Source organism: Apaloderma vittatum, unplaced genomic scaffold (assembly GCF_000703405.1).
Source record: "Apaloderma vittatum isolate BGI_N311 unplaced genomic scaffold, ASM70340v1 scaffold1871, whole genome shotgun sequence".
Lineage (NCBI taxonomy): Eukaryota > Metazoa > Chordata > Aves > Trogoniformes > Trogonidae > Apaloderma > Apaloderma vittatum.
In genome coordinates, this window is record NW_009699375.1 from 1 (window position 1) to 54,545 (window position 54,545).

General features: G+C 39.6%; 3 protein-coding genes across 3 annotated transcripts; 2 read left to right on the forward strand and 1 right to left on the reverse strand.

Moving 5' to 3' along the window:
* Positions 1 to 5,869: 5,869 nt before the first annotated feature.
* On the forward strand, positions 5,870 to 7,882 carry FAM180A (family with sequence similarity 180, member A; the record flags this gene model as incomplete). Its single annotated transcript, XM_009878320.1, has 2 exons — positions 5,870 to 5,970; positions 7,478 to 7,882. Coding segments are annotated over 2 exons (443 nt in total), but the record flags the coding sequence as incomplete, so codon positions are not given.
* A 4,565-nt stretch (positions 7,883 to 12,447) lies between these two features.
* On the forward strand, positions 12,448 to 39,754 carry SLC13A4 (solute carrier family 13 (sodium/sulfate symporter), member 4). Its single transcript, XM_009878319.1, has 16 exons — positions 12,448 to 12,546; positions 21,063 to 21,191; positions 23,763 to 23,899; positions 24,422 to 24,603; positions 25,339 to 25,393; positions 26,938 to 26,977; positions 27,659 to 27,736; positions 29,243 to 29,433; positions 30,455 to 30,574; positions 33,415 to 33,516; positions 34,588 to 34,689; positions 35,592 to 35,689; positions 36,844 to 36,974; positions 37,783 to 37,944; positions 38,968 to 39,105; positions 39,617 to 39,754. Exons 1-16 carry the CDS (start codon positions 12,448 to 12,450, stop codon positions 39,752 to 39,754), a joined length of 1,902 nt encoding a protein of 633 aa, XP_009876621.1.
* An 8,462-nt stretch (positions 39,755 to 48,216) lies between these two features.
* On the reverse strand, positions 48,217 to 50,969 carry LOC104280618 (chromosome unknown open reading frame, human C7orf73; the record flags this gene model as incomplete). Its single annotated transcript, XM_009878321.1, has 2 exons — positions 48,217 to 48,671; positions 50,916 to 50,969. Coding segments are annotated over 2 exons (135 nt in total), but the record flags the coding sequence as incomplete, so codon positions are not given.
* Between the last annotated feature and the right edge of the window lie 3,576 nt (positions 50,970 to 54,545).

Sequence of the window (54,545 nt, forward strand, 5' to 3'; positions counted from 1 at the left end):
GGCCACTCTATGATTCTATGATTCTATGAAATCCTCTTGTGAACAATTCAGACATTTTCCCTAAGATCCAAAGCAACAATGACTTCTGCGAACTGCCTAGCAGTCTCTGCCACAAAATAGGTTCAGCCAACCTTGATGACTCATAATTTTTTCATGGCATTGTAATGACTTGTGTCTGCCTATACAATCACCTTGTGGACAGTGCTGAGTTCATTTGCTTTGGCAAATGCTTGAATTCATCTTGAAGAATCATCTTCACCTTTCGAACAAGTCAGTGATAGTGAGAAAATCTGTTGTCAAGTTATCAGAGAATGTCTTCTCTTGACAAGAGAGCCTCTGGATGCGCTGAAATCCATTTAGTGCAAATTTCAGGCAGGTTAGAAAAAAATGTGACAACAAGAAAGATTTCTAGCTCACTAGTGGAACCAGCATATGCTTCAGACTAACAGCAAGCTTAAAATGGTTATGTGTCTGACCCAGAAGATGGCTTTTTGACTCTTCCAGAAATTGCAATAAAAAAGCTGAGCATGGCCACAGATTATTTTTTTTTTTAATTTGCTTGTATCCATTTCTAACTACTGAGGAGTGTTTGTGAGCTCACAGTAAAAAGATGGTTGTGGTGGTCTGAGAGGATATGGTTTTGCAGAACCCTATTAATCCCTGTTACAACTGCTAGTTAACATATAAAGGAGGTTCAGAGATCTCTTTTCCTTTCTAAGTCCAGCACTAAATAGGAACTGCTGCTGCTTGTGCAACTGCTCCCTGCCTTGCACTCCCAGAAATAGAAGGCTGGTCCCAGAAAGCCAGTGATTGCCAAAGAAATTATTTTTGTGAGTTTCTTTAGAGTCAGGAACTAGTAATCTAAGACAGGAGGAAGACACAACTGTGAGCCTGCTGACTGAATCTGGCTTACAGGACAACTTCATCCGGGCCACTGCCTTTTGCTGTGCCAACAGGTGACTCTGTGTGCAGCGAATCAAGAGTTTTGGCCCAGAAGTCCTTGTTCCTCTCCTCCTCCTGTCCTTTCTGTAAGGGCTCCCACTGAAGCAGTGAGATAGCTCCTTTGAATGCCCCTGAAGTCAATCAAAATAATTCCCACTGAGTCACGACCCCAGGTGAACTTCATCCAGAAGAACTGTATACGTGCTTTGGAGCAATGGCCTGCACAGGGCCTGATTCATACTCTTGACTTCATACCTTTTCACAGGAGATGCACAAATAACTGAGCACTCCTGCAGCTATTCTCTGTGTTTATTGAGAAAACACATCACAGACAGCAATTGGGAAATCACAAGCAAGAGGATGAATGCAAAGCAAAGCTAAATATCTGTACCTTACTAGTGAAACTGCATGGAAAACCTGGGAGAGGATCAAAAATGTTTATTGCATGGCTAATGAGGTCCAGAAATTTCTTGCACAGTTTTTGAGAAGGATGAAAGCATTTTTAAAATAATGCCATTGTTAGCCTCAGTTGTGATACTATGTTTAAACTGTAAAGAAATTTCTAAGCTGTCAAAAAGACAGCACTCAGTTTTTCTAAGCTGAACAAAAGAGTTAGAAGCAGGCCAACGAGATGGCAAACACAGATGCAGCTTTTGTTTAAAAACCTGCATAGACCTTAAGGAAAACTGAAGTTGAGTCAACAGAGATGAAGGACCCTGGATGTACTCCTGCAGTGAGAAGTGCAGAAAACGAGGACTCCTATACCACATTTTGATGGACAATTTTGGCCACTTTCAGGACTAGACTTGCTGGCCACCCACCATCTTCAGGCACAAACAGTGATGTGTGCCAGGACACAGGATGAGGCCATTCAGGGTTGGGGAGATGGGCAGGAGTGAGTGGCTGCCCTCAGGCACCCTGCTTCTCTCCTCCTCAAGCCCTGAGGCCTTGGTAGACAGAGAGGGAGGTCAGATCAGGCAGCACTCCTAAGGTCCCTCAGAAGAAGGGATTTGGAAGAGGATGAGCCTACTAGTATGCAGATATATAAGAGAAAATATTTTCAGTAAGGGTAATCAAAACATTGTTTTTACTATCTCATCTCCTTTTTGTTATGTGACTGTTCAGCCCTTAGGACAGAAGCACCCACATCTCCATTGGAGATGTCTTGACTCATTTTTAAGAAAAAAATAAAAGAATAAATTATCAGGCATTTCACCTCTGACTTTAGAGGTCATTGTATTAAGCCTTCTCTGTCAGAATTGATCAAGGGCCTCTGGCTCCTCAGACATTCATGGCTATGCCATCAAAACAAATTGGTTACAACATCAACATAAAATGATGCACATTACTCTGCATCTTCCTACGAAATACTTGCTTGATAACTTTACAGGGAACTCCCTTGAAGAAAAAAAGAGTAAAGAGATGGCACTTCACAGTAATACTCCTCTGTAGTTCTTTGATACTGCCCAGCTAACTCATGTGAGAGATGGAAGTAAATTCAGGAAGATGTAAAGTTAGCAGAAAAGTTTGAAGTGGAATTTGCAAATGCCAAATGCAGAAACTGGCTGCAAATCTTTCTCTGTTGCACCTTTTGTTCTTAACTTACATGTATGTTAACTCAGTGTAATGAAAATTAGAGAGTGCTTGCTCTAAATGTGGATCAGGGAAATCAGATAACCATGACAAATACAGGCAAGTTCTGAAAGGGTTTCTTAGTAGAGTCTCCAAGAACTGCAACAAAGTTTGATACATCTTGGGAACAAGATAATGAGATCAGGGAGTCAGTGCAGGCTTGTTCACTGCAGAGGATGACATGCTTCTGAAATGCATACAAAGTCCTTTCTCACAGTATAGCAGCTCTTGTCCCCTCGAATGTCCTAACCTAATCCATGTTATCCTGGGAACAGCTGGGTAGGAAAAGCCAGATTGTTTCTGAGGTTACCTGTGATTCAGCAAGTGGGTCAGTACGAAATTGATAATATGGCATTCATTTTCATAGAATCATAGAGTCATAGAATCATAAAGGTTGGAAAAGACCTCTGCCATGTCCAACCATCAATGTAGCACCGCCATGACCACTAAACCATGTGCCAAATTGCCACATATACATGCTTTTTGAACACCTCCAGGGATGGTGACTCCACCACTTCCCTGGGCAGCCTGTTCCAATGCTTCACCACTCTCTCAGTATAGAATTTTTTTCTAATATCCAATCTAAACCTTCCCTGGAGCAACTTGAGCCCATTTCCTCTCAAGTCCTTCACTGAGACTTTTCTGGGTAAGTGGTGATGGGCTGAATCTGATGACTCCTATCTCTGCTCCATGGTGGGAATCTGCACTTGGCCTGAAAGTTAAAGCAGTTGGTGTGATGACAATAAGTATGACAGCACTGAAGCAAGATGCCACAGACACCTTTTCCATGGCTCAGGGAATATTTGAGATGTAAACTGTCTGCATATGTAGAGGTACTCTGTACTCTGAAGCTGCTTCCAATGAAAGGGCAGCTAAAAGAGATAATGAATCGTCATCGTTATGGACTGGATTTCTGCCAGCTGCATAGTAATTAGAGTTTTAATTGCCCAGTAATAAAAGTTATAATTACTCAGCAATTAGTGCTTGAAGTTTCAAGTGCTTCACATGCAGTCAATTGCATTCTAGAATTGCCAGGAACAAAAGATGGAATATCTCCAGCATGTCTCAGCAAAGCTCTGGGAAAGGGGTATGAACAGCAGTGTTGGAGCAGCAGCAGAAAATTAGTAGAGCCCCAGTTGCCAGTGGTTAGCCAGGCAAACACTGTTGCAGAGCAGAACCTGCAGGCAGCTTGTGACCTTACCCAAATTCACCTCCTCTTTGGCTGGGCCAGAAAGATCTTGGGTAGTAAAGTCATCATGCTGGGGAAAGACTACTGCGGAGACCAAGTCCTTTTCAGTATCTCTGTTATTTTACTTGGTGCATTTATTCCTTTATGCTTTTAGTCACAAACTCTGCAAGCACTATTCATTTATTTAAACAAGTTTTATATCTAAATTCACACAGATCCAATAGGAAGCACCTAGCTCTGTAGGTGTCTTATCAAAACTCCCAAAATCCATCCCTGCAGAATGCATTTACATTTAGTAGTATCCAGCTGCAGTACGTTTATAGCAGTTCAACAAAATATTTTACCTAAACTGTATTCCTGAGATAATTCAAGCCCAAAATACCCTTTGCTGGGTCAAGCATGAATTACTTCATCCTTAGTATTATTCCAATTAATTTTCCTTATGCTAGATAGTAAAGGTCCTAATTAACACAATCTCTGAGGGCCTGGTTTCTTACTTCTTGCATTACTAGAACTTAAATATCATTAACATGTCAAACTTTATTAAAGTCAACACTTGGCAATGGCCCAGGAAACAGGACTGCATTTAGGCTACAGAGTCTACAAGAAACTGCATATTTGTGATCTGCTTGGATAATCAAAGAGGTAAATTGTCTGAAGAAACATGTAGTCAGGGATTAATAACTACACATGCTCTGTCGTTTTTGTCTTTCTCTCTCTTTTTTTTTTTTTGCACGCCCAGTATAATGAGCTGCAAATGGCATTCAGGTTTTCTACAGGCAGCACGCAAAATCCATCACACGAACTTTGGCAAAACAAGGCAAAATTGATCTTGTAAAAATACCTTATGGAAAAAATACGGTAGGGAGAGAATAAGATGAAACTTTCAGAAATTCGAAGTAAGCTGTGTGTTCTATTAACTGTTATTCATAATTGCAGAACCTTGAATTTTGAAGGAGGAACCATAAAGATGGTTTTGTTTTCCTTTTTAAAACTAGTTTCCAAATTAATCTATTGGTATACAGCAGTAAAAACAGAACTGAAGTTTATGAGGAAACAGTCACAGAAGCACAGCTTTAAAAATCCTTCCTGCTCCTGAGTATTACAAAAAAAACTCCAACAAATCCAGACTATGGTTACCTAAACATCAACATCTAAATCATATATACATGACATTAAACAAAATAGAGTTTTCCCCTTTTGCTCTGGAAAGAACTAACATCTTTGAATAGTACTTAGTTACCTGGTTTGTAACCTAGTATCTCAAAACATTTAGGTGATCAGTAAAGTAGCATCAGATGTTTTCCATACTCCAGACTGTACAGATCATTGATTCCAAAAACACTTTGCCTCACTGGGATGCTGAGTGATACATGTGTTTTCTGTCTCATTTCCCTGAGACAATATCTGTAGTACACTTCACAGTGATGAATAAATATCTGATCATAGCACCCTTTTTTTTAATAGCTATAACAATATGAAGTATTAAAGTAATAATTGGGATTCACCTCATTGAATGTAGCTGTCTTGTCTAAACCGGTAACAGGCTCAATGAAAAATTGATGTAGGCGTCTCCAAAGGATGAGTCACTCACTCCTTCCGGACATCTATGCCCAGGACAAACTAGGTGATCTACTCTCCAGAGAGTAAATCTCTGTCAGCTAAGGAGAGATAGACTTTTAGGCAGCTGAAAGCAGAAGAAATGGAAGGTGTCAGAAGTATGACAGTAAGAAAATGCCATGAAGAAAGTAAGCTTTGTTGGATGTCAGTACTGATCTCCCCTTGCAGAGCCAGGAGAAGGACATGTATTTCAAAAAACGCTGATGTAGCAGATAAAATTGTTATTCCTTATACCATGGCTGCACCTGAGAGTCCCGATTTGAATTATAAACCACTCTATGCTGGACAGTGTATGGATACAGGACAAACAGCTAACCTCGCTCCCTGGTAGATTACGGTCAAAGCAGTCCATGCCACCCAAGTCATACTGTACAGTAAATCTTTGTAACAGGCAGTTCTTTGGTTGAATCTCCTACTGAAAAGTGATTCCTCTTTTCAGTGTTTGTCACCTTATTCAACCTCTCTTTTCCCATTACTATTTTCCAGCTATGCTTTTCCCAGCTGCTCAGCGATTCAAGAGGTCCTCAGCTGCCTTCCTTAACCCAGTGCTACAAAACACGCTGGAAGATGTGGTCCTGCTTTATGAGGTTCAGTATTTGGGAGCAGATGGTACCTTAAGACTGCGGTTACTGTACATACTGGGGGTATCCATTATATGTCTTCATGTCACTTTTACTCATTCCGGCAGTAAATTCATTGCTGACTATGTAATAGATCACCAGAAGGGAGGGAACAGACAGTATAAATGTCTCCTTCAGTACTTAAGCAGGCAGCAGTTACCTGCAGTACCTCAAATGTACCCTCAGTTCAAGAGAGGCAGAGAACTGCTTGAAAGAGTCTAGCACAGAGCCACAGAGATCATGAAGGGAGTGGAACATCTCCCTTGTGAGGAAAGGCTGAAGGAGCTGGGTCTCTAGCTTGGAGAAGAGAAGGCTGGGGGGTGACGTCATTAATGTTTATAAATATGTCAAGGGTGAATGTCAGGAGGACAGAGCCAGGCTCTTTTCAGTCATGTCCAATGACATGAGAAGGGGCAACGGATGCAAGCTGGAACACAGTAGGTTCCACAAAAACATTAGAAAAAACTTGTTCACTGTGAGGGTGACAGAACACTGGCACAGGCTGCCCAGGGAGGTTGTGGGGTCTCATCTGGAGACATTCAAAACCTACTTGGATATGTTTCTGTGCGTCTTACTGTAGGTGATCCTGCTCTGGCAGGGGGGTGGGCTAGATGATCTTTTTAGGTTCCTTCCACCCCTTTGAGGTCCCTTCCAGCCCCTGACATTCTGTGATTCTGTGATTCTGTGATTCTGTGAAATGTGTCTTCTAGCTCACTGACAGGCAAAGTGAAAACCAGAGCAAAAGGATTTCCACTGAAAGCATATTTCTTCCAGAGCAGTCACATATTAATAACACAATGGATTTAAAATCTTGGGTCTAAATCTCAGTCCTAAATGATTTTCGTTAGAGCCACGAGTATGTCACTGCAAAGTAACCTCAAGGGCATGACTTTCACTTCAAAATCATTTAGGTCCCCTCAGAGAAGACTGCAGATGTAATGCACATGTGGAACTGAGTTGTAAGATTAGCTAAGAGAAAGTGGCCCAACTTGAAGAAGGTGCATTGGTCAAATCTATCTATTCCACACCTTGAGAAACTGGGATTGAATGTCCAAACAGGGCAGATGGACTGAGAAGTCATTGCTGTGCTCTGTCACAGAGAGATAGGCCACCACTGCTGTTCCTGGCAGGGTAAATGCCCTTTCCCAGTTGTGTTGCTGTCTCCACTTCTCTAATCCCTGTATGGTGCCAGCAGCAACCCGTGACTGTTTTGGACAACAGAAGATTATCTGCTTTTCCTTTTCATCTCTCCTTTCCCCATAGCCTATCTCTAATTTCCCCAGGCAGGTAAAACAGGAGTCCAACGTTCATATAGAGACTGTTGTGTCTGCCCCACCTCCAGCCAGTGCAATGAGAATTTTGTCTCCATTTGACCTAAAGGAAAGACCTAAGACCATGTTGTTAATTCACATTTACTCTGCCTAGAGTCTCTTGGAGAAGTTAAATAGCTTTCTGTGTTCTGCTTTTGTGCCAGTTTCTTTTAGCTGAGCTTGACATTGACAAAAGTCAGAGGATCTCCATCAAAGATGAGGAGCTTGCTTCACTGAGGAAGGCTGCTGAGTTTGACACCATCTGCAATGAGATTATCCCCAAGAGCATCACAGAGATCCGCAGGCTGAGTAGCAAGCTGTCTTCCTACCCAAGAGTCCTCAAGAAAGAAGACTTTGAAAGGACAGTGCTGACCATGGTCTACACAGCCTACAGGGCTGCTCAGTCCCAGGGGCACCAGAAAGACACTTGGGCTGAATCCTTTGTTAATCTTTACAAAGCCCTGAAGCACGACTTGATGTTTCCATATAACAAAGAGCCATCATAGTGAGAGACTTGATGCAGCAGCAACTCAGCCACATCCTCTGGTTGTTAAGCACATCCACCACTTTATTCCGTAAAGAGTTTAGTAGCCTGCTTCTTGAAAGATTATTTGTTTTCTAGCTCCCTCTCGTGGAATCCACTTTATACTTCCATGGTAAATGGGGAAAAATGCTCTCTTCAGTCCTGGTAATTCGGTTTTTGTGCTGATTTGGAGGCACATTCTGTGACAGGCAAAGAAGGAAATGTGGTGTACACCCCAAACAGACATGCCTTTGTTTAATCTGGTGCATTTCCTATAATCGATACGTAAGTATACTATGCTTATGCTCACATACCTATGTGTATGTGCTGCATAAGGCTGCTTTCCTAGCTGGGGAAATAAGTTCAAATCTTGTCTGGCCAGTAAAGGAATATTATAAAGAGATGCAAACGCATTCTGTAAGAGGTTTCTTAATTGTCAGCCTTCAGGAATAACGCCATTTATTAATCATTCCAAACATTCTTGTAAATAAGCACTGTCTGATTCACTTAATTTGGCTGAGCCAGTTTTTAATCACAATAACATTTGCAGAAGACAAAGGGCATTGTGAACACCAGCAGCAAACAATGCCTGTGAACATATTCCCTGCTTCCTAGAGCCACACTCCTAAACAGTCTGCAATGATTCTTTCATTATTTGCACATGACTTTCTGCTTCTGCTCCTTGTTTTTTGAAAGGAACATGGATTTGTCCTCAGTGGAGTCAAAGGCAAGACAAAAGCCCTGTTTGATTTAATGATGACACATTTTTTCCTAGTTCTATCACTTGAACGTAGGTCATCTAAACCCATGCTTCAGAATCTCCCTGAGGCAAGGGAGCAAGGTGCATTAAAATATACATGGTGCTAAATTTAGCGGTGTGGCTTGTTTTTGACAGTGTATTTTATATTCACATGTGTATATGTGTGTGTGTATGTTCATGCATGTGTGTGCAGGTAAGTGCTGAGTCCATAGAAGAATCCTAAATTGTTCAGTCAGGGAACAATCGCATTTCACCACTTAGCATAAAACGCCAGTCACCAGTCCAGCAGTGGGAATTATGAATTTGGGAGCAGTGAAAAAGCAGTACTTGTTTACAGCAAAAATTGTTTGTAGAAATAGTACAACTGATTATTATAAATTGCAAAAGAAGTCATGGATAGAAAATGGACAGAAAAAGGAAATATATTTTGTCAGATAACTAACAATTAAAAATGTAAACTCTTCTAATACAAATCCCTTAATTTTTTTAAAGAAGTTATACAAAATCTTCACTTGATTGATATTAGAGGTGCTTCTACTTCCAGAGCATGGGAAGACAGCTGAACATTTATTTCACCCTTCCATACAAGCACTCTCTATTCTCTATTTGCATAATGTCTTAAGGAGACAGGCCCAAATCATAAATCCCTGGAGCTGTAAAAGAGAATTGAGGATTCCAGCCCAGCTTTTGAATCAGATTTAACTACTTTTGCACCACTTGAGCAAAACAAGTGAACTCTTCTGTGTCCTCAACAGGGATGCTCTGACTGGAGCTGAAAAACTCCATCCAGCACCAGCTTGTTGCAGCAAGCAGCAAATAGTGCAAGCCGTCAGAGCTCCCTGGGTTTGGCAATCACCCACGGGAATGTGGAACCACAGCAGCCTCAGGGGCAAGCTGGCAACAGCATAAGCAGCTGGATGAAGGGCTTATAAAAGAGGGAGTGAGTCCTGTCTCTCCCAGTAGTTTCTGTATGCATGTGTATGAGTGTGCATGTTCAGGTTCAGGCACACGTATGTGTAGGTGCACTTTTACACCTGAAGCTGGCCATCTTCAAAGTCTGGCTGGCATGTATATGGCAAAGGAAACTGAAAACCTCAGCCACAAATCTATGAGCAATGACTGTCTCCATCTCCTCTACTTGCACACACAGCTCAGCTCCCACGAATCAGTCTTGCGCTACAGTCCACACGTCCTTTAAGCTTTCAGCATTAACACTGGTGATCTGTTTGTATTTTCTTCTCACACCATGCCTTAAAAACACATGGAGAGGAAATGCCATGGAATTCACTCCTGCCTTTCCAGCTCTGCTCCTTGGCTCTCTGAAACACCACTTGCGGGAAGAGCCTGGAACTATGGCAATTCATAAATCCCTACAGCCGGTAACTCAAAATCTGCAAAGCTAACAAGAAAGAGAAAGAGAAAAACCTCCCCAGTCACTCTCCTTACCCCATAACAAGACTGTCAAACAGTCAGAGTTTGCTCATCAGTAAGCATGCCATAGAAAAGAATTACAGATGATTTTGAATATCCCATCATTCCCTACGGCATACATACCTTACATACTGGTAATTAAAACCTTTATGTCCTCAAAAGAAAATAGAGTTTTTCTGAGTTTGTTCCCCTCCTCCCACTACTGTGTGTAGTGTAGAAAAAAAGATTTATTCCTTGGGAATGTGCTTGGACTGCCCAGGTTAATTTAACAGAGACTATCAGTGTAATAATAAAAATATTCTACATAAAAATAATTGGGTTTGCATTGTATTGATTTCAGTAGCAGATTTACTTTTTAACAACTTTCAGCATGAGTAATTGGTTATCCTGGGGTGTGAAACTCTTTGTGGGAGCAACAATACAACAGAGAAGAAGGGCCTTTCCCTCTTACAGGCAGGAGGAGGTAATAAATAGGAATGAGAATGCCTCCTTTAGCCGAAATTCAAGTGGGAAGGAACACTCTGCCTCAGGACAGCTCTTTGGGATTAGAGAAGCTTCTCTGCCTCTGTATTACTTAAGATGAAGAATTATGTTGCAGCTCGCTCGCTCAATTTACATCTCATTATTTCAGACTGTGTCATATATATAGACAGTCCCTCTCTCATGGGGCAAAGAATCATTGCTTTAAAATGGCACCTTTTATCCACCTTTTGACCTTACAGATCATAACGAAATAAAAGATAGATCTTTTTTTCATTCAAAATAAAAAAAAATAATATTTTTTTTTCTTCTTTTCTCTGGAACAACTGACAAAACAGGTATAAATTCCCTGGTTGTATCGGCCAGCCCCAAATCTTCACATCAACTTTATTTTTGATTCCAGAACTAATTGCTAAATTTGCCTGAAATATCTCATGAGTCTGTTATGTGATGGAAGTTTCAAGGTTTAGAAATGTTACAGTCTTAGATACAATTACGGATTTCAGGGAGAATTCACCCTGCACATCAAACCCCTCTGCAGGTCTGCCTTTGCCAGTTCTCCAGGTCTCAGTGCCACAGGGGCATCTCATTTTGGTCTGCAGAGCTCTGTTTGACCAGCAGAGTGGGGGATGACAATCACCAAGTAAAGTTTGAGAGCATGGGAAATCCTAGATGTGTGGCTTCCTATTCGATACAGGGCAAATGGATGTCCATCTACAGGTCGTGCATGCAACCAGCCAATGGATTCGATCCTAAATCTCCAGTAGTTTCTGTCCCACAAAAAGCATTAATAACAGCAAAGCTGAAGAAATGTTTCTCCACTAGAAGGCTAGAGCAGGAAGCCTAAATATTCTCAATTTGAGTCTGAGTCCTACAGTTACCAAGGGCACATGAATCAGTACAGAGTTCTGCTCATGCCTTATGAACAAGTGACATTCATGGATCAGGATGGAAAGACAAAAGATATTGTTTAGAAAACAATGATTATTTATTTATCATTGGTACTGGGACCTTGAGACAATAACAAACTCTTCAGCAACTTAAAAAAGGTCTTTTTGTACATTTGTGTGCATGTCAGAATTAGGAGGCTGCTGATTTTCTCAAATATTCTGACTGGGTTTTGGATAAAGGGTGGAGCAACTACTAATTTCCACAGTCCTTATTGGTGAATTACAGTTGCAGGAAGAATTTTAACAAGTTTTTATCCTGAGACCGAGTATAATCTGTGTTGGAATTGCTGCCCTGTGAATTCCAAGCTCAGGGCAAAAGTAGGGTAAAGGTAGATACAAAGTAGAAACCAAAACTACAGCAAAGAGACAAAATTTGGAGGAGCTAAAGATGGTTTAATTTTTTTTTTATTTTTTTTTTAACAAGGAATACCTGCAACTGAAAAATAGATTTTTTGTTTTAATAATTTTACACCAGAAAGGAAACCTCTATTTGAGACATTCAATCAAACAGGAGAAAAAGAAGCAGCTTGAAACATATTTCACTCAGTTAATGAAAACAGGAATTACATTGCTGGGTGATGGAAGACAAAAACCTTCCAAAACAGGGGGTTAAGAATGCAACACGGCTACACCTGTGATTCTGAATTAAAAAGAAAAACTGTCAAAAGATCATTATGCTTCAACTTGCAAACCTATGCATGTTATGGTGTGATAATAATTTGGAAGTGCTGGTGAGCCCTACTTAAACTTCATGACTTTGTGATCATTGTGATCATTTGAATCATTGAAGTTTCTTTTCAGAACAACAGACTGAAGAATAAACGAATTAAGAAAGCTATTTAAGGTGACTAGGTGGGGGTAGGAAATGAATCACTGAGAGACCTTTCAGAGAAATTCAGGTACAGGTGAAGAAAAGTGTGGAGTGGAAGTTGGGGTGTCTGAGGAACCGGAGAAGAAACCCAAGGAGAAGCCACCAGAAAGTAAGAGAATATGGCAATGATGAAGGACATTCTCCAATCCAGAAATCTCTTGCTCGTTGTTCTTGTTCCACTTCTGCTGCTTCCTCTGCCACTCTTATACCCCAGCAGTGTAAGTACATTTTCTTTTTCTTTTTAACAAAGCCTCTGAGAGGTAGTCATGTTGGATAAGCCTGCAGTGTGTGGAAATAAAGGCAAAGACCTAAATAAGCATTGCTCTTTGAAAAGTCAAGGGTTTAAATTTTTAGGACTGGGAAGATCCCTGAGAAGTCATCACAGTAAGAACCAGTTACCTTGAGTCATGTGGCAAGCAGAGCTGAGGAACCAGGTGAAGCTAGCAAAGCACTACTTTAAAGCAGAAATATTATATCTCTTCTCTTTCAACAATAATGTGTGTATGGAAGGGAGAACAGAACAATAACATCCATAAAATTTTCTTTAAGGAGAGGTCTTTAGAAGGAATACTTTCAGGGTCTTTAGTTCTTAGTAATAAGTATGCATGGAAACAATTTCAATTTAATGTGGATTTATACGCTAGCAATTCAGGTGAGGCAGGATCTAGGAGTCAGTGACAGATGCATAGGACCATATATAGCACTGACTCCTTTCAAGCAGGTGTCGGTACCTCTGCTGAAACATTGCAGCTCTGCAAGTGGCTAATAAATGATAGCTCAGAGATATATACAACTGCAATATAAAGGAGGCAATAGTCTGTGCTTAATACAGAATGGGAGTGAATGCAGCTGCATTCCTGACACTGTTTTGGAGCTACTGTGTACCACTGGTTATATAGTTAACTCTTGTCTATGCACGTCTCTGTAATTGTATATCTTAATCTAACATTTTACTACCTTATAGACACAGTGATATTTAACTTATCAAAAGTTGCAATGTATTAAAAGGTCTGCAACCAGTGCTTCCACAATCCTAGATGTAGATTTGGCCAAATGTTGCAGCAATTTCTATTCCTTCCTCTACCCTGCTAAAGGTTAATTTTTCCTTCCAGTACCAAAGGATTTATGAATATTACTACTTTATCAAATGGAAATGCAAAGGATTAGAAATTGTATAGCAGTTTTCAAAAACAAGATTATAGGATTTTGTTGAGAAGGAAAATCAGGATTTTGTTTGGAAGGAAAAACAGAATTCATAGAAACGAGGTGTTTGTACTCTTCTGAACTGCATTTTGCACTTGGAGTGAGTTTTCCTGCTCTGAACTTCTGTGTATATCTGAGCTATCTTCTTATAGCAGTTTTGTATCTCTTCTCTCAAGATAGAGAGGGAATGGAAGAAAATCATGCCCTTCTTCAGAGAACAGCAGGGCTCACTATTTCACAGAAGCTTCTTGTTAAAAAGGGTTTAATCTCTGCCAGTGTTGCTGTAAGGTCAACATAAGAAGAAGTACTCCCTGACGCATCCGTATGACATATGGCTTGATGTCCCCTGAGAACCTCTCCTGGGAAACATGAGATTCACTGCACTACAATTTGGCACATTTTCTCAGAGGCACAGAATACAGTAAGAAAATTCTGTAATAACCAAGGAAATTCGTTATTAATATGAGTGCTGAAACAGAAGTTCACTGACACTGTTGCTGCAAGAGATGCTGTTATATAGTACAAACACCCCTGTGTTATTACTCTGCACCTCATGGTGTTGCTTTATTGTAAAATGATATGAAAAGCCATTAGATGATCACAGAATGTCAGGGGCTGGAAGGGACCTCAAAAGATCATCTAGTCCAGCCCCCCTGCCAGAGCAGGATCACCTACACTAGGTCACATATGAATGCATCCAGACAAGTTTTGAATGTCTCCAGAGAAGGAGACTCCACAACCTCCCTGGGCAGCCTGTTCCAGTGTTCTGTCACCCTCACAGTGAACAAGTTTTTTCTAATGTTTTTGTCGAACCTTCTATGTTCCAGCTTGTATCCATTGCCCCTTGTCCTGTCATTGGACATCACTGAGAAGAGCCTGGCTCCGTCCTCCTGACACTCACCTTTGACATATTTACAAACATTTATGAGGTCACCCCTCAGCCTCCTCTTCCCCAAGCTAAAGAGACCCAGCTCCTTCGGCCTCTCTTTGTAAGGGAGATGTTCCACTCCCTTAATCATCTTTGTGGCTCTGCGCTGGACTCTCTCAAGCAGTTTCCTGTCTCTCTTGAGCTGAGGGGCCCAGAACTGGACACAATATTTCAGATGTGACCTCACCAGGGCAGAGTAGGAGGGGGAGGAGGACCTCTTTCAACCTACTGGCCACCCCCCTTCTAAAACACCCCAGGGTGCCATTGACCTTCTTGGCGCCGATGGAACATTGCTGGCTCATGGTCATCCTGCTGTCCACCAGGACCCCCAGCTCCCTTTCTCCTACACTGCTCTCCAGCAGGTCAGACCCCAATCTATACTGGCACATGGGATTATTCTTTCCCAAGTGCAAAACTCTACACTTGCCCTTGTTGAACTTCGTAAGATTTCTCCCTGCCCAGCCCTCTAGCCTGTCTAGGTCTCTCTGAATGGCAACACAGCCTCTTGGTGTGTCAACCACTCCGCCCAGTTTTGTGTTGTCAGCAAGCTTGCTGACAGTGCTCTCTAATCCCTCATCCAGGTCATTGATGGATATATTGAAAAGCACTGTTCCCAGTCCTGACCCCTGAGGCACCCCACTAGATACAGGCTGCCATCTGGACTCTGCCCCATTGAGCACAACTCTCTGACTTCTTCCCTTCAACCAATTAGTGACCCATCTCACTCCTCGGTCATCCAGACCACACTTCCTCAGTTTACTTAAGAGGATGCTGCTGGAGACGGTGTCAAATGCTTTACTGATATCCTGTTAGACCACATCCACTGCATGGCCACCATCCATCCACCTGGTTATGATGTTTTACATCCACTTTATATATATGCAAATAACCACAGAAGGCAATATATAGCTGGGAATCTGACCCAGAGCTGGACAAATGTTTGTAATGCTATTAAGAAAACATCTACAACAAATACCTTCAGTTCACAATACACTATTCAAGCGGTTTAATCTAGTATCTACCTTGTTATAATCCATTGACTCTGATTACAGCCTGTGACTTCTTAAACCTGAAGATCAAATTTGTCACCTGCTGACTTACTTATATTTTCATTATCAGGCAGTTATATTTATTTTCTGTATTTCTTTTAGAGAACAGAATTACCAGATGGTTTACATTTGTATTTCTGCAGGGAATCAACTTGCAGCTTCTTTACTGTCATCAGCACAACTCTGGAAATGTCAAAGGAGCATTACATGTACAGTGGCAAGAGTGATCAAAGGGAGCACGAGGATCAGGACTGTTTGTAGATATGGCTTATGGCAATAATGTCCACAGCTTCTTTTCTATTATTCTGTGACAAGAAATGGTTAGGTAAAATACAAACCTGAGAAAATTTGCTTGACTTCTCCTTTCCCTTCCAAAATTTATACTGAATTACAAACTATAAATTCTACAGCCATTTTGGGACACACACAAGTGCCTTTCAAATCATGACATTTTCAAGGGTTAGGGCTGGGCTGATTGATGCTCTCTAATACCTCTCCTTCCCCAAACAGGAAGGGAAAGTGAATGAGGCAGACAGACTTATAGACTGGAAAAGAAAACTGAAACAGCTTTAATAAAACAATAGTAGTACTGATAAGAAAATAATGAGAATAATGAAATATGTACAAATATATGAAAACTGAGATCAAACTTGACTCCCCCCCTGACAGCAATCACTACTGACACTGCAGAGCAGGCAGGCACCAAGAAAGGCCCAGGCTCAGCATCATAGAGAAACTGGACACAGGAGCTGGATTTGGCAAATCAGGATTGGGATTAAAGGCAGAAGAATCGATGGAGTCCTCCTCAGATGCCAGCCATTAGAGGAAGAGAGCTTAACCCCTGTGATCCCTCAGTTTTATGCTTAATATGATGCATATGGAATGCAACACTCTTGTTAGTCACCTGTCCTGTCTGTTCCTCCCTGGAGGTGCAACCTTTTACTTCTTTGTGAACCAGCAACTCCAGCGTGCCACACAAGATCCAGCAGTGACCTTGGTCACTGTAGGAGAAAGTATAAAAGCCTTCCTGCATCCCAATCCTTGATAGTAACTGTAAACATCAGGTATTATCACTTCTAGTAGCACACACTGTCTGCAAAAACATGCTGTTGACTTCAGAAAGTGCACTATCTCTTATAAGAGACTCAGCAGAAAAGTAAGATCACTGATAGAATTGGTTCTGTTTAGCTCAAACCAGGACACAGACACAGAAAAAAAACATTGTGTGCTTTATAAACTGTGAGTCTTTTTCATTCAGTCCTTATTTCCCTCATATGTTCAAGGCCATGCTGGATGGAGCCTTGAGCAACCTGATCTAGTGGGAGATGTCCCTTCCATGGCAGGGGGGTTGGAACTAAAATGATCTTTGAGGTCGCTTCCAACCCAAATCATTCTATGATTCTGTGGTTGTTAATAGAGATATGGAAACATTTTTGCCTCTTTTTTTTTCATGAAGTCAGTAGAGGTACCACAAAGTATCCTTCATGAATTCAGTCAGTTGTGGGCAGGGTGTCTTATGACTGCTGATCCTGTAGCCAAACTGAACCCAATCAAGGACAGGTGGATGACTTCTCAAACGGCAGCAACAGTGGATGCACATTGTGAGACCTGTGGCATCAGGTGATGTTCAAAGGAAACATGGTCGGTATATCACAAGAGGTGATTCTGCCCCTCTTCTCTGGTGAGAGGTCACCTGGAGGATTGTGTCCAGCTCTGGGGCCCTCAACGCAATAAAGACGTGGACTTGTTGGAGTTGGTCCAGAAGAGGGCCACAAAGATGATAAGAAGGTTGGAGCACCTCTCCTATGAAGACAGGCTGAGGAAGTTGGGCTTGTTCAGCCTTGAAAAGACTTCAGGGAGACTTTACAGTGGCTTTTCAGTACTTACAATGAGAATGGTGAAACACTGCAACAGGTTGCCCAGAGAGGCGTTAGAGGCCCCATCCCTGGAGGCATTCAAGGTCAGTCTTGATGTGGTTCTGAATAAGCTGATCAAGCTACAGATGTCCCTGCTTACTGCAGGGGGGGTGGACTAGATGACATTTAAAGGTCCCTTCCAACCCAATTCACTCCATGATTCTATAATTCTGTGTTGACACCTTGACATACCAAATTGGCAGAACAGACCCTAAAGCACAGAACATGCTCTGAACAGCCAGGGATGGCATACTTTCATTCACCTGTGTTTTTATTTACACAAGCTGAAGGGAAGGAATTATAGTGTGATCTCATCAGCTCAAAGATGGCAGCTCAGAGGCCACACTATCTCTTCTTTGCACAGCTTAACCACATGCGTGCATGAAAGATATGCAATGCACATCTTTAGGTGGAAAAAATGTTGAACACAGAGTTTTTCTTTTTAATACCTCTGATATTCTGAGATGTTTTAGTTGCAAAAGTCTTGTGCATGACCTTTATTGTGGATTTTTTAGCCATGGCTTACTTTAAGCTCCTCTTTTCTTTACCCCAAGTAACTGACTGAAGATAGGCGGTAGTCTTCCAACCATCACATGTTTTCCTGTTCCTTAAGATGGGTTTTACTGTAATTTTCTCAACAAGAAGTGAGAAGGGTGAAACAGTTAAAATTATGCAGCCACTGCTTCAGTCCAGTACTTAGTAGCTCTGGTAACCATTAATTAAATATATAAATTCAGTTCAATTAAATAGAAGAGATTAATATGGTTTCTCTTGGAAACAAGCTGTATTAAAACACTGAGAAAAGAAAGTTGCTAGACAAGCTGATTAAGTTTTTAGTGGAGATTAACAAATTTGGCTTCCCTAGTACTTGCTACTCAGTTTTATACCATTTAAAAATATGCTTTATTTTAGTTTTGTTTGTAAACTGATTGCAGACTAGTGAATAAGAAGCACAAAGACTCAGTGCCTATCCTAGTTAGGTTTTCATAGATATGTAACTTCCCTTCGTCCTATTCTATTTCCATTACCAGTCTGCTTTATTACTACACACAGAGGAGCAGTAGAAAATAGCAACTTATGCTCAAACAAATTAAAGATAAGTAGATTTTTGGAGTGAGAAAACAGTTTCAAATCAGGTTAGGGGGAAGTTGATTTTATGAATTTTGGCAAAATGCATCTCTTGTATCTTACATCTACACTGCTTTTAAATAAAATTCTATACTTTTTCATTAAAAACCATTTTTCTCCTCAAACAACTGCTGGATGTCATACAAAGCCCATGTAAACATACCAGTTTGGTAGCAGAAACTAATGAGCTACAAAATAAAAAATGTGTCAGTCATTAGGTCACAAAAATGACCCTATGCTCTGCTCTCTGTGGAATATTAACCATGAAGTTCAATGCAGTTAAAGGTGACTGAGCAGCACGTTGGCTAATGTTTACGAACCAGTCCATCAGCTCTGTGACTCTCCTCTAAAGCAGTTTACTTTTTTTTTATTTTACTAAAAATCTCTAATGCTTGTCATATCACTTTTAGAATTATTTCCATTTTTAAGTCAAAATTATTTGTTTAGTTTTTTATTAACTGATCACTTGAAGTTGTTACAAACTTACCATCAGGTCTTTGTTTTTTTCAAAGAGCATAGCAATTCCATTTTATGAAATGCATGTTTCATAATTCATGAATATTAAAGAAACTCCTCTGATCCCATCCATTTTAAACCAACATTATCTAGCCTCACTTATAATTTTTTCTTGGTAGTAATTGCAATTTTATTGTAATATTTTGCTCAAGGACCTGATCACAGAGCACTAGTGAAACCTGTGCTGGAGAGCTAAGAACTTAAATCACCTTTCTGTACTATTTAATGAAGAGAAACAAATACTCACATTTCTGTGTGTCAATCCATAAAGGAAGAATTTAGAGCTAAACTTCTCCAATTTCAGATACTCTTTATAGTCTCTAAATTAATTGGAGCTTATCTGATTTAAAAAATTTTTTTTTTCTAATAACCTTATTTCAGTTATTTTGGTGGCCCTGCTTACTTGAATCAGAACTCTTATAGCTTATTTTTTTTTTTGAAAAAAAGAGTTATAACAAGGTCTCACAGCTAATTTAAACCCAAGCTTCTAAGTAAGCTTGGCTGCAATTTTTAAGCAAGTTAAGAAAATGGCACTTAGCAATCTATCTTAACTTCTTATCTGGCTGTGTTCTGACCGTTATTATTATAAACTGTACTAAAAAAGAGGAACAACTGATTGTGGCTATTTGATAGCAGTAATGTAAAAAAGACAAGTATAAACATGCATTTAAATACAAGCTATTGATTCATTTCATTGAACCCACATCCCTGTATTTTCTTACTTTGGACTTCACCACTTTGTTAACAAAACTAATTGAAAAAAAATGAAGTGTGGTACACATTCATTGACTTGCACAAGGACCTGTGGGAATTGCTTCTGTGATTCTGGAAAGCTGTTTAATTTGGGAGTCATCCAGTTAGGAAACAAAAGTAATGAAATAACATTTGTGAACAGTGAATTTTCTAAATCATAAACATCATGAGCTGTGAATCCACAAAGGTTAAGACGTTCATATGGAACATCCAGTGAATAATGAGGAATGGGTAGTTTTATAGCTTCTGTAAATCAGTGCGGACCTACTGGCTTCCATAGAACTGCCAGTTAGACCCAGTACAGCAGCTGAATTCAAGTTTGAGAAAAGGAAAGGAAAAAAGTTTTCCTGAGGGTAATTTCTGTAATTATTAGTAGGAAATATCCGAGGGTTTCTAAGCATAAGAAACTGAGCCTAAGAAGAATCCCACTGAATGCTGTAAATAAATACATACTGATTTTTAAAAAATGGACTGGAAGACTTCTATGGACTAGCTGTGTTTCCCTGTAAAATATTCAGCAGGTAGCACCTTTCTTCATCATATACCAGCTCCATGAATGCTCAGCACAATATTGTGCCTTTCTCTACCAGAACCTTGGACAGCAGCGAATTTGTTTGATTTAAATGTGTTAATCTGTTTTCTCTGAGCCCTTCAGGTCTGTGTCTTCTTCCAAGGGTTTGTGGAAATTACCTGAGAAAATAAAATTAACTGACAGTAAACTGACAGGTTTGCGCAGTGTTTTAAAAAAGTGATCTTTCAGAGTATTTTCCGAAAGAGCCACAACGTAGTTTTAACCATGCTAAGGTAAGAGTGAATGTTCTCCTATCAACCTGAAAACTATGGGTTCCTGTTTCTGTCCAATACTGGAGAGAAAGCTATGTGTAAATAACAACTCCACGGGCCCAATCTGAGGAGTCATCGTTGAATACTTGGTAAATATTAGATTATGGAACTCAAACAAGTCTGTAAATGTACTTGGAATCACTATTTTGCTGATAAATATGTTTATCCCAAGGTTGTGTGTGAAGCCTTTCGTTAATATCATCTTCTGGAACTGGCCTTTCAGATGTCAACCTAGATTTCATTAACAGCTGCACTTTAGAATGTTCTTATCCAGTCCTTGTTGAGTATTTTTAAGTCCAGGAACTCTCAGTGTGATGAGTCCTATGGAGGCATTCCCAAGGGCTTCCACAGCAGGTTCTGGGGCAGTAACAGGTAACTGCTATGCTTTGTCCCCGCAGGAAGCCTCATGTGCCTATGTGCTGATCGTGACAGCTGTGTACTGGGTCTCTGAAGCAGTACCACTTGGTGCAGCAGCCTTAGTTCCAGCTTTCCTATATCCACTTTTTGGAGTCATGAAGTCCAGTGAGGTCAGTGTGTCCTTTTTTATCATTTAATATTCTTACTCTCGGTAAAACTCATCTTAGTGGACTAGCAAGACTAAGAGGTATGGGAGGAGGAAGTGTATATCTAGTAATGTGTAATTTGCGCTGACCAGCTCTTTCTTCTGCTGGAGATAGATATAGGAAAGGCTATCAGCTAAGAGGGATGTCCATCCTGTCAGCATCACCACCAAATCCCAAAACCTATTGCATCAACGGATTCTACCTTTTCCCTCTTCCAAAACCTTGTAAACAGCAGCTATGGAGTAAACTGTAAAGTTTCTTCCGATTATATTTGTTATCGATGATGTATAAGGCAAATGGCTACACATTTTAAAATATCACCATTTGCTGTGTAAGATTGACTAATTTTGTTACCCAGGTGAATTTCTAGCCCTTTTTCCAAGCTGTAACTTTAGTGTTACTTTGCAACCATGAATTCTAAGGCAAAGGAGTACATGTGCAAAAAAGTCTTGGTGATCAGTTCTGAATTTGCTTACTTGAAGTGGATTTTTGACTGTTATTTTCTTTCATGATATGCCAAGAATTTATTTTATCTACAGTTTTCCCCTCCCCTGTATTTTTCTCTCTCTTTTTTGGGGGTATGAGAGGGAATTACTTTTGATTTACAAGGACTAGAAATACAGATAAGAACTCAGACAAATATATAGCAACCATAAAATTGTTGAATTTCTAACATAATCTAATATTAGGCACACGCATAATGGATGGAATCAAGTGTGAATTAAGAGTTTCACGACCTGTTTTATTCCTCCCAGAGGTGTAACTGTGTAATATGAACAGACACATTTCCATAATAAGAGAGTTAATTTTTTTTTTTTTTTTCCCTAACATAAAGGTAAGGTAGTTACGCATTTTCATTACAAAATTCTGCAGTGTGTTGAAGAAAGAAAATTCAAGGACAGCCTGGCAGAAATTCAGTGTAATAACAAATTAAGTGACAGTGAGACTATTGCAGAAAATGTATTATTTGTTTCTGGATCAGAAATAAAATCCTATATTTTAAAATAAACTCTAATGATGCTACAGTATTTCCAGTCTGCTATTCTCAATTGTCAAGGAAACCCACAGCAGTTTAAGCTACAAATAACTTAGAGGGGCTTAAGAACATGAGTCAGTGTGTTGTATATGTGTACGTGTGTGTTAATAAGAACATTAGTATTCACTTGTTTCTCCAAAATGACTGTGAAAGGAATAAAGGAAAACAAGGGTCTTTGTGCAGCAGGCCTGATGGATTCCTTTAATTCAGTTCAAGATCTTTTTTTAACAAGGTAACAGAAAAATAAGCAATGTTAATGAGAAAGAGACCAGTGGAAGAAAGCCAAAAAAGTGATATTTAAAAGTTCTGGCACACAAATATGATGGCCAATTCTATTTAGGTCACTATGGGGATTTGGTAAAAATAATTAAATACTTAAATAGCTACAGCTTTCACAAAATAACGTTAGTGTCATTTTTGCACTTTTATGGAGGAGAGTAGAACTGGGGACAACAGAAAAATATTTCTTCTACTTATTTTAATTATTTTAAAATCCTGGCACCTGCACTTGATTAAAGGGATAGTTTTAAACTGAGGAAATTATGTTCTTTGGGAAAATATTCCAGCAGCAGCTTGGGAAGGATTGCATCAAAACAAAATGAAAAAAATAACCAGACTCCAAACATCTGTTTGGGACTTTTATTTTCTCCCATTTACTTTGCTTTTACACAAGAGAGTGTGTGTGTGTGTGTGAATGTCAATGTGAATGTGAATGTTTTGGTTTGCTTCATTGGTTATTTTTGCAGTCACTTCCTTGAACATCTTCTCATATCTTAGCAAGCCCATAACTCAAGAATGCTGCTTTGGAGGACCGAGCACCATCTTAGTTTTTTTCCTGAGCTGATTTTCACTCATCCCCTTTAAATTAAAATTCTCTTTTTCTGAAAGTTTGCCATATTTTCCTGATACAGTGGAGATGAATTTCCATTGTGAAAAGTTCTGGCACAGGGTTTGTGGATTATCACAGCAATATCCTGGCCTTTCTTTATCACTTTCAGAGAGTACACCCAAAAGACATTTTTCTGAAGCTGTAGGCTCTAGGGATGTCACATTTTGCCCAACAGTTAAACAAGACATAAGAAATACAAACAAGGTAGACAATGACATCTCCAGAACAAAAAAGCAGATGAAGGACAGGAATAAGCTGCCTTCAGGAGAGAAGTTTCTCTGCGGCTGTTTCAGCCTGGACCTACCAAAGTGCAATTAACTGCAGGTAGTGAACACTCTGCTCGAAGCAGTAAAATTTCTCTTGATCTTTTCAAAGCTGAGAGACCTACTAACAAGTGGGTCTAGAGCCTTGCTATTTGTAAACACAATATGAAAGAGATTAAAGAGAACATTGTGACTTACAAATTCTTAATTTTCTCCAGCTTCCTGTCATTTTTTTTCCTAACGGAAAAAAAATCAACAATACCATAGTTCTTCTCATTCACTATGCTCTCTGTGTAGAGTACTTACTGCTTTTTTAACTGACTGTTTCCCCCTTGCCTTTAATGCAGGTGGCTGCCGAATATTTCAAGAACACAACTTTGCTCCTTATGGGTGTGATATGTGTGGCAGCTTCTGTAGAAAAATGGAATCTCCACAAGCGAATCGCCCTGCGCATGGTTATGATGGCTGGAGCAAAGCCAGGCATGTGAGTCAGTCTTTGACTTCAGGGTAGGCTGAGGCTGAAAGCAGCAGCTTGAAAGAGCAAATAACTAACTTTCATATCCTTGGGCTAGTTTGGTTGGGGCTCTGTTTCCTACTCACTTTTCCTTTCAGAATTTGAAAGCACAGATTTTCTTATCCTCATTCTGCCACCTCCTACTCCTTGGGTTGTTGCCCATTTGCTGTCTATTTTTTGATGAGACTGATTTTAGTCTTTCTGTTCCTTTTTTGCCTGTTGTTTAATAAATATAAAAAGATGTTTAGATCCTGGATATGCTGAAAATCGTTTTTTCTCATGTCACATGGTGAGTTCCATGTGGAGCAGCAAATAGTATCCAATGATACATTGTCTTATGACAGTTCTCAGCTCAAAGCAGTATTTTATGTGTGCCCAGCATGATATTTTGTCACCTGTGCAGTTATCAGTTGACTAATGAAAATGTCAGGCAAAGAGGCCTCTAATATTTCTGAAAGTGCCTCAAGAAGGTTTCCCTGTGTTGTACTCCAGGTTGCTTCTTTGCTTTATGTGTTGCACTACGGTGCTCTCCATGTGGCTTTCCAACACATCCACCACAGCCATGGTGATGCCAATTGTGGAGGCAGTGCTCCAGGAGCTAGTGAATGCTGAGGAGGAGCATGAGGTCATCAGTACTGCAGGCAGCACCACCATTGAAGAAAATGAGCCAATAGGTATTTTTCAATACTAGTCATTTTTTTTCACTTGTTTGTCAGTAACAAGACTTGTTTATATACATTATTCAAATTCTGTCAAGGTCAGAGCTGTCTGACTTAATTGTCAAAGGTGATGGTCTGTACCATTTCTTTTTGCACTCTGATATTTCTTTCAAAAAATTAAAGTTTCCAGATGTGATGGCAGAATTGGAAATGGGAAACTATTTATGCGGAATTTGGGCATGTACTGGAGTCTGAGTGCCATAAACTCTTATGTCATAGGATTTTACATGGTTGGAAGGAAATCTCTGAGAAGAAAGTAAAAAAAAATGTAGAAGAGGCCCAAAAGTGTGTTCTGTGACAGTCCCACAATTTCTCATTCTACCTCTGCCTTTCCAGACTGCCTGGGTTAGAGCTGGTGCCACAAAAAATATTGATAAGATCTCTAAGGTTCATTTTGTTCATTCCTTCCCAGAAAGGAGGGATTTGGGAAGAAAAGAATCTACCTTTTCTTTCAATTTGCAGATTCCAGGCTGCAAATGATGTCATCTATTTTGCCTATTTTACACAGATATGATAATCTTTTAATTGCCAGAAGCATGTGATCAGGACAATATGACACAACAAAGTGCTGTATTAGGGTCACAGAGACAAACTGTTTTGTTTGCAACATCTTCTCCTTGTTCAGTGGTGTGGCCCCAGGGCTTAGCTCAATTCTTACCTCAGGGGTTGCTTTCTCTTCCTTTGTTGCAGGTCTCAGCGAAAAGCATGGCCAGCCTTCCCTGGAGCTTATCTTCATCAATGAGGAGTAAGAATGAACCCTGTACATCACGACCGGAGATTTGAGCCCTACACAGGTTGCAATGAGATGAACCCAGGAGTAGAGTCAGGAAGGGCAAGCAGAAGCTTACAAGTGAATGTTTCAGTTGTGACTGATAAGGAAGGTTTATATGAGAAATGGGATTAATGTAATGATCTGGATCTCACTAAAGCTTCCCCGTATTTCTTTATTTTTAACACTATGGCCATTTTAGAGAGAATGAAAATGTTTCTCAGGGTTTGAAAGATCTTTTTTTGAAGTTTATGTTTGTGCTGTATAAGAGAGTGCTGTCCACAGATTTTTATTTCTGTTCCCCTGAAGGAACAGTGATGGAGAGGAACCAAGCACAGTATGGAGTGCCCACAGGGAAGACACCTACAGAGGATTCCTGAGGAAAGTCTGAACTTTCAAGAGCATTCAAGAGAGAGAGAACAGCCGGGGAGCGGTGGGAGGGGGAACCCACAAAACCCAACCCTCCTCCCTTCCAAAAAACTGTAAAATATTTCTTTTAATATAGACAAATTTTTTGAGAAGTTTGAAACACTAGTAGTTTCCACCAGATCTCCATTTAGGGTAAAATCCAGTAAGGTAAAAAGGGCAAACTAAGCAAAGGAGTAATTTCTTTGTCAAATTATCAAATCAATCATCAGCTTGATATGCAAAGGAGAATATACAAAGTTATTGTCCTAAAAATATGTTCCAGGCCAAATCCCAAGGAGCATCTTCTGACAAGGTGTGAGAATAAATTGCACGCTCCCTTCTCAAGTGCCTTCTATATTGTTTACAAGTATTCAGAATAAAAGAGAACCAAGTTCTTGTTACACCTTTAAAAGTTTACTTTAAACAAACATTATAATTCAAACAGCACACGTTGACAAGTTAAAGTTAACTTGCAAGACCTGAATAGCTTTTCATTAGTCTGGAGATTAATGAGTTCTCCAATATTCTCCTGTTATCTCATTTCATTCCAGATATATTTTAAGTGCAGTATAGAACCAAATTTTCAGTTTGGCATTGTGCCATTAATCCCTTTAAGCCCATTTGAAGAGTATGAGTGGGATATTTCATAACAGAACTATTATTAAAATAGAGTTACTTGAAAAGAGCTTGAAATTCATCAGCAATAAAATTTGTTTTCACTGTCAAAGTTGAGTGGGTTGTTTGCATGATTCACATCCACATCGGAAATATTTTTAGTGATAGTTTTAATGTGGTACAGGTAAGTGATCAGAAAAATCATTGGAAAGGTTGACAGGGGAAGAGCTTGAATAGAGCAAAAAGCGATAGCGCCGGATTACCCGGTGATTCACTCCATTGCTACACAGCTAGAGACAGAACTGTGAAACATAATGAAGACTCTTATGTATCTGGCCAAGACACCACATAAGAGGTACTAATAAATGGTATCCTCACTATTTCAGTAGGCATTAGTTCTCTCACAGATATTGCCCTTCCTACCCATGATGTGTGCCTTTTGAGGGAGCTGTGTGAAGAGGAATTTTTAAAATATATTTTCCTTTCTTTGTTTTTAGCGCTACTACTACTGACTTCAGCTCCTTGATGCACTCAAAGGTATTGTCATAGGTAGTACCTTCCACACTACATTGTCTTCTAATGCAGGAACCATCAGAGCAGAGTCCTCACAGCTCTGCAATAAACTGCTGTTTCCTTTATTTCAAACAAGTAGTGCTTGTTGGCAGAGAGTACATATGTCCTGCTTTGTGTTTAACCTGTTAGCCTACTTGCACAAGTCAAGTTGGGGAACATTAGCTTTGTACTGTTTGTTGTACTTAGCTGGATATCCTGAGACCCAGTCAGTAAACTAACCATTTCATTTGGTTTCTAGTAAGTTCATGTATGATCTTTTATTGTCCAGTTATCACCAACTTATGCAGCTGAGACGCTCCAATTACTAGAACAGTCTATACTTATCACAAAGTCATGGTCTCTAACAAGGGACTGTTAGATTCTGCTACATGGCAGATGGAAAAACCCCACATTCTTCATAGTCTGAGTTTTAAGATGACTTTAAAATAAAACCAGGATGCTTTGGTTTTTAATTTTTTTATGTGTAAAGTTTACAGATAAAATTTTAGTGGGCTTTTCCATTTTTTTTTTAAATTTATTATTTGTTTGTTCGATTTGTTTTCAAAAGCCCATTACCCAAGGCCTTTGTAAAGCATCATGAATTCTAATCCAAGTGCCCTTAGGTACAGAAGGAAAGCTAATCCAAAGGCATTTGCCTCCCTACAGAGCATGAATGGTGTCCACATGATAGCCAACCCTATTGGAACGATGAATTCTAAGAGCAATGGGCAGCACTTACCTCAGGTAAGAAGCTAAACCTGGGGAGGGAGCGAAAAGACAGATGTGAACATTACCTGCTCCCCACTGTTTCATATTTGCTTCTTCTAAGATGTGTTACACAGAACCATTCTCGATCTCTAAGGTCCCTTCCAGCCTATGCCATTCTATGATTCTATGATTCTCCAAAACCTTAAAGCAGTCATGTCTTTGCCTTTTTCTAGTTCTTATTTTTAGATACCCCCAGCACATGTATGTTCAGAAGACCCTTCCCCAATAGCTAGTACAATTCATCACAAGTTTTACTTCTTATTTGGCAGTTCTACCGACTTCTTTTCTGCAAAGCCTCCCTGGAAAATAGAAAATAACAACGCCTGATACATAAAATCCTGCCCAGAGCTAAACCTGTAGCAGGCATGGATCATTTAACTGTTCAGCCAATTCATTAGCTAGTCTTGATATCCACCTCCTTTCTGTCTTGCCAAATATCCATCCTCAATCCTCCATTACATAAGTTCATTCCAGTATTTCTACTTATCGTGAGTGGATCCAAAAAGTGATTGCTCTTTGGACTACAACCACAAAGTATCTTCATGACATAACTTGATGTCCAAGAAAGATTAGCCTAAAATCAACACATAAATTTGCATTCACAGTTTAAAAGAATCTGAGTGTGTGTTTCCAGAAAAGGTGAATATTCTGCCCCAATACTTTATTTCATTTTACACCCATTTCCCATACACATTCAGTGTTTGTTTTGTAACTAATATACTCGACTTCTAGGATTTTAGCCAGAGTACCCTCACAATGATGATGAAACTATAGCATGACTGATTTTACTACACAAATCCAAATCTAAATCAATAAATGTCACAAATCTAGCTGAACCACTTGCTGCCTTTTTCCTGATACTACATTACAGCCTTGAGTTGCATGTGAAGTGCCTTGAAGCACTGTACCTTTTTTTCCAGTACAAGAACTTGATTTACCAACATGGAGACTTTCTTGTCACTGTTAAGAAAGTTTCTTTTGGAGCAATATTCTCCTGCAGCTTCTTCTTCCATATTCCCATTATCCAGCATTTTTGATGCCATTTCTGAGACCCCTAGCACTTCGTTCCTTACTAGAGGCACTGAGGCAGTATAAATGCAAAAAGGCCACCAAGCATTTGTCTGGTGGCTATTCATAAGCCTCAAGGATTATGGATTCCTACTGCTGCAGTGCTGGCATCCTGCCTCTGCAGCCCACTAAGGCTTTCAGTATCCCATTGAGATTCCAGTCAGAACTGGAGCTGGCCCAAGCCACAGCCAGAAGTCTGATTACTGCTTGCCCTGCATTTCTGTCACAGACGAGGCAATTTCAGGTCCCTGCACAGGTTTCTAGTTCTGATCCCAGTTAATCCCTGTGAAGAAAAAACTTTCCCCTCTTATGCAAACCTCTTGTTTCTCTGGGACCAGTATCACCATGGCATTAAAGCAAGTTGGGCTACTGTTCAGGTCACCTGCTTTCTTTGCTAAATGTATCCCCTCACAGGCTCAGATACTGGTCCTGCCTCCTAAGCCCTCAGAACTGCGCCTGAGCACTAAGTACCGGTATCAGACCAGACATGACCACATGGTCTGTAAATGCCTCTCACTGAGTATCTCCTACGCGGCAACAATTGGAGGACTGACAACCATCATTGGGACCTCCACTAGCCTCATATTCTTAGAGCACTTCAACAAGTAAGTGATATTGTCGCAGTGTGAGAATGGTGGTTGGGTCGTTATCATCTTGGTGGCTCTGCCCATGGGTTGTTTACTACCGCAAGGAATCCTTGTAAGACAGCCTCTCTGAAGGCAATTTTGTTTCCTCCTCTACTCTAATGTTATTAGTAATAATTGAAAAGGGAAGCTTAATTTAACGCATATCCATACATTTCTCCCATACAAAATAAAAACTCCTCAGTATGTGGTAACATTTAAGTCTTTTCAGCAACTTCTTAGATTTTACAAGTATTATGACAACAGCAGGCACTCCAAAAAAGTAAGCACTAAAGCCATGAAGATAAAGCAGACAAGACAAAGATGGATACAAAAGAAGAAAAATAATAAAATTAACTTCAAGTTGTTCAATGGATTCTTAGAAAGAGAATTCTTACAGTGAATCTAGAGGCATCAGTAGTGGTACTTGTACTGCTCAACATGTAGTGCAAAACTAAAATTAGAAACGTGGCTTTACACCTTTGCTTTGGAGAAGATGGGAAGCAGCTCTCCGATCAGCTAAGTTCTATTTGCTGTTCCATCAAATACACATATCAGACATCCTTGTCTGTAGACAGTAGGCTACAGTCATTATTTATGTGGCCGTAATATGACCTACAAAGAGATTCTGGGTGAAACTGTTCATGAGTATGCCAACACTAAAAAGAGCTTTAACAAAAAACACACATAGGGCCAGAATTTCACTGCTGGTAACTAAGAGTATTTGGAGCTGGCTAGACATTTCATACCATCTGGTCTTAGAGGTGTGAAGTGACGTAACGCATCTACTGTTGGTCAGGTATGGTCAGTGATTGACATTCTTTGGCAATTGGTTTCATTCTACACATGTAATGCAGCTATTGCAGATACACAGCGGTGCAATTTTTCTATTGCGACATGACAAATGTATATACATATTTGTGTTTGTACATCTACATATATTGGAAGTCCCTGTCCTTTAACTGTTCTCACCTCTTGTACATCTTTCTTTTTTTCGTTATAGTCACTATCCAAATGTTGAAGTGGTGAATTTTGGAACCTGGTTCTTGTTCAGTTTCCCCATCTCCCTCATCATGTTGGTCCTGACTTGGTTCTGGATGCATTGGCTGTTCTTGGGTTGCAAGTGAGTGCAGGCTGTTCAAGATGCATGGACTACAAAAGCAGGGCATCTGTGGCTCTTCTAGAACATGTCTCAAAAAGACGTTTCCAATTACAAACAGCAAAAAACTAAGACACAACATCATTTTCCTTGCCAGAAAAATTACCTAAGGAAATCTTATTGCTTACCTGCACTGCATAGGTGCAGTGTACAGTACTGCTACTTGAGCGTGAAGTGCCCAGGCATTGCTGATAGAAATCTTTACTACACATCCAACCGAGTTTTTTACTCTCATGATCACTTTGTGGACCAAAATATCTCATTATACAACATTTTTGAAAAAGTACGGCTTAAATGATGAATAGAAAAATAACTGCAAGTGAATAAGTTCTTTTCAGATCTGCCCCCAGCTCAATGAAATTAATGTACGACCAGTTAAAATTAAAAGTAAATAGATTCCTTACATATTTTTCTTTAAAGCGGAAAGGACTCACAGCCTAAGAGACAAAGATCTTTTTACACCAGTGAGTCCCTTAGAACCAAAACAAGAACAAGGCTCAGTATTCTTTTTGCAACTACTCAGCATAGTTAATGAAAATTGACTGAAAGTATGGATTTAGAGTGGATTATTTAATCTGCATTAAATTGTAGTGCATATATATTTACTCAGAATTAAAGTGGTCTTAATTTGATTTAGTTTACTCTTAAAAGTAAGATGAACTGACACCACTAATTTATTTCACCTAAGACAACAAATAAAATGGTAATGACTTCTGCTTGCTGCTGACTTTGACTAGATTTGAAGAGGTAATTTAGAGATGAATGACTCCATGTTCTCCTCTCAGTCAGTCTCCTGAGCCTTGTAGTTCCAAATTAAAATGCTAAAATAAGTTCTTTTTTTATTATTTCTTTCTAACTTTGAAACAGGCCCCAACATGACCCTCAATTAGTTTTTTTAAAAAATAAATCTAATTGAAATTCCACATTGCATCCAAGACCTCATGCTGATTAATGTTGTGCTAAATAATAACAGAGGCTGAAGCATTATTGACTTTTTGAGAAGTACTGGTTGATTCCAAGCCTTCTTAATCTCTGCCTCCTGTTCACTGCAGTTCATTAAATAACATAATATGTTAGGACCTTGGCTACAATGCCCTGCCTTGACATTCTCCTAAGCCTAGAAACACTTATAACATGTTGAAACAGCTGCCTAATGCTGGTGAATAAGCATTTCCTCAGTTCCCGTAATGTTCACGTTCCTTTCGTAAGAAGCTCCTTGTCATCACTCTATTCTTATTGGGCCCAGCTGCATCAACACGTCAGACTTGCTTTTTAGGCTCCCATCTAGGTCAAATGGGGAGGACAATGACCTATCAAGCAATTTTTTTTGCCAGCAAGGCAGAGCTAAGAGTAGAATCATTACTGTAGAACCAGCCATTATAAATAGCCCTCTTCCAGCAGCTATGTTATGGCTGGTGGATTTTACTGGGGCCTACAAGGAAAGTTGGCAAGGAAATTTAAATACTTATTGGTGCGGGGCAGTGTTAAGTGCATTAAAACCAAATGTCACACAGGTACCCGTTTACAGGTAAAATGAAAAGCCCATTGAAGACTCTTTGTTTGCCAGAGTGAGCCTGCCTGCATCTTGAGCTATGCAGTCCTTTGAGAATCTGGCCTTAAGCAGATACATGGAGGGAGATTGCAGTCGATGGCCTGGCCAGTGCTATGGCATGGATCTCTAGCAGGGTACAAAATCAGACATTAAAACAGCAGGAGCTACAAAAGCAGGCCATTGCACTACCACAGTACTTCGGTCACTGAAGTCCCTGCTCCTGCAGCCTCTTGTAGACTGGCTTAGCTGCAGAGGCTTCCCAACCCACCCCACACACCTCTGTGTGACAGAGGGTATAGCTGGCGCAGAAAAGCAGAGATCTGTAGCTCAAAGTACAGCAAAGTAATGCTACTGGACAGAATAAAAGGAAAAGGTTCATGTAAGCTTGTAAGTATCTTAATTTCATGTGGGAATGTCCAGGCTTTGTTATAGTATGAAGATAATCTAAATAAACTAAGGATTTTGTCTAATTTTCATATAAATGTATAGCAGTTTTAAATAATTCAGTTATGAAACGTGCTTGTGCTTGTATGTTCCTGGAAGAAGTACAGGCATTTTTCACCAGGACAAAACACAGGCTAATTGTCTTGGCTCCTGTGGCAGAGGCAATTTGGTGCTACACTGATTGTGCCTAGTTTAGAAACAGCTAGTATTTACAGAAGCAGACAGGTCACAAACGCTATTGGGATCCTTAGCAGAGCTTTCCCCCATCAATTACAGTGAATCCTGAACATTCAAGTCAAACCCGAGCTCAAAAGCCAGACTAGGCCTGCTATGTATTGGATACTGCTGATCCAACTGGAAAGCATACAGTTCCTCCATTTAAAAAAATCTGTTGATAGCTAGCCTCTGTTGTAGTCCTTCCACATGATGACAGAAATCAGCCATAGCCTTTTGAAGTTTCTGGACCCAGAAAAATCTGCCCACTGCCAGCTGTTTGAGGAATCTTACACAAAGGGAGCCCAATCATAACTCAGAATGGCTCAGTGATACCAGTCAGCATTAGTGAGAGCACCCTGGAGACCCTCCTGATATGTGTAGGATTGATTCTCAGGAGATCTGGAAACTAGACTACACAAAGATCACTTGCAATAATTTCCCTTTCTATTGCCATCAGGCCTTGCCCCAGTCACACCTTGTCCCAACAGACCCTGGCAACTGGAATTTTCAGCTTGCTTCATTCCTGTTATTTTTTCATTATTTCTTTGTTTAGTTGATGCCTTGTCTAATTTTACTGTGCTATCTACCTCAGTTTTAAAGAGACCTGTTCTGTGAGCAAGAAGAAGAAGACCAAACGGGAAGAAATGTCAGAGAAAAGAATTCAAGAAGAATATAAGAAGCTAGGAAATGTTAGGTAAAACAGACCTGCCTTTCTCAGGAATTTGCCTCTCTAGGCAGGAGAATTCTCTCATATTGCCCTTCATGTTGCCTTTGGTTCAGGTAGATTATTCTTGTCAGCTCTTTCTCCTCCTATGCAGGATAGCAGTAGAAATAAAAGAGAAAATGAACTAAAGTCCAAAGGTCATCTGAGTCAAGATTTGTCTCTAACTTTGAACTAAACCATTAAAGAATCCTCCTTCCCAATTCAGGCACATACTTACTTTGGTAGATGGAAGTTCACCGTTAGCAAAGGCTTTGCAACAATCTCCAACACTGTGAGATGTCTAGACCTCCCAGTTGCCCATGATCTTCATTCATAGTGGCAAGAAATTTCTCTTGAAAAGATTATTTTGGAAGATTTTAATTTATCAAAAGGAATGACACCTCATAAAATCCATTCTTCCACACATAATTTTGTGTTGTTCAGCTGAAACGTTAATAGACCAACTTGCTGAATATGACCAACTCTGAAACTAGACTCTTGTTCAGATGTGCCTAAATATGAAACCATACTTAATTTAAATCTATACTAAATTAAAACTCAGTATCCACAAGTCACCTTATATTTATTCCACATTTTATAAATATCTGTGCTAATTTACTTTGTCATTTGCTCTTATGCTTCTTCACATCAAAAAAATGCGATAGAAGCTGTTTATGGTGGAATAGTAACGTGAGCTTTACCTTGTTAACACATTTAATCAGATAATAATGCAAATGCAATGAGCATTTATAAATATTTTCCTTCAGGTCTTGTCCATTAATAATTGAATTGCAAATACAAATGTATTTTTTTGCCTATTTTTTACTGAGTTTAGATGTTTCTCGGCCAAATGTACAATTCTTCAATCTAACCTTCCTTTCTATTTTAGCATGTTTTGTATCCATTTTTTGGAACCAATTTCTACTTTCTTACTTCTTCTGAGCCTTGCTCTCGAGTTTTCTGACTGGCTTTGGATTTAATTCCTAGTTGGTTTGGGTATCTACTATCTACCTATTTGGTTTATTTGTTTATTTGTTTGTTTGTTTGTTTGTTTGTTTATAGCTACCCTGAGATGGTGACTGGATTTTTCTTCATTCTGATGACCTTGCTTTGGTTTACTCGTGAGCCTGGCTTTGTACCAGGATGGTCATCTTTTTTTGAGAAGTAAGTGAAATTTCCTCAACAATTCAACAGGAATATGGCCTTGCTGTTTCTGAATTTCTGCGATAATTTTTGTCCTTAAAACATCATCAGCCACTTTTAACAAGGGGATGAAAAATTAAAACTTTGTTCAAAAACCAGTAATTTTTATTTTTTAATCTACATCTGTTCACTTGGTGGTAAATTGTATTCTTTCTCAGTAGGCAGAGTCAATTAAGTAGAGAAAGCAAAATAAACATATATCAAATATAAAAATTAAGAGGGTCAAATTCTGAATTTAAAACATTTTAGTGCATTCATAGAGAAGCTGTCACTGGAATAGATTACATATACAAATACAATATCAAAGAATATAATTATGAATTAAATTTTATGTTTCTACTGGATAAAAATTATATTATTTTTCATTCTAATTTTGACAGAAAACTAGTTTCTAATATTGGGATTTCCTGAGGATTGTGGAGATTATCACTCCTCAAAATACTTTTTCAGAATGAGTTCTAAACATTCAATTTAAAATCATGGTTCATTTCTAAAGCATCGTTTGGGTTTGGCTTTTCCCCAGAATATGTTCAGTGTTTCTTGCTTCTAGTTAACACACTGTTTTTCTGTACCTCCGAGTTAATAGATTTGTAAACCAAAAGGGATTTCTTTTTTTCTACTGGAATGTTAAAAATCGTTAAGCAGTGATTGAAGCTGGCTACAGGACTCAGTTTAATAAATGAGAAAAAAAAAATCAGTTTGTATTCTTGATAGCCAAACACTCTTTTCTAGTGGGCTGTTAGTAAGATTTCAGATGTGGAAGCATCTGAACAGCTGGCAACAATTTGCTTCGAGCCATGTTGCTTGTCTGGAAATGTTTCTGTCAGTGTTTTTTTATGATAACCCCACTGTTTCTTTCCTAGGAAAGGTTACCGGACTGATGCTACTGTCTCTCTATTTCTTGGCTTTCTCCTTTTCCTGATTCCAGCAAAAAAGCCATGTTTTGGAAAAAGGAAACAAGGTGAGGAGGATGCAGCAAAATAAGAGATCTAGCACATTTTCCATTGCCTTTAATGACATTTTTCTGTTGTCTGTAAAATGTTCCAAGAAGAGATTTTTATTGTGGAAGGTCAGGCTTCAGTTTCTCCTCTGATACCAGCCCTTCCTACATCAAATCCCCTTTTTTGTTGCTTTAATTCATACAGTATACCAGCAGATGACAAAAAGACCTTGTATATGAAGTCACCATCCTTTCTGTGTTAACAGAGTTATAAAAATTTAGGGCTGATTTTTAGGAAAGGTTCAGGTGGCGTTCCACATAGAGAACTATAATGCAGATGTCTGCAAAATCAGTTGAAGATAAGTTCTGGTAAATAATTTAGTCATCACTTATACAGCAGAAATCATTGATAATGTCATATAAGAACCATAAAAGTGATCAGTAAATGTCAGACAAGGTTCCAGTTTTGCACAATGCTTCTCTCACTGTCTTCTTGATGATAATAATGATTGTTATTTCATGCTGACATTTGGGTAGCACTCAGTGTTACTTATCAGTTTGCTGGGCCAGGCTTGCAGCAGTCCTGTATGAAAATAGAACTGTCTGCATAGCATCTTATGCAGAGATTACAAATCTACATAGATATGTTTATTTTTTACACTGACATATATTATTTAGCATTTAGGTAAAATGACACTTTCTAACTCCTACTTCAAGAAAACACTCAGCCATCTAAAAAAATATCCTCAGAGAAAACTTAGGTGCATAAATGCACTTTATCAAGCTTCATGGCCTATTGCAGAGAGAAATTGCCTTTCTTTGAGAAAACTCCATTATAACTCCAACTTTGTAGTCTACAGATAATTTGTGCATGCCTATACACAACACAACACACAGTCCTTCAGAAAGCTACAGAGTGAAATACAGGGCTTTACAGCTATTCACAACAGAGCAGCCAAGGGGAAATCAAGATGCTTGGCATTAATATGCTGCATTTTCTGAGGCCAAGCTAACCAGAGAAACAGTCTACGTGCTTTTTCTTCATCTCTCTCACAGATACTTCTCAAGATAACTCCCGTGGATATTTCATTATTCCTACTAGTGCAAAAAATGTGAAGATCATTGCAAAAAGGTAAACATGATACTGGTCACACACTTGCTTAATTTTGATATAGGAGATGGCGAAAAGTCAACAGACATTAACACACTGGATCCCATCATCACCTGGAACGACTTCCAGAAGACCATGCCCTGGGAGATTGTAGTGTTGGTTGGAGGAGGTTATGCCTTAGCAGCTGGATGCAAGGTATTGATTTTGATTTTTATCCTGCTTCCCCCCAAAAAATTACAAGCTTGGACTTCTATCTCTTTGTACGCTCCCCAGTTTGAATTTACAATGTGGATACTTTCAAGTTTGTACATAACCTAGTCCCTATTCTCTGTACTCAGTGGACAACTATCTAGCTAACAAAAAGATGGTTAGGGCTCAAGTCAGTTGTGTAAGCATCTGCCATTTCAGATGCTTTAAAATATCTAGATGTTCCTGCAAGGCTGGCAGACATGACACAGGGTCAGAAAGACACCTCACACTTTCTGAACTAGCAGCTCACCGGAGGGGAAACATCTTATTACACCTCTTCAGGCAAGTAAGTCAAGCTCCTAGCACTGAATCAACAAATCATACACTAGGCTCTACTGAATGTATCTATAGTCAGTATAATTCTTGAATACACATCTAGCTCTCCTATAGACTCCTATATGTAGACATCTAAATTTATATATCTTAATCTCAAAATGAATTCTACCCAGACTGTGCAATGCTTCATCGCCAGTTTGCAATACTCCAGTTCACACGCTGAAGAAAGAGGGAAAATCAGCCTTGATGCCTTTTTAATGTTATTAACTGTGAAATGTATCTCTTTGTTACTATGGGCAATTATTTATGAGGCACTGCAGTGAAATCCAGTTTATTGAACAAAAGGCACTGAGAAAAGCATTGACCTAAACTTCATTTATTTGCTGGTAGGATTGACTGATGCAAACTGCCTGAAAGAGAAGAATCTGTTTTATGAACATACTATTTAGCAATTCTTGTGTTTCTGTTCTTTCTCCAGACCTCTGGTCTCTCTACATGGATTGGACGCCAAATGCTCTCCCTGAGCAGCCTTCCCTCCTGGGCTGTAACTCTGCTGGCTTGCATCTTGGTGTCCCTGGTGACAGAGTTTGTCAGTAATCCAGCAACCATAACCATCTTTCTGCCTATTTTATGCAGCATGGTGAGTAAAAACAACAACATTTTTAGTCTACCATTCTATATTGGAATAGTAGTAACAATAAAAACATATATTTTACGTAATGTGAAGCAGAATGAAGGTCATGTTTCCCAATTATAACAATTTTACAGTATTGTCCCAAAGTACGTTCTGTGAACAATTCTGAGGTAATACGAAGATATGGTCAGGTGAAACTAAGCAATTGTATTTGTATGACTTATGAGTTCAAATTTACCTCTGCTCCATGAAGATAAAAAGTTTAGAACAACAATCTACTTCTAGTAGTCTGAACTGCCATCTTAATGCAGTGTCTCTTCCTTGACCTGGAGTAACCTGGAGACACTTCCTGCTTCAAAATTAAATTAGCCTTGTGAATACCTTTCCCTTTCCCACTGACATAAAACTAGACCATAGCACTGTAAATAAAAATGTTAGATTTCACCACCATTGAAGGCTACAGAGGAAGAAAAATTCTTTAGACCACAGTAAAGAATACTTCATCATGCCTTCTTGCCATGTGAGTTTGGACCACAAAAGAATAGTTTTCTTAACCGCTGCTCAGGAGGACTTTACATACTAGCCTCAGTATTTTCAGCAACTGAAAGAAGTAAGTCCTTCATGTTATACCAATTGTGAATTCTCTTGGATGAAGACTGAAGTGACAGTCAGTGTTAAGAACTGCAAGATACAACACGGAGTGAAACAAAGAATAAGTGGGAGAAAGAGCTAAAATGTCCTAGTAGTAGCAATCTCTACTGTCCCTCAATGTGAAATATTTCAAGAGGAATCCCTGGAGCATGACCAACTCCAAACTAGAGCACTGCTCTACTCTGGAGAAAAACAAACAAACAAACAAAAAACCAAAAAACCCCACAAAAAATATTTCCACACTCAAGTTTAGAAGCTACGAAGGTGAGTTTCATCGAATTTTATCTTCACATAAAGCAGCAAGGGTCCTTTCATCCTAATTGTGAGCAGTGGCTTTTATTGGTCAAGTAAAACATCTCTCTCCCTCTTTCCTTCCAGTCAGAAACCCTGCTTATCAACCCTTTATATACTCTGATTCCTGTCACCATGTGTATCTCATTTGCGGTGATGCTGCCGGTGGGTAACCCTCCAAACGCCATTGTCTTCAGTTATGGGCACTGCCAGATTAAAGATATGGTGAGTCTGGAGATTGGGTATATCCTCCCACACTTCATGCAACTTCAACACTTCGTCCCCATATCCAGCAGTCAATAACAATGATGATGTTGTTAATATAAAGTCATATTGATCTGCACTGATATTGTGTAACCAAGCTGTCAGGTCATGAGTACACAACCCTTTGCATTGCTAAGCACAGGACAGCATGAGAAATTCATTTATCACATAGCTCCACAGTAAGTGATGTAGTTATAACCCTGCTATGTATGGTATAACTCTCCATTCTGATTATCTGATTGAGAAGTGCAAGTGACAAATTGAGCAGTTTTCCAGTGAACTGCATTAACCTCTCTCACTCCTGAATACTTTCACTGCTTTTTTGGCTCTAGAAATCAGTGTATGTAATTTATCACATTTTACATAAGTCAGTATAGATACATACATACAATCTACTGCCTTCTTTTTTCCAAGTTAACTGTTTTTGATCAAGTTTTCATTGATAGTCCTCTGATACATTTTTCTTTTATAGGTAAAAGCTGGCCTGGGTGTAAATTTGATTGGCCTGGCTGTTGTCATGGTGGCAATCAACACTTGGGGAATTAGACTCTTCCAGCTGAATACTTTTCCAGAGTGGGCAGTGGTCAGCAATATCACTAGCCAAACATAATCTCCAATTAAAAAAAAAAAAAGAAAGAAAAAAAAGAAAAAGAGAAAAAAGAAAAAAAGAAAAAGAGAAAAAAGTGCAAGACCAAAGCAAGCTGGGAAGAAATATTAAACCTACATTGCACATATGAAAGAAAGGAGAAGACTTGTATATACATAGTACCATGATGCATATTACAACCATGAAGAAAATCCACAGGGAAACCTTCTGCATAAGCTTTTCAGTTCTGAAAATCAGAATGACCTAAAAGATTAGTTTTGCTTTCCCTGTGTTACCATAGCTCTAAAGGAAACTTCTCCTTCAAATTCTCTCCCTATAGCTTTTTCATGCCCTAGAGCCATTATGTAGGTCTTATAAAACAGGGGATATAGGATGCCAATGACAAAAGACAAGTACACATACATTGGTCTACCCAGTAATAGGATATTCAGCCCTACCATTGACTTCTACAGCAAATGAAGGGAGAATCTTAGTCCCAAACTTGGAGTTTTATAAGCCTACTTCTTTTAAAGGCAAGTTATTATCCTTCTTTTGAGGTGACTCAAAACTGTGCTGGGAAAAAAAAACAAACCACCTTTCCCAACTAACCTGTATGGTGTAGACAGAAATACAGCTGCCAACTACCAGCCACAGCACTTCAAAGGGATAATAGAAACCACCAAACAGATAGGAAGGAGAAGTCTCCTTGGAAGAAGACTGTTGTGGGTTTTTTTCCGCAGCACTAGTGGAAAGTTTCCAATATTGCAGTACTTGCAACACCTGCTTTGGAAGGAAATGCTTCAGAAGCATACAGACAGCTTTGTTCAATACCTTTTTTCCTCACCGTTGTACTGCAGTAGGAGCTTTTTCAGCAGGGGAAGTTGTGACTAACAAAACCTTACCAGGCCAGAAGACCCATTGCTCTCCTCTCTCTTTGGTTGCTGTTTAGTTATGCAGTTACAACTCCCCTGATAGAGAAAGTACAGCTGCACCCAAGATGATACTCAGTGCTGCTCCATGAGTAAGAAGGGAGAGGGCTGAAGTGGAGCGGTGCTGGTTTATCTCCTCATTGTGCACATTCACTTGAACATCGCACCCACCTGCTCTCTAGCAGCCCGGAGAACAGGAGCTTCATATGTAGGAAATTGTGACATAGAGCAGATAACTACCAAACCAAAAGGCCAATCTCTTCATATCATCTGCCCCTCTTTTCTGACTGGATCCCTGTGATACTCACTAAATCTTCTCTTGTATTATGTCCTGTTCTTAATAATTTCTTTAGTGGCTATGCATTTAAGCTGTATATTAGGATGATCAGATCTCATGTAATCATACTCTTTATATATATATATATATACACTTTAATGAGTTTATGCTTTCCACTTATAATCCAGGCTCTCTAGACATTACTGTGAATGTCTATTCTGCAAAAATAAAATGTCAATAAAATAAACTATTCATTACTGCACATTCTGCTGCTCTGTGAGAATATAAATAGGAAATAGTTCACCTCATATCCCACCAAGCCCTTAGGGAAGTATTTTGAAACAGCAGGAGGTTTACTGCTTCTGTCAAAACAGAGGGATCCCACAGACTTTTCTTGGAAATAAACAGTTACTGTAAGAGGTCATAGGTTGGCAGAGGGAGAGCAAAATGAGAAAATCACAAAAGCATGTCTTAGCTCCTATACCAAAAGCAGGAGGCAGCATCCTCTAGCAGAATAACTGCCATTCACTGCAGTTCCTCTAAATTTGGTTTTGAAAAACAAAGTGTTTCTGAAAATCAATGGCTCAGTGTATTGCTGTGCCCTCCTAATCCATAAAACAAGACCTTAGCCTCATTTTTTTCAGCTCCTCTCACCTCTCCAGTTCCCATGTTCCCCCTTCCCCAAGCCTGCTGCTTTGTTGCACCCCAGCATACAAAACCCACATCTGCCTCTGGAATCCAGATCCTCCACACCACTCTGGCTCCCCTCCCAGGGTGTCTTTCTGCTTCCCCCCACAAGCAGCTTCTGCTGGGCACAGCTCCCGACATGGTGCTCAAACCAGAGGCACCCTGGCCTCCCTGCCGGCACAAGCTGCAGTCTCCCAGCAAGCTGCAGCTGGTACCAAAGCTGCCGAAGCAGGAGAGAGGCTGCATCGCCTGTCCACCAACATGGGCAGCTTTCCCCAGGAACAAACACTTCAGTGGGCAGGGAGGTCTGCAGTACCAAGGGGGACATCAAGTGGGACATCTCTTTGTTCACAGTCCCCAAAGTTATTTTCAACCAATCTCTTCCTGCCAAGAAACTCTCTGGCTTGCTCTCTTCCTAAGGCTTTAGCCACTCTGTGCTTTTACTGTGCACTCATCTTCTAATCCTTTTCACTTCATGCTTCACCCACCAGCACCTTCAAATTGCCTAGTTGCTCAGCAACAAATCACTCTCCACCCTCCCAATACTTATTTCTTGGCTGAGCTCAGCCCTCATCAAGACTTGCTACCCCACACCTTTCCCAGGGGATATGAACACAGGATTTTCTCATTTGCAAGACACATGAGCAGCTGGCATGCCAATCAGCTTTAGGAAGATCTAGGATTACTCACAAATCAAGCAGGGCGGCCACCAACACTCTTCTGTAATAACACCAACAGCACTAGGTAAATGGAAATTGCTTGGTGCTGTGTTGGGTATCTCAAGCACATCTTTACTTCCATGAGTGTCTGGCATATTTTGAGTCTCACAAGACTGGTGTGGAGAAATTTTGAGTGGACTTGGGCAAGGAATTTCCCCAGCAGCCTTCCCTTCCACTTTAGTGCTCTCAGTACAATTCCATGTCCACAGCTGCTGGTGCTTGTCACTGCTATGTCCCACCAGGCATATGCAGGAAGGCAGTGCTCTGTATTGGCCCTTTTTCCGTATCAGATCAGTCAGTGCATGCAGCACAGCCAGATTCTGCCCTCAGAAGTACATGTATGATTCCCGTAGTTTCACTGAAGGCATAAGAAAGTACATGAGAAAGTATTTAGTGGCAGAATCCCAATATTGCAGGAGAAGATAGCAGCAGATGAACAACAAGCTTAGGGACGGGCAAAGCGCATGGCTCAGTCTGACAGCAATGGGTGCTGATGCTGCTTTAAAAAAAAAAAAAAAGCAAATGGACAAAGAAGCAGGAATTTTCATTGGTAATTTATAGCATGCTATCACTCAACTTCAGATTTGTCTCTAACCAAAGCTGAACTATTTTCTTCAGAGGGGAAATAAGCTTGATTTCAAATTAAGTGATTTCCACATACTTTCATCATTCAGCACATACATCAAGTCCTAAAAATAAAAGTTCTGCTTTCAGCCCAGAATTTAAGATTCCTATCCAAAAAGTATAATCACATTAACTAGTAGCAGTATACTATTTTATCTTACAGTTTTATATTACATTTTACTAGAATCCTATTATGGCTACATATATTATTTTTTCACTGTGATATAAAACCTGAATAATTTAGCTGAAGTAAACTGAGGTGATTTATACTGAGCAATTCTTCATTCTGCAGCTGATAAAGTGATGTTCTAATTCTCAGGAAACAGAAGTAGAGCACGATAGCTGCATTTAATACCTATTCATGGGTTGTTCAACTCCTTCTGGTTTGTGGAAAATGTGAATAATGGAGCTTAAAACAGGCACTTATATTTTCTTTCATACGTTGATTAGTATCTTCACTACTTGGGGTGCATCTTTGAACTCAAAGGTGGGATGGTCAGAGAAAGGCTCTAATCAGTCTGTTGAAAGGTTACAGAATCCCTGTTTTCACATGGAAAGGCAACAGTATGTTCCACTCCAATGTTTGGGCTCGCAGGGTAGGAAAGTTACTGGTATAGTTACGGTTTGAGTCACTGACTTAAAGGAGTGGGGTTTTTAGTTGTTCTCCAAATGTATTACAGAATGAAGCCAGAACTGACTTTGTCAGGAACATGCATTCTAAAGGTAATTTATGAAATGTTTTACTTTTTTGAAAAGTAAATTTGAACTTCTGTGATTAATGTATGTTTCAGGTGAAAAAGCAAATAACCTCCACAGCTATTTTATCTCAGTACAAATTCAATAAAAATTACCTTGGCTTGAGACTTTGTGAAGTAAATGTATGTACCACCAAGAAGCGTAACAAATAGAACTAAGCATCTTTCATCTCTCTGAGGCAAAAATAAAAAGAGCTATACCAGAAATCTCTCTATGGAATTTACCAGTAACATAAGCACTCTGATATCTACCATCACTTCACAATATTCAAAATAATTCTTCATCACATACAACAGACTGACTTTTACATATGAATAACAATTCATAATCATGTTTCTGCAAACACAGATCTAATCTACATTTATGAAATCAACTCATTAATTCTGAAAATTCCAATTTGTTCCTTTGCAACATTTCCATTTCATCAGTAATCAAAGGGCCACCTGTGATCTGGGTCAACAGAAGTCTGGGCCCTTCAAAGCACATTTCCAGATGCTTGGCATGTATAACAAATCTCTCCAAGAAAGCACATACAGAGAGTTGTAACAGCTATTGGTGCACACAGCTGGCTAGCACCACAAGACAAAGGAGAACCACAGTGGAAAAACTCTTGACTTCACCATGGCAATAAATTTTTTGAGTGCTACCACAACTCCATGCAGCATCACAACTGAGAAGTGTCCTGTGCTGACAGATCAGCATTTTGTTACTTTACTCACAGAAATCACTGTGAAGAATGTTGCTCCACATTAACATGAGTCATGCATCTTTACCTGAATTCATAAGAAAACTTTCTGAGGCAGATGATGCTACCTAATATAAAAACATAAATAGAAAGGGCTGGCTTCATTAAAATCTTCCCTGTCCTTGAGTAATTCTTCTGAAGTATAACCCATTTTTACAGAAGGCAGCTGGAGGCACTAGTAATTTAACTGAGTTGAATGGGGTTAGGAAAGCCATTGCCAGGGCCATGAGTGCCTTAATGCCCCTGGCCAGCCTCACCTGAGGCTCACACATACCTTCTTCCTTTAGGCTCATGAACCCCACTTAAACATAGATTTGGAGCTCTAGGCTCTTGTCTGCCTTTGGCGTCATCTCTTGACTGGATGCTGAGCTCGTGCTACAGCCTCATCTCCAGTCAACTCTCTGACTCCATCCCTTTTTGTTCAACAGACCTCTTAGGATGGATCTCAGGTCCGGTTCACTCCCTTGCTGTGCCTGAGGCTGTCAACAGACCCCACACCTGTGGGGCTGAGGACACTGATTGCACTGGGATTCCCTTTGGCTTCCGATCCTGTAATAAGAAGCGCCTCTATAGGCATTTTGAATGTGCAGAAATTCACAGTACCTACAAGTGGGAGACTTGCTCCTAGGTAATTTAAAGGCTCATTATTCCTTTGCAACCTGCTGTGACACGACTGCATCCAAAGCCCTCTGAGCCCTCAGTTGCAAGATATGCATCAAGCGGTCATCATCTGTGTGCATCCTCTGAAACATAAGGCTAGTCTTTAGTATGATCTAGGACAGCCTCAGGCTGAATCAGTTAGATAAATTGTGTCATATAGTAGTTGCAAAGTTGACAAAAACTGTATTATAATGTTATCCAGCTCTTCGGCTTACTACGTAGGACAAAAGTACAGCTTGAGCTAAAATGGAAAGTGTTGCCAAAAATGAGACACTTAAGAAGTCCTGTCTTTAATATTAATAAGCAAATACTAATAAGCATATATTGTTTCTAGAGCAACACAGCTGTAGCTGGCTCACTTCATAATCTGGTAGCAAAAAAACCAACAAACATCTGCTTGGCATGCTCAGCTGGAAGTTTCAGCTTCAAATTGCCCTTTCAGAGTAATACAGGCATGTTTGGCAACAAATAGAGATTTTGAATACTATTTCCCTTCTCATTTCTGTGTAAAGAAAGAGAAGAACATAAAGGATGTTTGAGGAAAGAAATAATCCCATTTGAAATGCTCACATAATTTTTTATGAAAAGTAACAAAATATGAATGGGTTAGAGCCCGTATTTTTAATATTATGTCACAGGAAAGAGTGAGCAGGGGTAGACGGAAAGGAAACGTCACATTCATGAAAGCAGTAAAACAGCTGTGTAGTACCATCTCACTCTATGAAAAAGTTTCTGTATGTGGAAGACAGTTCCTTCAGTCTGGTATAAAGTCTATGAAACCGAACAGAAACCCCTTTCAAAGAGCAGAGCATATACTACTACTTCAGTAACAGCCATGTACTTTATTTGTGAACTCCCTTCACCAAACACATTGTTGCTATCTTCAACACATACTGCTACTGCAAGTTTTCTGATAATGTTAGGTGGTAAAAATATTTCCCCCTGTTGCTGAATTTTTGTTTGAGTTGGTAGCATAGCTACTAACACTGTCTGACTTGAGGCGGCTTTTAAATTTGCCAAATACACATTAGCAAAGACCAAATGCTTTTATGTCAGCTACACATTCCAGGGCAGACAGTGAAAGGAAGGACGGGAAATCACAGGTGAAAAATTTCTCATATATAAATACAGATGTACATGTGTGGGGGTTTGTGTGGTAAGGTTTTGGTAGCTGGAGGCTACAGGAGCAGGTTCTGTGAGAAGCTTCTAGAAGCCTTCCCTATGTTCAATAGAGCTAATGCCAGCTGGCTCCAAGACAGACCCAATGCTGATTAACACCGAGCACATTAGTGATGGTTGTAGCACCTCTGGGATAATGTACTTACGACAGGGGGAAAAAAAAGCAAAAAAGCTACACAGCAGCAACGACAACCAGAGAGAGGCATGAGAATACATGCAAGAGGAACAATTCTGCAGACACCAAGGTCAGCGGAGAAGGAGGAGGAGGATGTGCTCCAGGCAGCACAGCAGAGATTCTCCTGCAGCCCATGCTGAAGACCACAGTGAGGCAGGCTGTCCCCCTGCAGCCCATGAAGATGGAGCAGATGTCCATCTGCAGCCTGTGGAAGACCCCATGCCAGAGCAGGTGGAAGCCCAAAGGAGGCTGTGACACTGTGGGAGCCTGCACTGGAGCAGGCTCCTGGCAGGAGGGACACCACACTGGAGCAGGGGAAGAGTGTGAGGACTCCTCTCCCTGAAAAGGAAGGAGCAGAAGAGAGTGAGTGATGAACTGACCACAAGCCCCATTCACTGTTACCCTGTGCTGCTGGTGGAGAGGAGGTAGAGAACTTGGGAGTAAAGTTAAACCGAAGAAAAAGGGAGGGGTAGGAGGAAGATGTTTTAAGATTTTATATTATTTGTCATTACTCTGATTGGTAACAATCAAATTGATTGGTGAACAATCTCTTTTTGTCCTTATCTTGACCCATGAGCCTTTCATTATATTTTCTCTCCCTCGTCCAGCTGAGGAGAGGGAGTGACAGAGCAGCTTGGTGAGCACTTGGCATTCAGCCAGGGTCAACTCAGCACAGTGTGCTTTAATTGAGAGCCTGAAGGAGTGGAGGAGATCATTCTCTGTGCTTATTCCTCCTACTTACCTGTAACAATCTATCACCAGGTATTGTTCATAAAAGCAAGGAGAATATCTTCCTGGTACTTTTCTTTGTCCCTCATGTCCTGCAAAAGACTGTTAAGGGGACTCAGTGATGTAAACAACATTACAGAGTTGATTGGACTCTTTTTATTTAACAGGAAAAAAAATAAATAGTTTTTATCTGAGATTACTGAATAAAACTTTTATCTATACAAATTACTGCAATATTTTCTTCAGCATTTTGAACCGAATTTGTGAAAACTATGGTATCCAAATTCAGACTTTGCTTTCCATTCAAACAGAAGAGGACGGCGCTACAATACGATGTGTATTTTCTCACACACCAGGATTTTTAGTGGCAGCAATGGGTAAAGAGGAGCATAACAGACAAACAATAAGGGGGAGGGCAGATAAATGTTCCTACTCCTAAGAAAATACATGGTAGAAAACTGAACCAAATGGAAAGGCAAAAGTCTGAAGACCTTGCACAGAAATGACAAAGTAATGGGAATACTAGACATATTTGCTAGAAATATTCAGCTCTAGTCCTTGTTCCACATCAAGAAGTGGTAAAACAAACATCCTTTGAGCAATTACACAAACTAGACCATTAAGTACATAGATGTGAATGGTTTGGATTCACAGCGTAACTGCTGAGCTCCACATACCCCAACTGCCACTTATGGAAGATAAGTCTCCTGTCTCCCATTCTCCCCATCACTCCAGAGACATCTTCAAGGAACCAAATAAAGGGAAAAAGAGAAAGGGACAATAGAAGAAACACTGAATTTGAACCATAGGTTAAAGTTGATGGCCTTTTACACGTTCTGAAATCAGTTGTGTTTGTGCAAAGTCTACACTGCTGGAAGAGATCATTGAACCTTCTCCCCAGGTTCATAGTGTGACAAATGAACTTTTGCAGCTCCAGTGCTGGAATGTGGATGTTAAGGACAACGAAGTCCTGATGCTTACAACAAACGACAAGAAACCCTGAAAGTTACTTCTTGATGGATTTAATTTCTTTTGCGATGTTCTAAGAACTAGGGTATTACAAAGTGTGAGGTACACATAGTAACAGGACTCCAGTTGGATCAGGTAAAAACGGGTTACAAAATATTAGGAAAAGCAATAACAAAAAATACAAACGATCTTATCCAGTCACATATCAGCTGCAAATCCAAATTCTGAAACCCTTGAAAATCAGTCCCAGGAAAAGTTCATGGCTGCTCTTTCAAAAGAAGGACATTCCAGATCTAAGAGACTAAAATTGCAGGAACTTCCCATGGCAACCCTCTACCTGATCTTCCTTGCCTGAAAGGTAAATTGCATCCTTGATGCATGCACAGAGGTGACCTGGGTAACATTGCTCTCTTAGGACTTGTCACTGGGAGGTTTCTTCTTAGCTTCCACATCCTTCTTAAAATCTTCAAGCTTCTTGGCAATATTAGGAATCTTTAAAGACAAAATCAAAAAAACCAAACAAATCCCACACAAATTAACAAAGAAATCCTGTACTACATGACCTCAGCAGGAAAAAGGAAAGACAATAGCATAAATACAGCAAGAAACTCGACGAAGTTTAAACTCGTTGCTAAAAGATACTTTCTTCCCCAATTTGTTACCTTGCATAGAGGGTAAAGACAAAGCAATATCAAGCAAACAGCAGAGGAAAGCACCTCACATGAGGCTTCAGGAAACAATTTATATTGTTAAAACAAAAAGTCAGCCAGTGGTGACAAGAACAGGAGGGAGGGAAAAATGAACACTTTATAGGAAATTTAATAAGAGCAGAGTGCCCTCCCAACTAAAAAGAGGGAAAACTGCCAAGAATAAGCTCATTTAAACACTGATGCACTGACTTCAATTATGACTTTCAGAGGGTAAATTAGATTGCACTGTACTGGTCACAAACCAGGAGAAAAAGAGATGTTTAAGAGCAGAAAATATGTTCTCAAGAAACTTATGAAGAAATACTGGGCCATCTCGTGGGAACCAGAATTTCTCACAGTGGAATTCTACTGCATTGCAAATTGGTAGCCTTTTGTAGTTTCACACTTGAATGAAAATTTAATTTGTTGCTTGTGAGCTTCAAGGCTTCAGCTTTATCGAAATGTTTTCATTTGTAAGAGAAAGTAATTCAACAGTAAATTCTGACAACTTGAATTAAAAAAACAAAAAGAAAAAAAAGCAGCTCTTAAGGGCAAGGAATAGATGATCTCATGACTTGGCTAAAACTGGAAATTGATGATATAGGATTTTACAAGCTAACTGATTAAAATGAAAGTAAAGCATAGCTTCTACTGGCAGTTGTGGAAAAAAATTATGGAATTTTACTCCATAGGTAACCTGAACACAGAGAAGAAGAAAAGTTAAGCCAAGCAGACTGCAGTTCCCTCATTGGATGGTTTCAGGCTGACAGTACAGTTAACACTAATTTTCTCTTTTGCTTTTACTTTTGAAGTTAAGCTCTTTTTGAGCAAATGGAACTAAGAGTCTAGCCTGTAACACACCTGATATTTAAGCTAAACCATGAGAACTCCACTGTTGTCAGTAGAACCCTCCATGTGGTTACAACTAAGCACATGCGTGTAAGGCTGCAGAATTAAGATCTCATTAAGGCAAGTTTATCTTAGAGGTCCTCTAAAATAAATTGTCATCAACACCAGCATTAAAATTACCATGTTCATTCTGAAAGTCAGTGTTACATTCCCAGGGAGCCATTCCCTGCAAATCAAAATTATAAGTCCTCCTCTTCTGACAATACTATATTAGTGCTGCCAGAAAAGCATGATATCACGCTTATGATGCATATCGATACACCCAAATATATTCTTATCACTACATTTTCCTAACACTGTAAAACATACATTGGAAAGAAAAAAAACCCCAGCATTTTATTAGTACCCTTACTGGAGTGACAGAACAAGAAGCGCCACAAAAATTTACGCATGAGCAAGACCCCCAAATTAACAATTTTGCAAGCAAAGTGACTTCAATACTGAAGATGAGAAGAAGGTAAAACCTAAATGTTATCAGAGATTTGACCCTCAACTGCCTTTTTTTTTTTAATATAACTAGGCTAATATAGTTTGCATAAGAAAATGCCAAGTGGCACTGCTCTTGCAAAGGATTCTGCTGACTGCAGAAATTAAAAGCTTGTACTAAAGACAGTTGTGTATCTTATTCTTCTACTCTCTCACTGAAAAATCCCCCTTCAATGTGAGAACTGAGGAAAGAAACTCCACTTTCTTTTCTCTCTGTGAGAAAAGGAGTAATGACAGACTGCAGATCAATATACTGTTTGAAGTGTAGTGAATTTTAAATAAAAAGCTAACAAAACTTACTTTCATTATTGGTACAAAAGACAGAGATTTCAGATGTTCTGAAGGATTTTTAAGTAACAAACAGGTGTAGTGAGTGGAGAACACTGTAAGCAGATAGATTGTGCCAGGAAATCAGTATTTTAATGCTACTACAATCCATGACCAGCTGATAAACCTTTTCTGTTTCTCCTATGTCTAAGTAGATGCCTCCTTACCATTACTGTACTCTAGGGCTCCAACACCACTTAAGGCTCTAAGCATTATCACAAAGAATATCTCAGAGGTAGATCAAAATAAAGTGTGATTCAGTTCTGACTGAGGGGAAAACACCTTAACTTTTAAGTTCAGAATAGGCTTAACTCTAGATACTTACATCATAGTTCTGAGCCAGATACATCCCAACCACATTGCCAAGAGTAAAACCAAGCTAAAAAGGAAGAAAGAAAAAAAACACAAAATATAGTTAACATTCTTTCATGAAAAGCATACTGGTCAAAATAAATAAAAAAAAAAGGGAAAAAAAAGAAATATTGCAGGTCATGTGAAGACCAAGGAGTTTCTGTTCCACTACTATGTAATTTCTCATTTTACTTCCAAAGAATTTTGCCAATCTTTCCTATTAGGGAAACCTTACCATCATTTCCAAAATACAGCACAGTTGTGTTTCCAATACACATCTCCATGATCATCTGTGGAAAATCCTTTGCTCACCCATAAAGGCACTAGCTCCTATAAAAATGGGGGAGCTAGCAACAGGGACCTACACATGACAGAGCTCTTGGTCTGTGCCTGGAAAGCCTAAAGCAACACTAAAGCAATGCTCAGTGCTAGAGAGGGACACACATATGGAAAGACATGATACAGGAATATACAGTTAGAAAAAGTTTTACAAGCTTGAAAGTCAGAACTGAGGCTCTAACTCAGAAAAGATCTGTCTCACCTTAAAAAGTTTTAGAGCTTCTCTATCAACTTAAACTAATGTAAACCTGCTAATTCTCTCTGCAACAACTAACAACTGAATATGAACAACTACGAACTGAATATGAAGAGAGGCTTAGGGAGCTGGGGCTGTTCAGCCTGCAGAAGAGGAGGCTGAGGTGAGACCTTATCACTCTCTACAACTACCTGAAAGGCAGCTGGTAGTGAGAAGCATTGGCCTCTTCTCCCTAGTGATAGGATAAGAGAGAACGGGTTCAAGTTGCGCCAGGGGAAGTTTAGATTGGATATTAGGAAAACCTTCTTCACCAAAAGGGTGGTGAAGCATTGGAATGGGTTGTTGAGGGAGGTGGTGGAGTCACCATCCCTGGACATGTTTAAAAAACAGCTGGATGTGGCACTTCAGGAGATGGTTTAGTGTTAGGGTGGTGTAGGGCTGTAGGTTGGACTTGATGATCTCAAGGTCCTTTCCAACCTTGATGTTTCTATGTTTCTAACTGTGCACCTTCGAGACCCCTTTGACCTCAAAAGATTAGTTTTTCAGCTGAAATTATTCTGATCCAGGGTCCTCCAAGGCAGGAAAGCACTGTTTGTTGGAAGCAGGGTACAACCTCTTTTGATAACTGCGCAAACTTGTAGTTGCTGAAGGCCATCTGTGAAAATGCATCCTGGAAGGTGAGCAAGAACAAAACAGAAGCATGGTTCTGGCCCAGACCCTGTTTGCCAGCTGAGGAAAATTCTCAAGCGTAACAATACTTTTGGAGTAAAAGAAATCCCTCTATTGAAAGAGAAGTGATGAGATTTTCATTAATAAACTCCTCAAGATCCTAGCTTTTATTTTTGTTACACTTAATAGTAAGAACATCCTATACTATGAAAGCTCATTTGACTATTTTGGAAGGGAACACTACCAATATTGTGCCTTCATTTCTTGCCACATAGACAAATCACTCTATATGGCAGCTGAGGCTGGCTCTATTTACGAAAATGGTTATTACTTATGGTCAGTGTTGTCAAAACAAGGATATTTTAAGAAAAATAAAACAACTGTCCATAATAACAACTTTGCAATCACAAACTGAGTAGACATCTTTTCCATGACCAAAGCAGGATACGGTACAGTTCACCTTTTCAGTAATTCAAACTCTATAATCATCCCTGGTGAAAAGCTAGCTACAGAAAATTAAAATTTGTTGAAAACTGCCAAATAAATGATGACTGAAAGTTACTTCAGTATTTTCTTAAATAGATTTCTGGTCTTATTCTTTGTTTATTATTTCTTTTTAAAGGAGCTTACTTATAATAATTTAAGAAAAAGTAGTATTATTCTTGTGTGTTCTGCACTTGTGATATTTGGTATTGCAGTTTCAATTACCAGTTAAAGAAGTACTCGGGGAGATATTAGAAAACAATTTCACCCATGTAAACCAGACTTGTGATTCCTCCTAACGCAGAGCATCACTCTATCAAAGGAGAATTTCCTGCATCTTTAGCAGTGTCTGAGAAGTAACTTGAAAACACAAACTAGGTCCTTTTTCGTTGCCAGTTTGCTAGGCTTTCACTCTAGAACATTTCCAAAAAGGGGACTACTGCCATATTCTGCTGTGTGATTAATCTTAATCAGTATAGACAGTAGTGAAGCCAGCACTCCTTTTAAGCGTATCTCTTTACTGAAAAATCTAGAACTGCATTCAAGAGCAATCCATCCAGTTACGTTTACTTTTCTAGCTGACAATTCCAGCAGAGGGAAAAAAAAAATAAATCTCTATTTAGACTTCAATTACACGGAAAGTAAAACATATAGCCAAGTAAAATGTGCATGTGAACTAAGGCCAACTGGGCTTCCAATTTCTACTCAGCAGTTCAAGATCTATTTAAAAAAAAATAATGTTCATTTAATGCTTAACTCTGGATAGCAAAAATACATGGTTTGAGAGATTATCCCTTTATCTTCCTGTTACAGCCCTAACAAGGGACAGTCAAAAGTCAAACACCCAATCTACACCCAAAGAGGGAAGAAACAGAATTAGTTTGTTTGGTTTTTTTCCTAACTTTCAGACACTAATTGAGAAGTCAAAATTAATAAGAGGTTTTTAACTAACAACTTGATGAAAATAGAAACCCTTACTGAGTGTTTTCATTAGGGTGGAGAGAGCCTATAAACAGCTACAGAAATGACTGAGGCTTTCATACTTGTTATTACAAAGTTGCGATAAGAAATAGGCCTTATTTATTCTTTTCATGAAACACAAAACACTCTCCCAACTTGCAACAGGCCATCCCTTCTTGATCTGTATCAACATTTTGCATGAAAAAAGCAACTAAATTACTCTTCCCTCCAACAAAAGATGAAAGGATATCACTTATTCTTTGTAGTTAATAGGGTATCAGAACACAACTGAAACCCTAGAGTATCCCTCACATCACTAGAATGAAAAACGGGAGGCTGTTTCCATGCTTTGCTACAGCAGAAACCAGCATCGTTTTTTTTGGTCAGGTAATTTATCTCCACACTTGGCATTAAAAACACCAGTCTCGATCAAATATTTAACGAAGGGTAGCCAGGCATCTAACTTCAGACACCCAAAAGAGTTTAGGGGAACATACAGAAAGGAGTATTAAATGAGAAAAATACAAAAGACACTTCAAGACTATTAACCCCGCTGTTTTTACGGGGATTTAATGAAAGGCAGTAACGAAACATGACCTCTCTCCTTGGCTTCTATAGATAAATATCCACATCTCCAGCAATATGTTTTTAAGGGTGCACAAAACGGCGAGGACTGAAAAGCTCTGCTCCGACAAAAGGAGGGAGGGAGGTGCGGGCACCCGTACAAAGAAATTCGAGCAGCAGCAGGACGGCATCATCGTGAGCAAGCAAAATCGGCCGAGTCTCCCCGGCAAATCAAGGGCACGACTTGGGAAAGAAGAAGGAGGGGGGGAGGCAAGAATTTTATTTTCAGCGCGGTTTTGAGGCACTGTTCCGCGGGGACAAACCCAGTGGGCACCGAAAAGCGAGGCGAGCCCCGCTCGCAGGGCCAGGGCGGGTTTGAAGGAGCCATGGGAG

Coding starts and splice junctions, on each gene's coding strand:
- SLC13A4 (XM_009878319.1), top strand. CDS start 12,448: ATGGCAATGATGAAGGACATTCTCCAATCCAGAAATCTCTTGCTCGTT. Junction 12,547..21,062: donor CACTCTTATACCCCAGCAGT/GTAAGTACATTT, acceptor TTGTCCCCGCAG/GAAGCCTCATGTGCCTATGT. Junction 33,517..34,587: donor AAGAAGCTAGGAAATGTTAG/GTAAAACAGACC, acceptor GTTTGTTTATAG/CTACCCTGAGATGGTGACTG.